Source organism: Patagioenas fasciata, chromosome 1 (assembly GCF_037038585.1).
Source record: "Patagioenas fasciata isolate bPatFas1 chromosome 1, bPatFas1.hap1, whole genome shotgun sequence".
NCBI classification, from domain to species: Eukaryota; Metazoa; Chordata; class Aves; order Columbiformes; family Columbidae; genus Patagioenas; species Patagioenas fasciata.
The window spans coordinates 133,525,429-133,597,258 of NC_092520.1; positions in this window are offsets into that span (position 1 = coordinate 133,525,429).

Here is a 71,830-nt window from a genome sequence, read left to right on the forward strand (position 1 = left end):
TCAGACGCGTGTTTCCTCAAGTTCAAGAATCAAGATCTAGGATACCTGCAGACAGGTGCCTGTTTGTGTGGAGACAGTCTGTTTGAAACTGTGTTCCTCAGCGCCCGCTCTTTCTCCCCGTCGCTCCACACGCCCGTGAGTCCCTTTCTTTCTCTCCACAAGCACGTGTGTTGACTTCGTCGCACATGTGCATCTGCACAAGCGTTGAGCTCAGCAGAGTGTGTCTCTTGACACTTGATGTGCGTTGGCTGTGTCTGCCTGCTCCAGTGAAGAGAGAAACGGGAAATCATCTTGGTAGAGGCAACAAATCAAAACCGAGGCAGGATTGACATCTGCTCAACAGAGACGGATTCCCTGCGCTGACACAGTTCACAGTTACACGAGAAGCAATCTGAGCGGTCCATCGACCGCAGACGTGTTTCCCAAGAGGTCGTTTAGCGAGTGAACAGCAGTGTGCGCGACTTTCAGGAGTGTGCCTGGAAAGTGCCAGAATCACCAGAGCATCTGTGCAAAAGCTGCTGCCTCTGTGACCGCATTGAGGCACGTTCCCGTGTCTGCGAGTATATAGACGGCTCTTTCGCGTTCACTCCGAGGGAAACGGTCCGCTATTGCTTCTGTGCGTACAGACGCGATTCCCTTGTCTCTTGCGAACACAGGGAACTCTGTGCATCCAAATCTACAGGCTAAGGACGCGTCTGCATATGTTTTGGTGAACAATCGAGTGTGCGTGTTCTGACAGCTGCCTCTATGCAGACGTCTCCACAGAGCCACTCCTGAATGCCCCGCAGCCCAGGACTGAATGGATACACTAACAAGTGCACCGGTGTGAGCAAGCACATATGCAGAAGGACGTCTTTCATCTCACAGAAGCGCGAACGTCTTGGCGTTCAAGCACATGGCAGAAACAAGGTGTGAACAGATGAGCTGCTGCTATTTTCTCCGTTCGGCATGCTTCGTTGTAGCTCTCTTGCCGGTCGCCGGCTTAGCGGCTTGCTTTGCGCGACTAGGTCTGGGGAGAGAAGGAGATAGCGCCGGAAACCTTGCCTTTTGCCTTCTTCGGCGCTGGAACCTGGTTGCTGCGCCTTCTCTTTGTCCATGTGCACACACACGATTCCTCAGCGAAAACCATGCAGAAACCTTTCCACGAGCACCCAGGGATGTGCACCCAGCACCACGTGCACGCACACGCAGCTAGAGAAAAGCACCTACCTTTTCACACACTGATGCCTAAGCAAACGCGTGGCCACACACACGCACACATCCGCAAGCGCGCCTACTCCCATCTATTGAGGGAAAGACGGACGAGCAACGTCCTGACAGGCTTGAGGGGAAAAACGTCCGTTGATGGTTGGCCTACTGCACGCCCGCCTACGGGGCTGCAGGGGAATCCACATTTGGAAGGTACCTGAAGATGTGTGCCTGTTCTTGGAGCTCCGCTAGTAGGGTAGCAAAGACACTCGTAGGCAGTACTGAATGCTGCTCCGTGCTACTTCTCCTCCGGTGGCAAATGCTTCACAGTCGCCCTAGGAAAGACTTTTAACAATCGATCTCCAAGAGGAACGAAACACATGATGCCATAAGGCGAAAGAATAGCAGGGCATCTCTTCACAAGCTTGTCCCTGATCTATAGCTGAGGGCAAACACTTGTGTGCTTGTGGGAGAGCCTGTGTCTTTCCTGGAAGCGTTTGGGAGTTTTGCTCAGACGCGTGTTTCCTCAAGTTCAAGAATCAAGATCTAGGATACCTGCAGACAGGTGCCTGTTTGTGTGGAGACAGTCTGTTTGAAACTGTGTTCCTCAGCGCCCGCTCTTTCTCCCCGTCGCTCCACACGCCCGTGAGTCCCTTTCTTTCTCTCCACAAGCACGTGTGTTGACTTCGTCGCACATGTGCATCTGCACAAGCGTTGAGCTCAGCAGAGTGTGTCTCTTGACACTTGATGTGCGTTGGCTGTGTCTGCCTGCTCCAGTGAGGAGAGGAACGGGAAATCATCTTGGTAGAGGCAACAAAGCAAAACCGAGGCAGGATTGACATCTGCTCAACAGAGACGGATTCCCTGCGCTGACACAGTTCACAGTTACACGAGAAGCAATCTGAGCGGTCCATCGACCGCAGACGTGTTTCCCAAGAGGTCGTTTAGCGAGTGAACAGCAGTGTGCGCGACTTTCAGGAGTGTGCCTGGAAAGTGCCAGAATCACCAGAGCATCTGTGCAAAAGCTGCTGCCTCTGTGACCGCATTGAGGCACGTTCCCGTGTCTGCGAGTATATAGACGGCTCTTTCGCGTTCACTCCGAGGGAAACGGTCCGCTATTGCTTCTGTGCGTACAGACGCGATTCCCTTGTCTCTTGCGAACACAGGGAACTCTGTGCATCCAAATCTACAGGCTAAGGACGCGTCTGCATATGTTTTGGTGAACAATCGAGTGTGCGTGTTCTGACAGCTGCCTCTATGCAGACGTCTCCACAGAGCCACTCCTGAATGCCCCGCAGCCCAGGACTGAATGGATACACTAACAAGTGCACCGGTGTGAGCAAGCACATATGCAGAAGGACGTCTTTCATCTCACAGAAGCGCGAACGTCTTGGCGTTCAAGCACATGGCAGAAACAAGGTGTGAACAGATGAGCTGCTGCTATTTTCTCCGTTCGGCATGCTTCGTTGTAGCTCTCTTGCCGGTCGCCGGCTTAGCGGCTTGCTTTGCGCGACTAGGTCTGCGGAGAGAAGGAGATAGCGCCGGAAACCTTGCCTTTTGCCTTCTTCGGTGCTGGAACCTGGTTGCTGCGCCTTCTCTTTGTCCATGTGCACACACACGATTCCTCAGCGAAAACCATGCAGAAACCTTTCCACGAGCACCCAGGGATGTGCACCCAGCACCACGTGCACGCACACGCAGCTAGAGAAAAGCACCTACCTTTTCACACACTGATGCCTAAGCAAACGCGTGGCCACACACACGCACACATCCGCAAGCGCGCCTACTCCCATCTATTGAGGGAAAGACGGACGAGCAACGTCCTGACAGGCTTGAGGGGAAAAACGTCCGTTGATGGTTGGCGTACTGCACGCCCGCCTACGGGGCTGCAGGGGAATCCACATTTGGAAGGTACCTGAAGATGTGTGCCTGTTCTTGGAGCTCCGCTAGTAGGGTAGCAAAGACACTCGTAGGCAGTACTGAATGCTGCTCCGTGCTACTTCTCCTCCGCTGGCAAATGCTTCACAGTCGCCCTAGGAAAGACGTTTAACAATCGATCTCCAAGAGGAACGAAACACATGATGCCATAAGGCGAAAGAATAGCAGGGCATCTCTTCACAAGCTTGTCCCTGATCTATAGCTGAGGGCAAACACTTGTGTGCTTGTGGGAGAGCCTGTGTCTTTCCTGGAAGCGTTTGGGAGTTTTGCTCAGACGCGTGTTTCCTCAAGTTCAAGAATCAAGATCTAGGATACCTGCAGACAGGTGCCTGTTTGTGTGGAGACAGTCTGTTTGAAACTGTGTTCCTCAGCGCCCGCTCTTTCTCCCCGTCGCTCCACATGCCCGTGAGTCCCTTTCTTTCTCTCCACAAGCACGTGTGTTGACTTCGTCGCACATGTGCATCTGCACAAGCGTTGAGCTCAGCAGAGTGTGTCTCTTGACACTTGATGTGCGTTGGCTGTGTCTGCCTGCTCCAGTGAAGAGAGGAACGGGAAATCATCTTGGTAGAGGCAACAAAGCAAAACCGAGGCAGGATTGACATCTGCTCAACAGAGACGGATTCCCTGCGCTGACACAGTTCACAGTTACACGAGAAGCAATCTGAGCGGTCCATCGACCGGAGACGTGTTTCCCAAGAGGTCGTTTAGCGAGTGAACAGCAGTGTGCGCGACTTTCTGGAGTGTGCCTGGAAAGTGCCAGAATCACCAGAGCACCTGTGCAAAAGCTGCTGCCTCTGTGACCGCATTGAGGCACGTTCCCGTGTCTGCGAGTATATAGACGGCTCTTTCGCGTTCACTCCGAGGGAAACGGTCCGCTATTGCTTCTGTGCGTAGAGACGCGATTCCCTTGTCTCTTGCGAACACAGGGAACTCTGTGCATCCAAATCTACAGGCTAAGGACGCGTCTGCATATGTTTTGGTGAACAATCGAGTGTGCGTGTTCTGACAGCTGCCTCTATGCAGACGTCTCCACAGAGCCACTCCTGAATGCCCCGCAGCCCAGGACTGAATGGATACACTAACAAGTGCACCGGTGTGAGCAAGCACATATGCAGAAGGACGTCTTTCATCTCACAGAAGCGCGAACGTCTTGGCGTTCAAGCACATGGCAGAAACAAGGTGTGAACAGATGAGCTGCTGCTATTTTCTCCGTTCGGCATGCTTCGTTGTAGCTCTCTTGCCGGTCGCCGGCTTAGCGGCTTGCTTTGCGCGACTAGGTCTGGGGAGAGAAGGAGATAGCGCCGGAAACCTTGCCTTTTGCCTTCTTCGGCGCTGGAACCTGGTTGCTGCGCCTTCTCTTTGTCCATGTGCACACACACGATTCCTCAGCGAAAACCATGCAGAAACCTTTCCACGAGCACCCAGGGATGTGCACCCAGCACCACGTGCACGCACACGCAGCTAGAGAAAAGCACCTACCTTTTCACACACTGATGCCTAAGCAAACGCGTGGCCACACACACGCACACATCCGCAAGCGCGCCTACTCCCATCTATTGAGGGAAAGACGGACGAGCAACGTCCTGACAGGCTTGAGGGGAAAAACGTCCGTTGATGGTTGGCGTACTGCACGCCCGCCTACGGGGCTGCAGGGGAATCCACATTTGGAAGGTACCTGAAGATGTGTGCCTGTTCTTGGAGCTCCGCTAGTAGGGTAGCAAAGACACTCGTAGGCAGTACTGAATGCTGCTCCGTGCTACTTCTCCTCCGCTGGCAAATGCTTCACAGTCGCCCTAGGAAAGACGTTTAACAATCGATCTCCAAGAGGAACGAAACACATGATGCCATAAGGCGAAAGAATAGCAGGGCATCTCTTCACAAGCTTGTCCCTGATCTATAGCTGAGGGCAAACACATGTGTGCTTGTGGGAGAGCCTGTGTCTTTCCTGGAAGCGTTTGGGAGTTTTGCTCAGACGCGTGTTTCCTCAAGTTCAACAATCAAGATCTAGGATACCTGCAGACAGGTGCCTGTTTGTGTGGAGACAGTCTGTTTGAAACTGTGTTCCTCAGAGCCCGCTCTTTCTCCCCGTCGCTCCACACGCCCGTGAGTCCCTTTCTTTCTCTCCACAAGCACGTGTGTTGACTTCGTCGCACATGTGCATCTGCACAAGCGTTGAGCTCAGCAGAGTGTGTCTCTTGACACTTGATGTGCGTTGGCTGTGTCTGCCTGCTCCAGTGAAGAGAGAAACGGGAAATCATCTTGGTAGAGGCAACAAAGCAAAACCGAGGCAGGATTGACATCTGCTCAACAGAGACGGATTCCCTGCGCTGACACAGTTCACAGTTACACGAGAAGCAATCTGAGCGGTCCATCGACCGCAGACGTGTTTCCCAAGAGGTCGTTTAGCGAGTGAACAGCAGTGTGCGCGACTTTCAGGAGTGTGCCTGGAAAGTGCCAGAATCACCAGAGCATCTGTGCAAAAGCTGCTGCCTCTGTGACCGCATTGAGGCACGTTCCCGTGTCTGCGAGTATACAGACGGCTCTTTCGCGTTCACTCCGAGGGAAACGGTCCGCTATTGCTTCTGTGCGTACAGACGCGATTCCCTTGTCTCTTGCGAACACAGGGAACTCTGTGCATCCAAATCTACAGGCTAAGGACGCGTCTGCATATGTTTTGGTGAACAATCGAGTGTGCCTGTTCTGACAGCTGCCTCTATGCAGACGTCTCCACAGAGCCACTCCTGAATGCCCCGCAGCCCAGGACTGAATGGATACACTAACAAGTGCACCGGTGTGAGCAAGCACATATGCAGAAGGACGTCTTTCATCTCACAGAAGCGCGAACGTCTTGGCGTTCAAGCACATGGCAGAAACAAGGTGTGAACAGATGAGCTGCTGCTATTTTCTCCGTTCGGCATGCTTCGTTGTAGCTCTCTTGCCGGTCGCCGGCTTAGCGGCTTGCTTTGCGCGACTAGGTCTGCGGAGAGAAGGAGATAGCGCCGGAAACCTTGCCTTTTGCCTTCTTCGGCGCTGGAACCTGGTTGCTGCGCCTTCTCTTTGTCCATGTGCACACACACGATTCCTCAGCGAAAACCATGCAGAAACCTTTCCACGAGCACCCAGGGATGTGCACCCAGCACCACGTGCACGCACACGCAGCTAGAGAAAAGCACCTACCTTTTCACACACTGATGCCTAAGCAAACGCGTGGCCACACACACGCACACATCCGCAAGCGCGCCTACTCCCATCTATTGAGGGAAAGACGGACGAGCAACGTCCTGACAGGCTTGAGGGGAAAAACGTCCGTTGATGGTTGGCGTACTGCACGCCCGCCTACGGGGCTGCAGGGGAATCCACATTTGGAAGGTACCTGAAGATGTGTGCCTGTTCTTGGAGCTCCGCTAGTAGGGTAGCAAAGACACTCGTAGGCAGTACTGAATGCTGCTCCGTGCTACTTCTCCTCCGCTGGCAAATGCTTCACAGTCGCCCTAGGAAAGACGTTTAACAATCGATCTCCAAGAGGAACGAAACACATGATGCCATAAGGCGAAAGAATAGCAGGGCATCTCTTCACAAGCTTGTCCCTGATCTATAGCTGAGGGCAAACACATGTGTGCTTGTGGGAGAGCCTGTGTCTTTCCTGGAAGCGTTTGGGAGTTTTGCTCAGACGCGTGTTTCCTCAAGTTCAACAATCAAGATCTAGGATACCTGCAGACAGGTGCCTGTTTGTGTGGAGACAGTCTGTTTGAAACTGTGTTCCTCAGAGCCCGCTCTTTCTCCCCGTCGCTCCACACGCCCGTGAGTCCCTTTCTTTCTCTCCACAAGCACGTGTGTTGACTTCGTCGCACATGTGTATCTGCACAAGCGTTGAGCTCAGCAGAGTGTGTCTCTTGACACTTGATGTGCGTTGGCTGTGTCTGCCTGCTCCAGTGAAGAGAGAAACGGGAAATCATCTTGGTAGAGGCAACAAAGCAAAACCGAGGCAGGATTGACATCTGCTCAACAGAGACGGATTCCCTGCGCTGACACAGTTCACAGTTACACGAGAAGCAATCTGAGCGGTCCATCGACCGCAGACGTGTTTCCCAAGAGGTCGTTTAGCGAGTGAACAGCAGTGTGCGCGACTTTCAGGAGTGTGCCTGGAAAGTGCCAGAATCACCAGAGCATCTGTGCAAAAGCTGCTGCCTCTGTGACCGCATTGAGGCACGTTCCCGTGTCTGCGAGTATATAGACGGCTCTTTCGCGTTCACTCCGAGGGAAACGGTCCGCTATTGCTTCTGTGCGTACAGACGCGATTCCCTTGTCTCTTGCGAACACAGGGAACTCTGTGCATCCAAATCTACAGGCTAAGGACGCGTCTGCATATGTTTTGGTGAACAATCGAGTGTGCCTGTTCTGACAGCTGCCTCTATGCAGACGTCTCCACAGAGCCACTCCTGAATGCCCCGCAGCCCAGGACTGAATGGATACACTAACAAGTGCACCGGTGTGAGCAAGCACATATGCAGAAGGACGTCTTTCATCTCACAGAAGCGCGAACGTCTTGGCGTTCAAGCACATGGCAGAAACAAGGTGTGAACAGATGAGCTGCTGCTATTTTCTCCGTTCGGCATGCTTCGTTGTAGCTCTCTTGCCGGTTGCCGGCTTAGCGGCTTGCTTTGCGCGACTAGGTCTGCGGAGAGAAGGAGATAGCGCCGGAAACCTTGCCTTTTGCCTTCTTCGGCGCTGGAACCTGGTTGCTGCGCCTTCTCTTTGTCCATGTGCACACACACGATTCCTCAGCGAAAACCATGCAGAAACCTTTCCACGAGCACCCAGGGATGTGCACCCAGCACCACGTGCACGCACACGCAGCTAGAGAAAAGCACCTACCTTTTCACACACTGATGCCTAAGCAAACGCGTGGCCACACACACGCACACATCCGCAAGCGCGCCTACTCCCATCTATTGAGGGAAAGACGGACGAGCAACGTCCTGACAGGCTTGAGGGGAAAAACGTCCGTTGATGGTTGGCGTACTGCACGCCCGCCTACGGGGCTGCAGGGGAATCCACATTTGGAAGGTACCTGAAGATGTGTGCCTGTTCTTGGAGCTCCGCTAGTAGGGTAGCAAAGACACTCGTAGGCAGTACTGAATGCTGCTCCGTGCTACTTCTCCTCCGCTGGCAAATGCTTCACAGTCGCCCTAGGAAAGACGTTTAACAATCGATCTCCAAGAGGAACGAAACACATGATGCCATAAGGCGAAAGAATAGCAGGGCATCTCTTCACAAGCTTGTCCCTGATCTATAGCTGAGGGCAAACACTTGTGTGCTTGTGGGAGAGCCTGTGTCTTTCCTGGAAGCGTTTGGGAGTTTTGCTCAGACGCGTGTTTCCTCAAGTTCAACAATCAAGATCTAGGATACCTGCAGACAGGTGCCTGTTTGTGTGGAGACAGTCTGTTTGAAACTGTGTTCCTCAGAGCCCGCTCTTTCTCCCCGTCGCTCCACACGCCCGTGAGTCCCTTTCTTTCTCTCCACAAGCACGTGTGTTGACTTCGTCGCACATGTGCATCTGCACAAGCGTTGAGCTCAGCAGAGTGTGTCTCTTGACACTTGATGTGCGTTGGCTGTGTCTGCCTGCTCCAGTGAAGAGAGAAACGGGAAATCATCTTGGTAGAGGCAACAAAGCAAAACCGAGGCAGGATTGACATCTGCTCAACAGAGACGGATTCCCTGCGCTGACACAGTTCACAGTTACACGAGAAGCAATCTGAGCGGTCCATCGACCGCAGACGTGTTTCCCAAGAGGTCGTTTAGCGAGTGAACAGCAGTGTGCGCGACTTTCAGGAGTGTGCCTGGAAAGTGCCAGAATCACCAGAGCATCTGTGCAAAAGCTGCTGCCTCTGTGACCGCATTGAGGCACGTTCCCGTGTCTGCGAGTATATAGACGGCTCTTTCGCGTTCACTCCGAGGGAAACGGTCCGCTATTGCTTCTGTGCGTACAGACGCGATTCCCTTGTCTCTTGCGAACACAGGGAACTCTGTGCATCCAAATCTACAGGCTAAGGACGCGTCTGCATATGTTTTGGTGAACAATCGAGTGTGCCTGTTCTGACAGCTGCCTCTATGCAGACGTCTCCACAGAGCCACTCCTGAATGCCCCGCAGCCCAGGACTGAATGGATACACTAACAAGTGCACCGGTGTGAGCAAGCACATATGCAGAAGGACGTCTTTCATCTCACAGAAGCGCGAACGTCTTGGCGTTCAAGCACATGGCAGAAACAAGGTGTGAACAGATGAGCTGCTGCTATTTTCTCCGTTCGGCATGCTTCGTTGTAGCTCTCTTGCCGGTTGCCGGCTTAGCGGCTTGCTTTGCGCGACTAGGTCTGCGGAGAGAAGGAGATAGCGCCGGAAACCTTGCCTTTTGCCTTCTTCGGCGCTGGAACCTGGTTGCTGCGCCTTCTCTTTGTCCATGTGCACACACACGATTCCTCAGCGAAAACCATGCAGAAACCTTTCCACGAGCACCCAGGGATGTGCACCCAGCACCACGTGCACGCACACGCAGCTAGAGAAAAGCACCTACCTTTTCACACACTGATGCCTAAGCAAACGCGTGGCCACACACACGCACACATCCGCAAGCGCGCCTACTCCCATCTATTGAGGGAAAGACGGACGAGCAACGTCCTGACAGGCTTGAGGGGAAAAACGTCCGTTGATGGTTGGCGTACTGCACGCCCGCCTACGGGGCTGCAGGGGAATCCACATTTGGAAGGTACCTGAAGATGTGTGCCTGTTCTTGGAGCTCCGCTAGTAGGGTAGCAAAGACACTCGTAGGCAGTACTGAATGCTGCTCCGTGCTACTTCTCCTCCGCTGGCAAATGCTTCACAGTCGCCCTAGGAAAGACGTTTAACAATCGATCTCCAAGAGGAACGAAACACATGATGCCATAAGGCGAAAGAATAGCAGGGCATCTCTTCACAAGCTTGTCCCTGATGTATAGCTGAGGGCAAACACTTGTGTGCTTGTGGGAGAGCCTGTGTCTTTCCTGGAAGCGTTTGGGAGTTTTGCTCAGACGCGTGTTTCCTCAAGTTCAAGAATCAAGATCTAGGATACCTGCAGACAGGTGCCTGTTTGTGTGGAGACAGTCTGTTTGAAACTGTGTTCCTCAGCGCCCGCTCTTTCTCCCCGTCGCTCCACACGCCCGTGAGTCCCTTTCTTTCTCTCCACAAGCACGTGTGTTGACTTCGTCGCACATGTGCATCTGCACAAGCGTTGAGCTCAGCAGAGTGTGTCTCTTGACACTTGATGTGCGTTGGCTGTGTCTGCCTGCTCCAGTGAAGAGAGAAACGGGAAATCATCTTGGTAGAGGCAACAAAGCAAAAGCGAGGCAGGATTGACATCTGCTCAACAGAGACGGATTCCCTGCGCTGACACAGTTCACAGTTACACGAGAAGCAATCTGAGCGGTCCATCGACCGGAGACGTGTTTCCCAAGAGGTCGTTTAGCGAGTGAACAGCAGTGTGCGCGACTTTCAGGAGTGTGCCTGGAAAGTGCCAGAATCACCAGAGCATCTGTGCAAAAGCTGCTGCCTCTGTGACCGCATTGAGGCACGTTCCCGTGTCTGCGAGTATATAGACGGCTCTTTCGCGTTCACTCCGAGGGAAACGGTCCGCTATTGCTTCTGTGCGTACAGACGCGATTCCCTTGTCTCTTGCGAACACAGGGAACTCTGTGCATCCAAATCTACAGGCTAAGGACGCGTCTGCATATGTTTTGGTGAACAATCGAGTGTGCCTGTTCTGACAGCTGCCTCTATGCAGACGTCTCCACAGAGCCACTCCTGAATGCCCCGCAGCCCAGGACTGAATGGATACACTAACAAGTGCACCGGTGTGAGCAAGCACATATGCAGAAGGACGTCTTTCATCTCACAGAAGCGCGAACGTCTTGGCGTTCAAGCACATGGCAGAAACAAGGTGTGAACAGATGAGCTGCTGCTATTTTCTCCGTTCGGCATGCTTCGTTGTAGCTCTCTTGCCGGTCGCCGGCTTAGCGGCTTGCTTTGCGCGACTAGGTCTGCGGAGAGAAGGAGATAGCGCCGGAAACCTTGCCTTTTGCCTTCTTCGGCGCTGGAACCTGGTTGCTGCGCCTTCTCTTTGTCCATGTGCACACACACGATTCCTCAGCGAAAACCATGCAGAAACCTTTCCACGAGCACCCAGGGATGTGCACCCAGCACCACGTGCACGCACACGCAGCTAGAGAAAAGCACCTACCTTTTCACACACTGATGCCTAAGCAAACGCGTGGCCACACACACGCACACATCCGCAAGCGCGCCTACTCCCATCTATTGAGGGAAAGACGGACGAGCAACGTCCTGACAGGCTTGAGGGGAAAAACGTCCGTTGATGGTTGGCGTACTGCACGCCCGCCTACGGGGCTGCAGGGGAATCCACATTTGGAAGGTACCTGAAGATGTGTGCCTGTTCTTGGAGCTCCGCTAGTAGGGTAGCAAAGACACTCGTAGGCAGTACTGAATGCTGCTCCGTGCTACTTCTCCTCCGGTGGCAAATGCTTCACAGTCGCCCTAGGAAAGACGTTTAACAATCGATCTCCAAGAGGAACGAAACACATGATGCCATAAGGCGAAAGAATAGCAGGGCATCTCTTCACAAGCTTGTCCCTGATCTATAGCTGAGGGCAAACACTTGTGTGCTTGTGGGAGAGCCTGTGTCTTTCCTGGAAGCGTTTGGGAGTTTTGCTCAGACGCGTGTTTCCTCAAGTTCAAGAATCAAGATCTAGGATACCTGCAGACAGGTGCCTGTTTGTGTGGAGACAGTCTGTTTGAAACTGTGTTCCTCAGCGCCCGCTCTTTCTCCCCGTCGCTCCACACGCCCGTGAGTCCCTTTCTTTCTCTCCACAAGCACGTGTGTTGACTTCGTCGCACATGTGCATCTGCACAAGCGTTGAGCTCAGCAGAGTGTGTCTCTTGACACTTGATGTGCGTTGGCTGTGTCTGCCTGCTCCAGTGAAGAGAGAAACGGGAAATCATCTTGGTAGAGGCAACAAAGCAAAACCGAGGCAGGATTGACATCTGCTCAACAGAGACGGATTCCCTGCGCTGACACAGTTCACAGTTACACGAGAAGCAATCTGAGCGGTCCATCGACCGGAGACGTGTTTCCCAAGAGGTCGTTTAGCGAGTGAACAGCAGTGTGCGCGACTTTCAGGAGTGTGCCTGGAAAGTGCCAGAATCACCAGAGCATCTGTGCAAAAGCTGCTGCCTCTGTGACCGCATTGAGGCACGTTCCCGTGTCTGCGAGTATATAGACGGCTCTTTCGCGTTCACTCCGAGGGAAACGGTCCGCTATTGCTTCTGTGCGTACAGACGCGATTCCCTTGTCTCTTGCGAACACAGGGAACTCTGTGCATCCAAATCTACAGGCTAAGGACGCGTCTGCATATGTTTTGGTGAACAATCGAGTGTGCGTGTTCTGACAGCTGCCTCTATGCAGACGTCTCCACAGAGCCACTCCTGAATGCCCCGCAGCCCAGGACTGAATGGATACACTAACAAGTGCACCGGTGTGAGCAAGCACATATGCAGAAGGACGTCTTTCATCTCACAGAAGCGCGAACGTCTTGGCGTTCAAGCACATGGCAGAAACAAGGTGTGAACAGATGAGCTGCTGCTATTTTCTCCGTTCGGCATGCTTCATTGTAGCTCTCTTGCCGGTCGCCGGCTTAGCGGCTTGCTTTGCGCGACTAGGTCTGCGGAGAGAAGGAGATAGCGCCGGAAACCTTGCCTTTTGCCTTCTTCGGCGCTGGAACCTGGTTGCTGCACCTTCTCTTTGTCCATGTGCACACACACGATTCCTCAGCGAAAACCATGCAGAAACCTTTCCACGAGCACCCAGGGATGTGCACCCAGCACCACGTGCACGCACACGCAGCTAGAGAAAAGCACCTACCTTTTCACACACTGATGCCTAAGCAAACGCGTGGCCACACACACGCACACATCCGCAAGCGCGCCTACTCCCATCTATTGAGGGAAAGACGGACGAGCAACGTCCTGACAGGCTTGAGGGGAAAAACGTCCGTTGATGGTTGGCGTACTGCACGCCCGCCTACGGGGCTGCAGGGGAATCCACATTTGGAAGGTACCTGAAGATGTGTGCCTGTTCTTGGAGCTCCGCTAGTAGGGTAGCAAAGACACTCGTAGGCAGTACTGAATGCTGCTCCGTGCTACTTCTCCTCCGCTGGCAAATGCTTCACAGTCGCCCTAGGAAAGACGTTTAACAATCGATCTCCAAGAGGAACGAAACACATGATGCCATAAGGCGAAAGAATAGCAGGGCATCTCTTCACAAGCTTGTCCCTGATCTATAGCTGAGGGCAAACACATGTGTGCTTGTGGGAGAGCCTGTGTCTTTCCTGGAAGCGTTTGGGAGTTTTGCTCAGACGCGTGTTTCCTCAAGTTCAAGAATCAAGATCTAGGATACCTGCAGACAGGTGCCTGTTTGTGTGGAGACAGTCTGTTTGAAACTGTGTTCCTCAGCGCCCGCTCTTTCTCCCCGTCGCTCCACACGCCCGTGAGTCCCTTTCTTTCTCTCCACAAGCACGTGTGTTGACTTCGTCGCACATGTGCATCTGCACAAGCGTTGAGCTCAGCAGAGTGTGTCTCTTGACACTTGATGTGCGTTGGCTGTGTCTGCCTGCTCCAGTGAAGAGAGAAACGGGAAATCATCTTGGTAGAGGCAACAAAGCAAAACCGAGGCAGGATTGACATCTGCTCAACAGAGACGGATTCCCTGCGCTGACACAGTTCACAGTTACACGAGAAGCAATCTGAGCGGTCCATCGACCGCAGACGTGTTTCCCAAGAGGTCGTTTAGCGAGTGAACAGCAGTGTGCGCGACTTTCAGGAGTGTGCCTGGAAAGTGCCAGAATCACCAGAGCATCTGTGCAAAAGCTGCTGCCTCTGTGACCGCATTGAGGCACGTTCCCGTGTCTGCGAGTATATAGACGGCTCTTTCGCGTTCACTCCGAGGGAAACGGTCCGCTATTGCTTCTGTGCGTACAGACGCGATTCCCTTGTCTCTTGCGAACACAGGGAACTCTGTGCATCCAAATCTACAGGCTAAGGACGCGTCTGCATATGTTTTGGTGAACAATCGAGTGTGCGTGTTCTGACAGCTGCCTCTATGCAGACGTCTCCACAGAGCCACTCCTGAATGCCCCGCAGCCCAGAACTGAATGGATACACTAACAAGTGCACCGGTGTGAGCAAGCACATATGCAGAAGGACGTCTTTCATCTCACAGAAGCGCGAACGTCTTGGCGTTCAAGCACATGGCAGAAACAAGGTGTGAACAGATGAGCTGCTGCTATTTTCTCCGTTCGGCATGCTTCGTTGTAGCTCTCTTGCCGGTCGCCGGCTTAGCGGCTTGCTTTGCGCGACTAGGTCTGCGGAGAGAAGGAGATAGCGCCGGAAACCTTGCCTTTTGCCTTCTTCGGCGCTGGAACCTGGTTGCTGCGCCTTCTCTTTGTCCATGTGCACACACACGATTCCTCAGCGAAAACCATGCAGAAACCTTTCCACGAGCACCCAGGGATGTGCACCCAGCACCACGTGCACGCACACGCAGCTAGAGAAAAGCACCTACCTTTTCACACACTGATGCCTAAGCAAACGCGTGGCCACACACACGCACACATCCGCAAGCGCGCCTACTCCCATCTATTGAGGGAAAGACGGACGAGCAACGTCCTGACAGGCTTGAGGGGAAAAACGTCCGTTGATGGTTGGCGTACTGCACGCCCGCCTACGGGGCTGCAGGGGAATCCACATTTGGAAGGTACCTGAAGATGTGTGCCTGTTCTTGGAGCTCCGCTAGTAGGGTAGCAAAGACACTCGTAGGCAGTACTGAATGCTGCTCCGTGCTACTTCTCCTCCGCTGGCAAATGCTTCACAGTCGCCCTAGGAAAGACGTTTAACAATCGATCTCCAAGAGGAACGAAACACATGATGCCATAAGGCGAAAGAATAGCAGGGCATCTCTTCACAAGCTTGTCCCTGATCTATAGCTGAGGGCAAACACATGTGTGCTTGTGGGAGAGCCTGTGTCTTTCCTGGAAGCGTTTGGGAGTTTTGCTCAGACGCGTGTTTCCTCAAGTTCAAGAATCAAGATCTAGGATACCTGCAGACAGGTGCCTGTTTGTGTGGAGACAGTCTGTTTGAAACTGTGTTCCTCAGCGCCCGCTCTTTCTCCCCGTCGCTCCACACGCCCGTGAGTCCCTTTCTTTCTCTCCACAAGCACGTGTGTTGACTTCGTCGCACATGTGCATCTGCACAAGCGTTGAGCTCAGCAGAGTGTGTCTCTTGACACTTGATGTGCGTTGGCTGTGTCTGCCTGCTCCAGTGAAGAGAGAAACGGGAAATCATCTTGGTAGAGGCAACAAATCAAAACCGAGGCAGGATTGACATCTGCTCAACAGAGACGGATTCCCTGCGCTGACACAGTTCACAGTTACACGAGAAGCAATCTGAGCGGTCCATCGACCGCAGACGTGTTTCCCAAGAGGTCGTTTAGCGAGTGAACAGCAGTGTGCGCGACTTTCAGGAGTGTGCCTGGAAAGTGCCAGAATCACCAGAGCATCTGTGCAAAAGCTGCTGCCTCTGTGACCGCATTGAGGCACGTTCCCGTGTCTGCGAGTATATAGACGGCTCTTTCGCGTTCACTCCGAGGGAAACGGTCCGCTATTGCTTCTGTGCGTACAGACGCGATTCCCTTGTCTCTTGCGAACACAGGGAACTCTGTGCATCCAAATCTACAGGCTAAGGACGCGTCTGCATATGTTTTGGTGAACAATCGAGTGTGCGTGTTCTGACAGCTGCCTCTATGCAGACGTCTCCACAGAGCCACTCCTGAATGCCCCGCAGCCCAGGACTGAATGGATACACTAACAAGTGCACCGGTGTGAGCAAGCACATATGCAGAAGGACGTCTTTCATCTCACAGAAGCGCGAACGTCTTGGCGTTCAAGCACATGGCAGAAACAAGGTGTGAACAGATGAGCTGCTGCTATTTTCTCCGTTCGGCATGCTTCGTTGTAGCTCTCTTGCCGGTCGCCGGCTTAGCGGCTTGCTTTGCGCGACTAGGTCTGGGGAGAGAAGGAGATAGCGCCGGAAACCTTGCCTTTTGCCTTCTTCGGCGCTGGAACCTGGTTGCTGCGCCTTCTCTTTGTCCATGTGCACACACACGATTCCTCAGCGAAAACCATGCAGAAACCTTTCCACGAGCACCCAGGGATGTGCACCCAGCACCACGTGCACGCACACGCAGCTAGAGAAAAGCACCTACCTTTTCACACACTGATGCCTAAGCAAACGCGTGGCCACACACACGCACACATCCGCAAGCGCGCCTACTCCCATCTATTGAGGGAAAGACGGACGAGCAACGTCCTGACAGGCTTGAGGGGAAAAACGTCCGTTGATGGTTGGCCTACTGCACGCCCGCCTACGGGGCTGCAGGGGAATCCACATTTGGAAGGTACCTGAAGATGTGTGCCTGTTCTTGGAGCTCCGCTAGTAGGGTAGCAAAGACACTCGTAGGCAGTACTGAATGCTGCTCCGTGCTACTTCTCCTCCGGTGGCAAATGCTTCACAGTCGCCCTAGGAAAGACTTTTAACAATCGATCTCCAAGAGGAACGAAACACATGATGCCATAAGGCGAAAGAATAGCAGGGCATCTCTTCACAAGCTTGTCCCTGATCTATAGCTGAGGGCAAACACTTGTGTGCTTGTGGGAGAGCCTGTGTCTTTCCTGGAAGCGTTTGGGAGTTTTGCTCAGACGCGTGTTTCCTCAAGTTCAAGAATCAAGATCTAGGATACCTGCAGACAGGTGCCTGTTTGTGTGGAGACAGTCTGTTTGAAACTGTGTTCCTCAGCGCCCGCTCTTTCTCCCCGTCGCTCCACACGCCCGTGAGTCCCTTTCTTTCTCTCCACAAGCACGTGTGTTGACTTCGTCGCACATGTGCATCTGCACAAGCGTTGAGCTCAGCAGAGTGTGTCTCTTGACACTTGATGTGCGTTGGCTGTGTCTGCCTGCTCCAGTGAAGAGAGGAACGCGAAATCATCTTGGTAGAGGCAACAAAGCAAAACCGAGGCAGGATTGACATCTGCTCAACAGAGACGGATTCCCTGCGCTGACACAGTTCACAGTTACACGAGAAGCAATCTGAGCGGTCCATCGACCGGAGACGTGTTTCCCAAGAGGTCGTTTAGCGAGTGAACAGCAGTGTGCGCGACTTTCAGGAGTGTGCCTGGAAAGTGCCAGAATCACCAGAGCACCTGTGCAAAAGCTGCTGCCTCTGTGACCGCATTGAGGCACGTTCCCGTGTCTGCGAGTATATAGACGGCTCTTTCGCGTTCACTCCGAGGGAAACGGTCCGCTATTGCTTCTGTGCGTACAGACGCGATTCCCTTGTCTCTTGCGAACACAGGGAACTCTGTGCATCCAAATCTACAGGCTAAGGACGCGTCTGCATATGTTTTGGTGAACAATCGAGTGTGCGTGTTCTGACAGCTGCCTCTATGCAGACGTCTCCACAGAGCCACTCCTGAATGCCCCGCAGCCCAGGACTGAATGGATACACTAACAAGTGCACCGGTGTGAGCAAGCACATATGCAGAAGGACGTCTTTCATCTCACAGAAGCGCGAACGTCTTGGCGTTCAAGCACATGGCAGAAACAAGGTGTGAACAGATGAGCTGCTGCTATTTTCTCCGTTCGGCATGCTTCGTTGTAGCTCTCTTGCCGGTCGCCGGCTTAGCGGCTTGCTTTGCGCGACTAGGTCTGCGGAGAGAAGGAGATAGCGCCGGAAACCTTGCCTTTTGCCTTCTTCGGCGCTGGAACCTGGTTGCTGCGCCTTCTCTTTGTCCATGTGCACACACACGATTCCTCAGCGAAAACCATGCAGAAACCTTTCCACGAGCACCCAGGGATGTGCACCCAGCACCACGTGCACGCACACGCAGCTAGAGAAAAGCACCTACCTTTTCACACACTGATGCCTAAGCAAACGCGTGGCCACACACACGCACACATCCGCAAGCGCGCCTACTCCCATCTATTGAGGGAAAGACGGACGAGCAACGTCCTGACAGGCTTGAGGGGAAAAACGTCCGTTGATGGTTGGCCTACTGCACGCCCGCCTACGGGGCTGCAGGGGAACCCACATTTGGAAGGTACCTGAAGATGTGTGCCTGTTCTTGGAGCTCCGCTAGTAGGGTAGCAAAGACACTCGTAGGCAGTACTGAATGCTGCTCCGTGCTACTTCTCCTCCGGTGGCAAATGCTTCACAGTCGCCCTAGGAAAGACGTTTAACAATCGATCTCCAAGAGGAACGAAACACATGATGCCATAAGGCGAAAGAATAGCAGGGCATCTCTTCACAAGCTTGTCCCTGATCTATAGCTGAGGGCAAACACTTGTGTGCTTGTGGGAGAGCCTGTGTCTTTCCTGGAAGCGTTTGGGAGTTTTGCTCAGACGCGTGTTTCCTCAAGTTCAAGAATCAAGATCTAGGATACCTGCAGACAGGTGCCTGTTTGTGTGGAGACAGTCTGTTTGAAACTGTGTTCCTCAGCGCCCGCTCTTTCTCCCCGTCGCTCCACACGCCCGTGAGTCCCTTTCTTTCTCTCCACAAGCACGTGTGTTGACTTCGTCGCACATGTGCATCTGCACAAGCGTTGAGCTCAGCAGAGTGTGTCTCTTGACACTTGATGTGCGTTGGCTGTGTCTGCCTGCTCCAGTGAAGAGAGAAACGGGAAATCATCTTGGTAGAGGCAACAAAGTAAAACCGAGGCAGGATTGACATCTGCTCAACAGAGACGGATTCCCTGCGCTGACACAGTTCACAGTTACACGAGAAGCAATCTGAGCGGTCCATCGACCGCAGACGTGTTTCCCAAGAGGTCGTTTAGCGAGTGAACAGCAGTGTGCGCGACTTTCAGGAGTGTGCCTGGAAAGTGCCAGAATCACCAGAGCATCTGTGCAAAAGCTGCTGCCTCTGTGACCGCATTGAGGCACGTTCCCGTGTCTGCGAGTATATAGACGGCTCTTTCGCGTTCACTCCGAGGGAAACGGTCCGCTATTGCTTCTGTGCGTACAGACGCGATTCCCTTGTCTCTTGCGAACACAGGGAACTCTGTGCATCCAAATCTACAGGCTAAGGACGCGTCTGCATATGTTTTGGTGAACAATCGAGTGTGCCTGTTCTGACAGCTGCCTCTATGCAGACGTCTCCACAGAGCCACTCCTGAATGCCCCGCAGCCCAGGACTGAATGGATACACTAACAAGTGCACCGGTGTGAGCAAGCACATATGCAGAAGGACGTCTTTCATCTCACAGAAGCGCGAACGTCTTGGCGTTCAAGCACATGGCAGAAACAAGGTGTGAACAGATGAGCTGCTGCTATTTTCTCCGTTCGGCATGCTTCGTTGTAGCTCTCTTGCCGGTCGCCGGCTTAGCGGCTTGCTTTGCGCGACTAGGTCTGGGGAGAGAAGGAGATAGCGCCGGAAACCTTGCCTTTTGCCTTCTTCGGCGCTGGAACCTGGTTGCTGCGCCTTCTCTTTGTCCATGTGCACACACACGATTCCTCAGCGAAAACCATGCAGAAACCTTTCCACGAGCACCCAGGGATGTGCACCCAGCACCACGTGCACGCACACGCAGCTAGAGAAAAGCACCTACCTTTTCACACACTGATGCCTAAGCAAACGCGTGGCCACACACACGCACACATCCGCAAGCGCGCCTACTCCCATCTATTGAGGGAAAGACGGACGAGCAACGTCCTGACAGGCTTGAGGGGAAAAACGTCCGTTGATGGTTGGCGTACTGCACGCCCGCCTACGGGGCTGCAGGGGAATCCACATTTGGAAGGTACCTGAAGATGTGTGCCTGTTCTTGGAGCTCCGCTAGTAGGGTAGCAAAGACACTCGTAGGCAGTACTGAATGCTGCTCCGTGCTACTTCTCCTCCGCTGGCAAATGCTTCACAGTCGCCCTAGGAAAGACGTTTAACAATCGATCTCCAAGAGGAACGAAACACGATGCCATAAGGCGAAAGAATAGCAGGGCATCTCTTCACAAGCTTGTCCCTGATCTATAGCTGAGGGCAAACACATGTGTGCTTGTGGGAGAGCCTGTGTCTTTCCTGGAAGCGTTTGGGAGTTTTGCTCAGACGCGTGTTTCCTCAAGTTCAACAATCAAGATCTAGGATACCTGCAGACAGGTGCCTGTTTGTGTGGAGACAGTCTGTTTGAAACTGTGTTCCTCAGAGCCCGCTCTTTCTCCCCGTCGCTCCACACGCCCGTGAGTCCCTTTCTTTCTCTCCACAAGCACGTGTGTTGACTTCGTCGCACATGTGCATCTGCACAAGCGTTGAGCTCAGCAGAGTGTGTCTCTTGACACTTGATGTGCGTTGGCTGTGTCTGCCTGCTCCAGTGAAGAGAGAAACGGGAAATCATCTTGGTAGAGGCAACAAAGCAAAACCGAGGCAGGATTGACATCTGCTCAACAGAGACGGATTCCCTGCGCTGACACAGTTCACAGTTACACGAGAAGCAATCTGAGCGGTCCATCGACCGCAGACGTGTTTCCCAAGAGGTCGTTTAGCGAGTGAACAGCAGTGTGCGCGACTTTCAGGAGTGTGCCTGGAAAGTGCCAGAATCACCAGAGCATCTGTGCAAAAGCTGCTGCCTCTGTGACCGCATTGAGGCACGTTCCCGTGTCTGCGAGTATATAGACGGCTCTTTCGCGTTCACTCCGAGGGAAACGGTCCGCTATTGCTTCTGTGCGTACAGACGCGATTCCCTTGTCTCTTGCGAACACAGGGAACTCTGTGCATCCAAATCTACAGGCTAAGGACGCGTCTGCATATGTTTTGGTGAACAATCGAGTGTGCCTGTTCTGACAGCTGCCTCTATGCAGACGTCTCCACAGAGCCACTCCTGAATGCCCCGCAGCCCAGGACTGAATGGATACACTAACAAGTGCACCGGTGTGAGCAAGCACATATGCAGAAGGACGTCTTTCATCTCACAGAAGCGCGAACGTCTTGGCGTTCAAGCACATGGCAGAAACAAGGTGTGAACAGATGAGCTGCTGCTATTTTCTCCGTTCGGCATGCTTCGTTGTAGCTCTCTTGCCGGTCGCCGGCTTAGCGGCTTGCTTTGCGCGACTAGGTCTGCGGAGAGAAGGAGATAGCGCCGGAAACCTTGCCTTTTGCCTTCTTCGGCGCTGGAACCTGGTTGCTGCGCCTTCTCTTTGTCCATGTGCACACACACGATTCCTCAGCGAAAACCATGCAGAAACCTTTCCACGAGCACCCAGGGATGTGCACCCAGCACCACGTGCACGCACACGCAGCTAGAGAAAAGCACCTACCTTTTCACACACTGATGCCTAAGCAAACGCGTGGCCACACACACGCACACATCCGCAAGCGCGCCTACTCCCATCTATTGAGGGAAAGACGGACGAGCAACGTCCTGACAGGCTTGAGGGGAAAAACGTCCGTTGATGGTTGGCGTACTGCACGCCCGCCTACGGGGCTGCAGGGGAATCCACATTTGGAAGGTACCTGAAGATGTGTGCCTGTTCTTGGAGCTCCGCTAGTAGGGTAGCAAAGACACTCGTAGGCAGTACTGAATGCTGCTCCGTGCTACTTCTCCTCCGCTGGCAAATGCTTCACAGTCGCCCTAGGAAAGACGTTTAACAATCGATCTCCAAGAGGAACGAAACACATGATGCCATAAGGCGAAAGAATAGCAGGGCATCTCTTCACAAGCTTGTCCCTGATCTATAGCTGAGGGCAAACACATGTGTGCTTGTGGGAGAGCCTGTGTCTTTCCTGGAAGCGTTTGGGAGTTTTGCTCAGACGCGTGTTTCCTCAAGTTCAACAATCAAGATCTAGGATACCTGCAGACAGGTGCCTGTTTGTGTGGAGACAGTCTGTTTGAAACTGTGTTCCTCAGAGCCCGCTCTTTCTCCCCGTCGCTCCACACGCCCGTGAGTCCCTTTCTTTCTCTCCACAAGCACGTGTGTTGACTTCGTCGCACATGTGCATCTGCACAAGCGTTGAGCTCAGCAGAGTGTGTCTCTTGACACTTGATGTGCGTTGGCTGTGTCTGCCTGCTCCAGTGAAGAGAGAAACGGGAAATCATCTTGGTAGAGGCAACAAAGCAAAACCGAGGCAGGATTGACATCTGCTCAACAGAGACGGATTCCCTGCGCTGACACAGTTCACAGTTACACGAGAAGCAATCTGAGCGGTCCATCGACCGCAGACGTGTTTCCCAAGAGGTCGTTTAGCGAGTGAACAGCAGTGTGCGCGACTTTCAGGAGTGTGCCTGGAAAGTGCCAGAATCACCAGAGCATCTGTGCAAAAGCTGCTGCCTCTGTGACCGCATTGAGGCACGTTCCCGTGTCTGCGAGTATACAGACGGCTCTTTCGCGTTCACTCCGAGGGAAACGGTCCGCTATTGCTTCTGTGCGTACAGACGCGATTCCCTTGTCTCTTGCGAACACAGGGAACTCTGTGCATCCAAATCTACAGGCTAAGGACGCGTCTGCATATGTTTTGGTGAACAATCGAGTGTGCCTGTTCTGACAGCTGCCTCTATGCAGACGTCTCCACAGAGCCACTCCTGAATGCCCCGCAGCCCAGGACTGAATGGATACACTAACAAGTGCACCGGTGTGAGCAAGCACATATGCAGAAGGACGTCTTTCATCTCACAGAAGCGCGAACGTCTTGGCGTTCAAGCACATGGCAGAAACAAGGTGTGAACAGATGAGCTGCTGCTATTTTCTCCGTTCGGCATGCTTCGTTGTAGCTCTCTTGCCGGTCGCCGGCTTAGCGGCTTGCTTTGCGCGACTAGGTCTGCGGAGAGAAGGAGATAGCGCCGGAAACCTTGCCTTTTGCCTTCTTCGGCGCTGGAACCTGGTTGCTGCGCCTTCTCTTTGTCCATGTGCACACACACGATTCCTCAGCGAAAACCATGCAGAAACCTTTCCACGAGCACCCAGGGATGTGCACCCAGCACCACGTGCACGCACACGCAGCTAGAGAAAAGCACCTACCTTTTCACACACTGATGCCTAAGCAAACGCGTGGCCACACACACGCACACATCCGCAAGCGCGCCTACTCCCATCTATTGAGGGAAAGACGGACGAGCAACGTCCTGACAGGCTTGAGGGGAAAAACGTCCGTTGATGGTTGGCGTACTGCACGCCCGCCTACGGGGCTGCAGGGGAATCCACATTTGGAAGGTACCTGAAGATGTGTGCCTGTTCTTGGAGCTCCGCTAGTAGGGTAGCAAAGACACTCGTAGGCAGTACTGAATGCTGCTCCGTGCTACTTCTCCTCCGCTGGCAAATGCTTCACAGTCGCCCTAGGAAAGACGTTTAACAATCGATCTCCAAGAGGAACGAAACACATGATGCCATAAGGCGAAAGAATAGCAGGGCATCTCTTCACAAGCTTGTCCCTGATCTATAGCTGAGGGCAAACACATGTGTGCTTGTGGGAGAGCCTGTGTCTTTCCTGGAAGCGTTTGGGAGTTTTGCTCAGACGCGTGTTTCCTCAAGTTCAACAATCAAGATCTAGGATACCTGCAGACAGGTGCCTGTTTGTGTGGAGACAGTCTGTTTGAAACTGTGTTCCTCAGAGCCCGCTCTTTCTCCCCGTCGCTCCACACGCCCGTGAGTCCCTTTCTTTCTCTCCACAAGCACGTGTGTTGACTTCGTCGCACATGTGCATCTGCACAAGCGTTGAGCTCAGCAGAGTGTGTCTCTTGACACTTGATGTGCGTTGGCTGTGTCTGCCTGCTCCAGTGAAGAGAGAAACGGGAAATCATCTTGGTAGAGGCAACAAAGCAAAACCGAGGCAGGATTGACATCTGCTCAACAGAGACGGATTCCCTGCGCTGACACAGTTCACAGTTACACGAGAAGCAATCTGAGCGGTCCATCGACCGCAGACGTGTTTCCCAAGAGGTCGTTTAGCGAGTGAACAGCAGTGTGCGCGACTTTCAGGAGTGTGCCTGGAAAGTGCCAGAATCACCAGAGCATCTGTGCAAAAGCTGCTGCCTCTGTGACCGCATTGAGGCACGTTCCCGTGTCTGCGAGTATATAGACGGCTCTTTCGCGTTCACTCCGAGGGAAACGGTCCGCTATTGCTTCTGTGCGTACAGACGCGATTCCCTTGTCTCTTGCGAACACAGGGAACTCTGTGCATCCAAATCTACAGGCTAAGGACGCGTCTGCATATGTTTTGGTGAACAATCGAGTGTGCCTGTTCTGACAGCTGCCTCTATGCAGACGTCTCCACAGAGCCACTCCTGAATGCCCCGCAGCCCAGGACTGAATGGATACACTAACAAGTGCACCGGTGTGAGCAAGCACATATGCAGAAGGACGTCTTTCATCTCACAGAAGCGCGAACGTCTTGGCGTTCAAGCACATGGCAGAAACAAGGTGTGAACAGATGAGCTGCTGCTATTTTCTCCGTTCGGCATGCTTCGTTGTAGCTCTCTTGCCGGTTGCCGGCTTAGCGGCTTGCTTTGCGCGACTAGGTCTGCGGAGAGAAGGAGATAGCGCCGGAAACCTTGCCTTTTGCCTTCTTCGGCGCTGGAACCTGGTTGCTGCGCCTTCTCTTTGTCCATGTGCACACACACGATTCCTCAGCGAAAACCATGCAGAAACCTTTCCACGAGCACCCAGGGATGTGCACCCAGCACCACGTGCACGCACACGCAGCTAGAGAAAAGCACCTACCTTTTCACACACTGATGCCTAAGCAAACGCGTGGCCACACACACGCACACATCCGCAAGCGCGCCTACTCCCATCTATTGAGGGAAAGACGGACGAGCAACGTCCTGACAGGCTTGAGGGGAAAAACGTCCGTTGATGGTTGGCGTACTGCACGCCCGCCTACGGGGCTGCAGGGGAATCCACATTTGGAAGGTACCTGAAGATGTGTGCCTGTTCTTGGAGCTCCGCTAGTAGGGTAGCAAAGACACTCGTAGGCAGTACTGAATGCTGCTCCGTGCTACTTCTCCTCCGCTGGCAAATGCTTCACAGTCGCCCTAGGAAAGACGTTTAACAATCGATCTCCAAGAGGAACGAAACACATGATGCCATAAGGCGAAAGAATAGCAGGGCATCTCTTCACAAGCTTGTCCCTGATCTATAGCTGAGGGCAAACACTTGTGTGCTTGTGGGAGAGCCTGTGTCTTTCCTGGAAGCGTTTGGGAGTTTTGCTCAGACGCGTGTTTCCTCAAGTTCAACAATCAAGATCTAGGATACCTGCAGACAGGTGCCTGTTTGTGTGGAGACAGTCTGTTTGAAACTGTGTTCCTCAGCGCCCGCTCTTTCTCCCCGTCGCTCCACACGCCCGTGAGTCCCTTTCTTTCTCTCCACAAGCACGTGTGTTGACTTCGTCGCACATGTGCATCTGCACAAGCGTTGAGCTCAGCAGAGTGTGTCTCTTGACACTTGATGTGCGTTGGCTGTGTCTGCCTGCTCCAGTGAAGAGAGAAACGGGAAATCATCTTGGTAGAGGCAACAAAGCAAAAGCGAGGCAGGATTGACATCTGCTCAACAGAGACGGATTCCCTGCGCTGACACAGTTCACAGTTACACGAGAAGCAATCTGAGCGGTCCATCGACCGGAGACGTGTTTCCCAAGAGGTCGTTTAGCGAGTGAACAGCAGTGTGCGCGACTTTCAGGAGTGTGCCTGGAAAGTGCCAGAATCACCAGAGCATCTGTGCAAAAGCTGCTGCCTCTGTGACCGCATTGAGGCACGTTCCCGTGTCTGCGAGTATATAGACGGCTCTTTCGCGTTCACTCCGAGGGAAACGGTCCGCTATTGCTTCTGTGCGTACAGACGCGATTCCCTTGTCTCTTGCGAACACAGGGAACTCTGTGCATCCAAATCTACAGGCTAAGGACGCGTCTGCATATGTTTTGGTGAACAATCGAGTGTGCCTGTTCTGACAGCTGCCTCTATGCAGACGTCTCCACAGAGCCACTCCTGAATGCCCCGCAGCCCAGGACTGAATGGATACACTAACAAGTGCACCGGTGTGAGCAAGCACATATGCAGAAGGACGTCTTTCATCTCACAGAAGCGCGAACGTCTTGGCGTTCAAGCACATGGCAGAAACAAGGTGTGAACAGATGAGCTGCTGCTATTTTCTCCGTTCGGCATGCTTCGTTGTAGCTCTCTTGCCGGTCGCCGGCTTAGCGGCTTGCTTTGCGCGACTAGGTCTGCGGAGAGAAGGAGATAGCGCCGGAAACCTTGCCTTTTGCCTTCTTCGGCGCTGGAACCTGGTTGCTGCGCCTTCTCTTTGTCCATGTGCACACACACGATTCCTCAGCGAAAACCATGCAGAAACCTTTCCACGAGCACCCAGGGATGTGCACCCAGCACCACGTGCACGCACACGCAGCTAGAGAAAAGCACCTACCTTTTCACACACTGATGCCTAAGCAAACGCGTGGCCACACACACGCACACATCCGCAAGCGCGCCTACTCCCATCTATTGAGGGAAAGACGGACGAGCAACGTCCTGACAGGCTTGAGGGGAAAAACGTCCGTTGATGGTTGGCGTACTGCACGCCCGCCTACGGGGCTGCAGGGGAATCCACATTTGGAAGGTACCTGAAGATGTGTGCCTGTTCTTGGAGCTCCGCTAGTAGGGTAGCAAAGACACTCGTAGGCAGTACTGAATGCTGCTCCGTGCTACTTCTCCTCCGCTGGCAAATGCTTCACAGTCGCCCTAGGAAAGACGTTTAACAATCGATCTCCAAGAGGAACGAAACACATGATGCCATAAGGCGAAAGAATAGCAGGGCATCTCTTCACAAGCTTGTCCCTGATCTATAGCTGAGGGCAAACACATGTGTGCTTGTGGGAGAGCCTGTGTCTTTCCTGGAAGCGTTTGGGAGTTTTGCTCAGACGCGTGTTTCCTCAAGTTCAACAATCAAGATCTAGGATACCTGCAGACAGGTGCCTGTTTGTGTGGAGACAGTCTGTTTGAAACTGTGTTCCTCAGAGCCCGCTCTTTCTCCCCGTCGCTCCACACGCCCGTGAGTCCCTTTCTTTCTCTCCACAAGCACGTGTGTTGACTTCGTCGCACATGTGCATCTGCACAAGCGTTGAGCTCAGCAGAGTGTGTCTCTTGACACTTGATGTGCGTTGGCTGTGTCTGCCTGCTCCAGTGAAGAGAGAAACGGGAAATCATCTTGGTAGAGGCAACAAAGCAAAACCGAGGCAGGATTGACATCTGCTCAACAGAGACGGATTCCCTGCGCTGACACAGTTCACAGTTACACGAGAAGCAATCTGAGCGGTCCATCGACCGCAGACGTGTTTCCCAAGAGGTCGTTTAGCGAGTGAACAGCAGTGTGCGCGACTTTCAGGAGTGTGCCTGGAAAGTGCCAGAATCACCAGAGCATCTGTGCAAAAGCTGCTGCCTCTGTGACCGCATTGAGGCACGTTCCCGTGTCTGCGAGTATATAGACGGCTCTTTCGCGTTCACTCCGAGGGAAACGGTCCGCTATTGCTTCTGTGCGTACAGACGCGATTCCCTTGTCTCTTGCGAACACAGGGAACTCTGTGCATCCAAATCTACAGGCTAAGGACGCGTCTGCATATGTTTTGGTGAACAATCGAGTGTGCCTGTTCTGACAGCTGCCTCTATGCAGACGTCTCCACAGAGCCACTCCTGAATGCCCCGCAGCCCAGGACTGAATGGATACACTAACAAGTGCACCGGTGTGAGCAAGCACATATGCAGAAGGACGTCTTTCATCTCACAGAAGCGCGAACGTCTTGGCGTTCAAGCACATGGCAGAAACAAGGTGTGAACAGATGAGCTGCTGCTATTTTCTCCGTTCGGCATGCTTCGTTGTAGCTCTCTTGCCGGTTGCCGGCTTAGCGGCTTGCTTTGCGCGACTAGGTCTGCGGAGAGAAGGAGATAGCGCCGGAAACCTTGCCTTTTGCCTTCTTCGGCGCTGGAACCTGGTTGCTGCGCCTTCTCTTTGTCCATGTGCACACACACGATTCCTCAGCGAAAACCATGCAGAAACCTTTCCACGAGCACCCAGGGATGTGCACCCAGCACCACGTGCACGCACACGCAGCTAGAGAAAAGCACCTACCTTTTCACACACTGATGCCTAAGCAAACGCGTGGCCACACACACGCACACATCCGCAAGCGCGCCTACTCCCATCTATTGAGGGAAAGACGGACGAGCAACGTCCTGACAGGCTTGAGGGGAAAAACGTCCGTTGATGGTTGGCGTACTGCACGCCCGCCTACGGGGCTGCAGGGGAATCCACATTTGGAAGGTACCTGAAGATGTGTGCCTGTTCTTGGAGCTCCGCTAGTAGGGTAGCAAAGACACTCGTAGGCAGTACTGAATGCTGCTCCGTGCTACTTCTCCTCCGGTGGCAAATGCTTCACAGTCGCCCTAGGAAAGACGTTTAACAATCGATCTCCAAGAGGAACGAAACACATGATGCCATAAGGCGAAAGAATAGCAGGGCATCTCTTCACAAGCTTGTCCCTGATCTATAGCTGAGGGCAAACACTTGTGTGCTTGTGGGAGAGCCTGTGTCTTTCCTGGAAGCGTTTGGGAGTTTTGCTCAGACGCGTGTTTCCTCAAGTTCAAGAATCAAGATCTAGGATACCTGCAGACAGGTGCCTGTTTGTGTGGAGACAGTCTGTTTGAAACTGTGTTCCTCAGCGCCCGCTCTTTCTCCCCGTCGCTCCACACGCCCGTGAGTCCCTTTCTTTCTCTCCACAAGCACGTGTGTTGACTTCGTCGCACATGTGCATCTGCACAAGCGTTGAGCTCAGCAGAGTGTGTCTCTTGACACTTGATGTGCGTTGGCTGTGTCTGCCTGCTCCAGTGAAGAGAGAAACGGGAAATCATCTTGGTAGAGGCAACAAAGCAAAACCGAGGCAGGATTGACATCTGCTCAACAGAGACGGATTCCCTGCGCTGACACAGTTCACAGTTACACGAGAAGCAATCTGAGCGGTCCATCGACCGGAGACGTGTTTCCCAAGAGGTCGTTTAGCGAGTGAACAGCAGTGTGCGCGACTTTCAGGAGTGTGCCTGGAAAGTGCCAGAATCACCAGAGCATCTGTGCAAAAGCTGCTGCCTCTGTGACCGCATTGAGGCACGTTCCCGTGTCTGCGAGTATATAGACGGCTCTTTCGCGTTCACTCCGAGGGAAACGGTCCGCTATTGCTTCTGTGCGTACAGACGCGATTCCCTTGTCTCTTGCGAACACAGGGAACTCTGTGCATCCAAATCTACAGGCTAAGGACGCGTCTGCATATGTTTTGGTGAACAATCGAGTGTGCGTGTTCTGACAGCTGCCTCTATGCAGACGTCTCCACAGAGCCACTCCTGAATGCCCCGCAGCCCAGGACTGAATGGATACACTAACAAGTGCACCGGTGTGAGCAAGCACATATGCAGAAGGACGTCTTTCATCTCACAGAAGCGCGAACGTCTTGGCGTTCAAGCACATGGCAGAAACAAGGTGTGAACAGATGAGCTGCTGCTATTTTCTCCGTTCGGCATGCTTCGTTGTAGCTCTCTTGCCGGTCGCCGGCTTAGCGGCTTGCTTTGCGCGACTAGGTCTGCGGAGAGAAGGAGATAGCGCCGGAAACCTTGCCTTTTGCCTTCTTCGGCGCTGGAACCTGGTTGCTGCGCCTTCTCTTTGTCCATGTGCACACACACGATTCCTCAGCGAAAACCATGCAGAAACCTTTCCACGAGCACCCAGGGATGTGCACCCAGCACCACGTGCACGCACACGCAGCTAGAGAAAAGCACCTACCTTTTCACACACTGATGCCTAAGCAAACGCGTGGCCACACACACGCACACATCCGCAAGCGCGCCTACTCCCATCTATTGAGGGAAAGACGGACGAGCAACGTCCTGACAGGCTTGAGGGGAAAAACGTCCGTTGATGGTTGGCGTACTGCACGCCCGCCTACGGGGCTGCAGGGGAATCCACATTTGGAAGGTACCTGAAGATGTGTGCCTGTTCTTGGAGCTCCGCTAGTAGGGTAGCAAAGACACTCGTAGGCAGTACTGAATGCTGCTCCGTGCTACTTCTCCTCCGCTGGCAAATGCTTCACAGTCGCCCTAGGAAAGACGTTTAACAATCGATCTCCAAGAGGAACGAAACACATGATGCCATAAGGCGAAAGAATAGCAGGGCATCTCTTCACAAGCTTGTCCCTGATCTATAGCTGAGGGCAAACACTTGTGTGCTTGTGGGAGAGCCTGTGTCTTTCCTGGAAGCGTTTGGGAGTTTTGCTCAGACGCGTGTTTCCTCAAGTTCAAGAATCAAGATCTAGGATACCTGCAGACAGGTGCCTGTTTGTGTGGAGACAGTCTGTTTGAAACTGTGTTCCTCAGCGCCCGCTCTTTCTCCCCGTCGCTCCACACGCCCGTGAGTCCCTTTCTTTCTCTCCACAAGCACGTGTGTTGACTTCGTCGCACATGTGCATCTGCACAAGCGTTGAGCTCAGCAGAGTGTGTCTCTTGACACTTGATGTGCGTTGGCTGTGTCTGCCTGCTCCAGTGAAGAGAGAAACGGGAAATCATCTTGGTAGAGGCAACAAAGCAAAACCGAGGCAGGATTGACATCTGCTCAACAGAGACGGATTCCCTGCGCTGACACAGTTCACAGTTACACGAGAAGCAATCTGAGCGGTCCATCGACCGGAGACGTGTTTCCCAAGAGGTCGTTTAGCGAGTGAACAGCAGTGTGCGCGACTTTCAGGAGTGTGCCTGGAAAGTGCCAGAATCACCAGAGCATCTGTGCAAAAGCTGCTGCCTCTGTGACCGCATTGAGGCACGTTCCCGTGTCTGCGAGTATATAGACGGCTCTTTCGCGTTCACTCCGAGGGAAACGGTCCGCTATTGCTTCTGTGCGTACAGACGCGATTCCCTTGTCTCTTGCGAACACAGGGAACTCTGTGCATCCAAATCTACAGGCTAAGGACGCGTCTGCATATGTTTTGGTGAACAATCGAGTGTGCGTGTTCTGACAGCTGCCTCTATGCAGACGTCTCCACAGAGCCACTCCTGAATGCCCCGCAGCCCAGGACTGAATGGATACACTAACAAATGCACCGGTGTGAGCAAGCACATATGCAGAAGGACGTCTTTCATCTCACAGAAGCGCGAACGTCTTGGCGTTCAAGCACATGGCAGAAACAAGGTGTGAACAGATGAGCTGCTGCTATTTTCTCCGTTCGGCATGCTTCGTTGTAGCTCTCTTGCCGGTCGCCGGCTTAGCGGCTTGCTTTGCGCGACTAGGTCTGCGGAGAGAAGGAGATAGCGCCGGAAACCTTGCCTTTTGCCTTCTTCGGCGCTGGAACCTGGTTGCTGCGCCTTCTCTTTGTCCATGTGCACACACACGATTCCTCAGCGAAAACCATGCAGAAACCTTTCCACGAGCACCCAGGGATGTGCACCCAGCACCACGTGCACGCACACGCAGCTAGAGAAAAGCACCTACCTTTTCACACACTGATGCCTAAGCAAACGCGTGGCCACACACACGCACACATCCGCAAGCGCGCCTACTCCCATCTATTGAGGGAAAGACGGACGAGCAACGTCCTGACAGGCTTGAGGGGAAAAACGTCCGTTGATGGTTGGCGTACTGCACGCCCGCCTACGGGGCTGCAGGGGAATCCACATTTGGAAGGTACCTGAAGATGTGTGCCTGTTCTTGGAGCTCCGCTAGTAGGGTAGCAAAGACACTCGTAGGCAGTACTGAATGCTGCTCCGTGCTACTTCTCCTCCGCTGGCAAATGCTTCACAGTCGCCCTAGGAAAGACGTTTAACAATCGATCTCCAAGAGGAACGAAACACATGATGCCATAAGGCGAAAGAATAGCAGGGCATCTCTTCACAAGCTTGTCCCTGATCTATAGCTGAGGGCAAACACTTGTGTGCTTGTGGGAGAGCCTGTGTCTTTCCTGGAAGCGTTTGGGAGTTTTGCTCAGACGCGTGTTTCCTCAAGTTCAAGAATCAAGATCTAGGATACCTGCAGACAGGTGCCTGTTTGTGTGGAGACAGTCTGTTTGAAACTGTGTTCCTCAGCGCCCGCTCTTTCTCCCCGTCGCTCCACACGCCCGTGAGTCCCTTTCTTTCTCTCCACAAGCACGTGTGTTGACTTCGTCGCACATGTGCATCTGCACAAGCGTTGAGCTCAGCAGAGTGTGTCTCTTGACACTTGATGTGCGTTGGCTGTGTCTGCCTGCTCCAGTGAAGAGAGAAACGGGAAATCATCTTGGTAGAGGCAACAAAGCAAAACCGAGGCAGGATTGACATCTGCTCAACAGAGACGGATTCCCTGCGCTGACACAGTTCACAGTTACACGAGAAGCAATCTGAGCGGTCCATCGACCGGAGACGTGTTTCCCAAGAGGTCGTTTAGCGAGTGAACAGCAGTGTGCGCGACTTTCAGGAGTGTGCCTGGAAAGTGCCAGAATCACCAGAGCATCTGTGCAAAAGCTGCTGCCTCTGTGACCGCATTGAGGCACGTTCCCGTGTCTGCGAGTATATAGACGGCTCTTTCGCGTTCACTCCGAGGGAAACGGTCCGCTATTGCTTCTGTGCGTACAGACGCGATTCCCTTGTCTCTTGCGAACACAGGGAACTCTGTGCATCCAAATCTACAGGCTAAGGACGCGTCTGCATATGTTTTGGTGAACAATCGAGTGTGCGTGTTCTGACAGCTGCCTCTATGCAGACGTCTCCACAGAGCCACTCCTGAATGCCCCGCAGCCCAGGACTGAATGGATACACTAACAAGTGCACCGGTGTGAGCAAGCACATATGCAGAAGGACGTCTTTCATCTCACAGAAGCGCGAACGTCTTGGCGTTCAAGCACATGGCAGAAACAAGGTGTGAACAGATGAGCTGCTGCTATTTTCTCCGTTCGGCATGCTTCGTTGTAGCTCTCTTGCCGGTCGCCGGCTTAGCGGCTTGCTTTGCGCGACTAGGTCTGCGGAGAGAAGGAGATAGCGCCGGAAACCTTGCCTTTTGCCTTCTTCGGCGCTGGAACCTGGTTGCTGCGCCTTCTCTTTGTCCATGTGCACACACACGATTCCTCAGCGAAAACCATGCAGAAACCTTTCCACGAGCACCCAGGGATGTGCACCCAGCACCACGTGCACGCACACGCAGCTAGAGAAAAGCACCTACCTTTTCACACACTGATGCCTAAGCAAACGCGTGGCCACACACACGCACACATCCGCAAGCGCGCCTACTCCCATCTATTGAGGGAAAGACGGACGAGCAACGTCCTGACAGGCTTGAGGGGAAAAACGTCCGTTGACGGTTGGCGTACTGCACGCCCGCCTACGGGGCTGCAGGGGAATCCACATTTGGAAGGTACCTGAAGATGTGTGCCTGTTCTTGGAGCTCCGCTAGTAGGGTAGCAAAGACACTCGTAGGCAGTACTGAATGCTGCTCCGTGCTACTTCTCCTCCGCTGGCAAATGCTTCACAGTCGTCCTAGGAAAGACGTTTAACAATCGATCTCCAAGAGGAACGAAACACATGATGCCATAAGGCGAAAGAATAGCAGGGCATCTCTTCACAAGCTTGTCCCTGATCTATAGCTGAGGGCAAACACATGTGTGCTTGTGGGAGAGCCTGTGTCTTTCCTGGAAGCGTTTGGGAGTTTTGCTCAGACGCGTGTTTCCTCAAGTTCAAGAATCAAGATCTAGGATACCTGCAGACAGGTGCCTGTTTGTGTGGAGACAGTCTGTTTGAAACTGTGTTCCTCAGCGCCCGCTCTTTCTCCCCGTCGCTCCACACGCCTGGGAGTCCCTTTCTTTCTCTCCACAAGCACGTGTGTTGACTTCGTCGCACATGTGCATCTGCACAAGCGTTGAGCTCAGCAGAGTGTGTCTCTTGACACTTGATGTGCGTTGGCTGTGTCTGCCTGCTCCAGTGAAGAGAGAAACGGGAAATCATCTTGGTAGAGGCAACAAAGCAAAAGCGAGGCAGGATTGACATCTGCTCAACAGAGACGGATTCCCTGCGCTGACACAGTTCACAGTTACACGAGAAGCAATCTGAGCGGTCCATCGACCGGAGACGTGTTTCCCAAGAGGTCGTTTAGCGAGTGAACAGCAGTGTGCGCGACTTTCAGGAGTGTGCCTGGAAAGTGCCAGAATCACCAGAGCATCTGTGCAAAAGCTGCTGCCTCTGTGACCGCATTGAGGCACGTTCCCGTGTCTGCGAGTATATAGACGGCTCTTTCGCGTTCACTCCGAGGGAAACGGTCCGCTATTGCTTCTGTGCGTACAGACGCGATTCCCTTGTCTCTTGCGAACACAGGGAACTCTGTGCATCCAAATCTACAGGCTAAGGACGCGTCTGCATATGTTTTGGTGAACAATCGAGTGTGCGTGTTCTGACAGCTGCCTCTATGCAGACGTCTCCACAGAGCCACTCCTGAATGCCCCGCAGCCCAGGACTGAATGGATACACTAACAAGTGCACCGGTGTGAGCAAGCACATATGCAGAAGGACGTCTTTCATCTCACAGAAGCGCGAACGTCTTGGCGTTCAAGCACATGGCAGAAACAAGGTGTGAACAGATGAGCTGCTGCTATTTTCTCCGTTCGGCATGCTTCGTTGTAGCTCTCTTGCCGGTCGCCGGCTTAGCGGCTTGCTTTGCGCGACTAGGTCTGCGGAGAGAAGGAGATAGCGCCGGAAACCTTGCCTTTTGCCTTCTTCGGCGCTGGAACCTGGTTGCTGCGCCTTCTCTTTGTCCATGTGCACACACACGATTCCTCAGCGAAAACCATGCAGAAACCTTTCCACGAGCACCCAGGGATGTGCACCCAGCACCACGTGCACCCAGCACACGCAGCTAGAGAAAAGCACCTACCTTTTCACACACTGATGCCTAAGCAAACGCGTGGCCACACACACGCACACATCCGCAAGCGCGCCTACTCCCATCTATTGAGGGAAAGACGGACGAGCAACGTCCTGACAGGCTTGAGGGGAAAAACGTCCGTTGATGGTTGGCGTACTGCACGCCCGCCTACGGGGCTGCAGGGGAATCCACATTTGGAAGGTACCTGAAGATGTGTGCCTGTTCTTGGAGCTCCGCTAGTAGGGTAGCAAAGACACTCGTAGGCAGTACTGAATGCTGCTCCGTGCTACTTCTCCTCCGCTGGCAAATGCTTCACAGTCGCCCTAGGAAAGACGTTTAACAATCGATCTCCAAGAGGAACGAAACACATGATGCCATAAGGCGAAAGAATAGCAGGGCATCTCTTCACAAGCTTGTCCCTGATCTATAGCTGAGGGCAAACACTTGTGTGCTTGTGGGAGAGCCTGTGTCTCTCCTGGAAGCGTTTGGGAGTTTTGCTCAGACGCGTGTTTCCTCAAGTTCAAGAATCAAGATCTAGGATACCTGCAGACAGGTGCCTGTTTGTGTGGAGACAGTCTGTTTGAAACTGTGTTCCTCAGCGCCCGCTCTTTCTCCCCGTCGCTCCACACGCCCGTGAGTCCCTTTCTTTCTCTCCACAAGCACGTGTGTTGACTTCGTCGCACATGTGCATCTGCACAAGCGTTGAGCTCAGCAGAGTGTGTCTCTTGACACTTGATGTGCGTTGGCTGTGTCTGCCTGCTCCAGTGAAGAGAGAAACGGGAAATCATCTTGGTAGAGGCAACAAAGCAAAACCGAGGCAGGATTGACATCTGCTCAACAGAGACGGATTCCCTGCGCTGACACAGTTCACAGTTACACGAGAAGCAATCTGAGCGGTCCATCGACCGCAGACGTGTTTCCCAAGAGGTCGTTTAGCGAGTGAACAGCAGTGTGCGCGACTTTCAGGAGTGTGCCTGGAAAGTGCCAGAATCACCAGAGCATCTGTGCAAAAGCTGCTGCCTCTGTGACCGCATTGAGGCACGTTCCCGTGTCTGCGAGTATATAGACGGCTCTTTCGCGTTCACTCCGAGGGAAACGGTCCGCTATTGCTTCTGTGCGTACAGGCGCGATTCCCTTGTCTCTTGCGAACACAGGGAACTCTGTGCATCCAAATCTACAGGCTAAGGACGCGTCTGCATATGTTTTGGTGAACAATCGAGTGTGCGTGTTCTGACAGCTGCCTCTATGCAGACGTCTCCACAGAGCCACTCCTGAATGCCCCGCAGCCCAGGACTGAATGGATACACTAACAAGTGCACCGGTGTGAGCAAGCACATATGCAGAAGGACGTCTTTCATCTCACAGAAGCGCGAACGTCTTGGCGTTCAAGCACATGGCAGAAACAAGGTGTGAACAGATGAGCTGCTGCTATTTTCTCCGTTCGGCATGCTTCGTTGTAGCTCTCTTGCCGGTCGCCGGCTTAGCGGCTTGCTTTGCGCGACTAGGTCTGCGGAGAGAAGGAGATAGCGCCGGAAACCTTGCCTTTTGCCTTCTTCGGCGCTGGAACCTGGTTGCTGCGCCTTCTCTTTGTCCATGTGCACACACACGATTCCTCAGCGAAAACCATGCAGAAACCTTTCCACGAGCACCCAGGGATGTGCACCCAGCACCACGTGCACCCAGCACACGCAGCTAGAGAAAAGCACCTACCTTTTCACACACTGATGCCTAAGCAAACGCGTGGCCACACACACGCACACATCCGCAAGCGCGCCTACTCCCATCTATTGAGGGAAAGACGGACGAGCAACGTCCTGACAGGCTTGAGGGGAAAAACGTCCGTTGATGGTTGGCGTACTGCACGCCCGCCTACGGGGCTGCAGGGGAATCCACATTTGGAAGGTACCTGAAGATGTGTGCCTGTTCTTGGAGCTCCGCTAGTAGGGTAGCAAAGACACTCGTAGGCAGTACTGAATGCTGCTCCGTGCTACTTCTCCTCCGCTGGCAAATGCTTCACAGTCGCCCTAGGAAAGACGTTTAACAATCGATCTCCAAGAGGAACGAAACACATGATGCCATAAGGCGAAAGAATAGCAGGGCATCTCTTCACAAGCTTGTCCCTGATCTATAGCTGAGGGCAAACACTTGTGTGCTTGTGGGAGAGCCTGTGTCTCTCCTGGAAGCGTTTGGGAGTTTTGCTCAGACGCGTGTTTCCTCAAGTTCAAGAATCAAGATCTAGGATACCTGCAGACAGGTGCCTGTTTGTGTGGAGACAGTCTGTTTGAAACTGTGTTCCTCAGCGCCCGCTCTTTCTCCCCGTCGCTCCACACGCCCGTGAGTCCCTTTCTTTCTCTCCACAAGCACGTGTGTTGACTTCGTCGCACATGTGCATCTGCACAAGCGTTGAGCTCAGCAGAGTGTGTCTCTTGACACTTGATGTGCGTTGGCTGTGTCTGCCTGCTCCAGTGAAGAGAGAAACGGGAAATCATCTTGGTAGAGGCAACAAAGCAAAACCGAGGCAGGATTGACATCTGCTCAACAGAGACGGATTCCCTGCGCTGACACAGTTCACAGTTACACGAGAAGCAATCTGAGCGGTCCATCGACCGCAGACGTGTTTCCCAAGAGGTCGTTTAGCGAGTGAACAGCAGTGTGCGCGACTTTCAGGAGTGTGCCTGGAAAGTGCCAGAATCACCAGAGCATCTGTGCAAAAGCTGCTGCCTCTGTGACCGCATTGAGGCACGTTCCCGTGTCTGCGAGTATATAGACGGCTCTTTCGCGTTCACTCCGAGGGAAACGGTCCGCTATTGCTTCTGTGCGTACAGGCGCGATTCCCTTGTCTCTTGCGAACACAGGGAACTCTGTGCATCCAAATCTACAGGCTAAGGACGCGTCTGCATATGTTTTGGTGAACAATCGAGTGTGCGTGTTCTGACAGCTGCCTCTATGCAGACGTCTCCACAGAGCCACTCCTGAATGCCCCGCAGCCCAGGACTGAATGGATACACTAACAAGTGCACCGGTGTGAGCAAGCACATATGCAGAAGGACGTCTTTCATCTCACAGAAGCGCGAACGTCTTGGCGTTCAAGCACATGGCAGAAACAAGGTGTGAACAGATGAGCTGCTGCTATTTTCTCCGTTCGGCATGCTTCGTTGTAGCTCTCTTGCCGGTCGCCGGCTTAGCGGCTTGCTTTGCGCGACTAGGTCTGCGGAGAGAAGGAGATAGCGCCGGAAACCTTGCCTTTTGCCTTCTTCGGCGCTGGAACCTGGTTGCTGCGCCTTCTCTTTGTCCATGTGCACACACACGATTCCTCAGCGAAAACCATGCAGAAACCTTTCCACGAGCACCCAGGGATGTGCACCCAGCACCACGTGCACCCAGCACACGCAGCTAGAGAAAAGCACCTACCTTTTCACACACTGATGCCTAAGCAAACGCGTGGCCACACACACGCACACATCCGCAAGCGCGCCTACTCCCATCTATTGAGGGAAAGACGGACGAGCAACGTCCTGACAGGCTTGAGGGGAAAAACGTCCGTTGATGGTTGGCGTACTGCACGCCCGCCTACGGGGCTGCAGGGGAATCCACATTTGGAAGGTACCTGAAGATGTGTGCCTGTTCTTGGAGCTCCGCTAGTAGGGTAGCAAAGACACTCGTAGGCAGTACTGAATGCTGCTCCGTGCTACTTCTCCTCCGCTGGCAAATGCTTCACAGTCGCCCTAGGAAAGACGTTTAACAATCGATCTCCAAGAGGAACGAAACACATGATGCCATAAGGCGAAAGAATAGCAGGGCATCTCTTCACAAGCTTGTCCCTGATCTATAGCTGAGGGCAAACACTTGTGTGCTTGTGGGAGAGCCTGTGTCTCTCCTGGAAGCGTTTGGGAGTTTTGCTCAGACGCGTGTTTCCTCAAGTTCAAGAATCAAGATCTAGGATACCTGCAGACAGGTGCCTGTTTGTGTGGAGACAGTCTGTTTGAAACTGTGTTCCTCAGCGCCCGCTCTTTCTCCCCGTCGCTCCACACGCCCGTGAGTCCCTTTCTTTCTCTCCACAAGCACGTGTGTTGACTTCGTCGCACATGTGCATCTGCACAAGCGTTGAGCTCAGCAGAGTGTGTCTCTTGACACTTGATGTGCGTTGGCTGTGTCTGCCTGCTCCAGTGAAGAGAGAAACGGGAAATCATCTTGGTAGAGGCAACAAAGCAAAACCGAGGCAGGATTGACATCTGCTCAACAGAGACGGATTCCCTGCGCTGACACAGTTCACAGTTACACGAGAAGCAATCTGAGCGGTCCATCGACCGGAGACGTGTTTCCCAAGAGGTCGTTTAGCGAGTGAACAGCAGTGTGCGCGACTTTCAGGAGTGTGCCTGGAAAGTGCCAGAATCACCAGAGCATCTGTGCAAAAGCTGCTGCCTCTGTGACCGCATTGAGGCACGTTCCCGTGTCTGCGAGTATATAGACGGCTCTTTCGCGTTCACTCCGAGGGAAACGGTCCGCTATTGCTTCTGTGCGTACAGACGCGATTCCCTTGTCTCTTGCGAACACAGGGAACTCTGTGCATCCAAATCTACAGGCTAAGGACGCGTCTGCATATGTTTTGGTGAACAATCGAGTGTGCGTGTTCTGACAGCTGCCTCTATGCAGACGTCTCCACAGAGCCACTCCTGAATGCCCCGCAGCCCAGGACTGAATGGATACACTAACAAGTGCACCGGTGTGAGCAAGCACATATGCAGAAGGACGTCTTTCATCTCACAGAAGCGCGAACGTCTTGGCGTTCAAGCACATGGCAGAAACAAGGTGTGAACAGATGAGCTGCTGCTATTTTCTCCGTTCGGCATGCTTCGTTGTAGCTCTCTTGCCGGTCGCCGGCTTAGCGGCTTGCTTTGCGCGACTAGGTCTGCGGAGAGAAGGAGATAGCGCCGGAAACCTTGCCTTTTGCCTTCTTCGGCGCTGGAACCTGGTTGCTGCGCCTTCTCTTTGTCCATGTGCACACACACGATTCCTCAGCGAAAACCATGCAGAAACCTTTCCACGAGCACCCAGGGATGTGCACCCAGCACCACGTGCACGCACACGCAGCTAGAGAAAAGCACCTACCTTTTCACACACTGATGCCTAAGCAAACGCGTGGCCACACACACGCACACATCCGCAAGCGCGCCTACTCCCATCTATTGAGGGAAAGACGGACGAGCAACGTCCTGACAGGCTTGAGGGGAAAAACGTCCGTTGATGGTTGGCGTACTGCACGCCCGCCTACGGGGCTGCAGGGGAATCCACATTTGGAAGGTACCTGAAGATGTGTGCCTGTTCTTGGAGCTCCGCTAGTAGGGTAGCAAAGACACTCGTGGGCAGTACTGAATGCTGCTCCGTGCTACTTCTCCTCCGCTGGCAAATGCTTCACAGTCGCCCTAGGAAAGACGTTTAACAATCGATCTCCAAGAGGAACGAAACACATGATGCCATAAGGCGAAAGAATAGCAGGGCATCTCTTCACAAGCTTGTCCCTGATCTATAGCTGAGGGCAAACACATGTGTGCTTGTGGGAGAGCCTGTGTCTTTCCTGGAAGCGTTTGGGAGTTTTGCTCAGACGCGTGTTTCCTCAAGTTCAAGAATCAAGATCTAGGATACCTGCAGACAGGTGCCTGTTTGTGTGGAGACAGTCTGTTTGAAACTGTGTTCCTCAGCGCCCGCTCTTTCTCCCCGTCGCTCCACACGCCTGGGAGTCCCTTTCTTTCTCTCCACAAGCACGTGTGTTGACTTCGTCGCACATGTGCATCTGCACAAGCGTTGAGCTCAGCAGAGTGTGTCTCTTGACACTTGATGTGCGTTGGCTGTGTCTGCCTGCTCCAGTGAAGAGAGAAACGGGAAATCATCTTGGTAGAGGCAACAAAGCAAAACCAAGGCAGGATTGACATCTGCTCAACAGAGACGGATTCCCTGCGCTGACACAGTTCACAGTTACACGAGAAGCAATCTGAGCGGTCCATCGACCGCAGACGTGTTTCCCAAGAGGTCGTTTAGCGAGTGAACAGCAGTGTGCGCGACTTTCAGGAGTGTGCCTGGAAAGTGCCAGAATCACCAGAGCATCTGTGCAAAAGCTGCTGCCTCTGTGACCGCATTGAGGCACCTTCCCGTGTCTGCGAGTATATAGACGGCTCTTTCGCGTTCACTCCGAGGGAAACGGTCCGCTATTGCTTCTGTGCGTACAGGCGCGATTCCCTTGTCTCTTGCGAACACAGGGAACTCTGTGCATCCAAATCTACAGGCTAAGGACGCGTCTGCATATGTTTTGGTGAACAATCGAGTGTGCGTGTTCTGACAGCTGCCTCTATGCAGACGTCTCCACAGAGCCACTCCTGAATGCCCCGCAGCCCAGGACTGAATGGATACACTAACAAGTGCACCGGTGTGAGCAAGCACATATGCAGAAGGACGTCTTTCATCTCACAGAAGCGCGAACGTCTTGGCGTTCAAGCACATGGCAGAAACAAGGTGTGAACAGATGAGCTGCTGCTATTTTCTCCGTTCGGCATGCTTCGTTGTAGCTCTCTTGCCGGTCGCCGGCTTAGCGGCTTGCTTTGCGCGACTAGGTCTGCGGAGAGAAGGAGATAGCGCCGGAAACCTTGCCTTTTGCCTTCTTCGGAGCTGGAACCTGGTTGCTGCGCCTTCTCTTTGTCCATGTGCACACACACGATTCCTCAGCGAAAACCATGCAGAAACCTTTCCACGAGCACCCAGGGATGTGCACCCAGCACCACGTGCACCCAGCACACGCAGCTAGAGAAAAGCACCTACCTTTTCACACACTGATGCCTAAGCAAACGCGTGGCCACACACACGCACACATCCGCAAGCGCGCCTACTCCCATCTATTGAGGGAAAGACGGACGAGCAACGTCCTGACAGGCTTGAGGGGAAAAACGTCCGTTGATGGTTGGCGTACTGCACGCCCGCCTACGGGGCTGCAGGGGAATCCACATTTGGAAGGTACCTGAAGATGTGTGCCTGTTCTTGGAGCTCCGCTAGTAGGGTAGCAAAGACACTCGTAGGCAGTACTGAATGCTGCTCCGTGCTACTTCTCCTCCGCTGGCAAATGCTTCACAGTCGCCCTAGGAAAGACGTTTAACAATCGATCTCCAAGAGGAACGAAACACATGATGCCATAAGGCGAAAGAATAGCAGGGCATCTCTTCACAAGCTTGTCCCTGATCTATAGCTGAGGGCAAACACTTGTGTGCTTGTGGGAGAGCCTGTGTCTTTCCTCGAAGCGTTTGGGAGTTTTGCTCAGACGCGTGTTTCCTCAAGTTCAAGAATCAAGATCTAGGATACCTGCAGACAGGTGCCTGTTTGTGTGGAGACAGTCTGTTTGAAACTGTGTTCCTCAGCGCCCGCTCTTTCTCCCCGTCGCTCCACACGCCTGGGAGTCCCTTTCTTTCTCTCCACAAGCACGTGTGTTGACTTCGTCGCACATGTGCATCTGCACAGGCGTTGAGCTCAGCAGAGTGTGTCTCTTGACACTTGATGTGCGTTGGCTGTGTCTGCCTGCTCCAGTGAAGAGAGAAACGGGAAATCATCTTGGTAGAGGCAACAAAGCAAAACCGAGGCAGGACTGACATCTGCTCAACAGAGACGGATTCCCTGCGCTGACACAGTTCACAGTTACACGAGAAGCAATCTGAGCGGTCCATCGACCGGAGACGTGTTTCCTAAGAGGTCGTTTAGCGAGTGAACAGCAGTGTGCGCGACTTTCAGGAGTGTGCCTGGAAAGTGCCAGAATCACCAGAGCATCTGTGCAAAAGCTGCTGCCTCTGTGACCGCATTGAGGCACGTTCCCGTGTCTGCGAGTATATAGACGGCTCTTTCGCGTTCACTCCGAGGGAAACGGTCCGCTATTGCTTCTGTGCGTACAGACGCGATTCCCTTGTCTCTTGCGAACACAGGGAACTCTGTGCATCCAAATCTACAGGCTAAGGACGCGTCTGCATATGTTTTGGTGAACAATCGAGTGTGCGTGTTCTGACAGCTGCCTCTATGCAGACGTCTCCACAGAGCCACTCCTGAATGCCCCGCAGCCCAGGACTGAATGGATACACTAACAAGTGCACCGGTGTGAGCAAGCACATATGCAGAAGGACGTCTTTCATCTCACAGAAGCGCGAACGTCTTGGCGTTCAAGCACATGGCAGAAACAAGGTGTGAACAGATGAGCTGCTGCTATTTTCTCCGTTCGGCATGCTTCGTTGTAGCTCTCTTGCCGGTCGCCGGCTTAGCGGCTTGCTTTGCGCGACTAGGTCTGCGGAGAGAAGGAGATAGCGCCGGAAACCTTGCCTTTTGCCTTCTTCGGCGCTGGAACCTGGTTGCTGCGCCTTCTCTTTGTCCATGTGCACACACACGATTCCTCAGCGAAAACCATGCAGAAACCTTTCCACGAGCACCCAGGGATGTGCACCCAGCACCACGTGCACCCAGCACACGCAGCTAGAGAAAAGCACCTACCTTTTCACACACTGATGCCTAAGCAAACGCGTGGCCACACACACGCACACATCCGCAAGCGCGCCTACTCCCATCTATTGAGGGAAAGACGGACGAGCAACGTCCTGACAGGCTTGAGGGGAAAAACGTCCGTTGATGGTTGGCGTACTGCACGCCCGCCTACGGGGCTGCAGGGGAATCCACATTTGGAAGGTACCTGAAGATGTGTGCCTGTTCTTGGAGCTCCGCTAGTAGGGTAGCAAAGACACTCGTAGGCAGTACTGAATGCTGCTCCGTGCTACTTCTCCTCCGCTGGCAAATGCTTCACAGTCGCCCTAGGAAAGACGTTTAACAATCGATCTCCAAGAGGAACGAAACACATGATGCCATAAGGCGAAAGAATAGCAGGGCATCTCTTCACAAGCTTGTCCCTGATCTATAGCTGAGGGCAAACACTTGTGTGCTTGTGGGAGAGCCTGTGTCTTTCCTCGAAGCGTTTGGGAGTTTTGCTCAGACGCGTGTTTCCTCAAGTTCAAGAATCAAGATCTAGGATACCTGCAGACAGGTGCCTGTTTGTGTGGAGACAGTCTGTTTGAAACTGTGTTCCTCAGCGCCCGCTCTTTCTCCCCGTCGCTCCACACGCCTGGGAGTCCCTTTCTTTCTCTCCACAAGCACGTGTGTTGACTTCGTCGCACATGTGCATCTGCACAAGCGTTGAGCTCAGCAGAGTGTGTCTCTTGACACTTGATGTGCGTTGGCTGTGTCTGCCTGCTCCAGTGAAGAGAGAAACGGGAAATCATCTTGGTAGAGGCAACAAAGCAAAACCGAGGCAGGATTGACATCTGCTCAACAGAGAGGGATTCCCTGCGCTGACACAGTTCACAGTTACACGAGAAGCAATCTGAGCGGTCCATCGACCGCAGACGTGTTTCCCAAGAGGTCGTTTAGCGAGTGAACAGCAGTGTGTGCGACTTTCAGGAGTGTGCCTGGAAAGTGCCAGAATCACCAGAGCATCTGTGCAAAAGCTGCTGCCTCTGTGACCGCATTGAGGCACGTTCCCGTGTCTGCGAGTATATAGACGGCTCTTTCGCGTTCACTCCGAGGGAAACGGTCCGCTATTGCTTCTGTGCGTACAGACGCGATTCCCTTGTCTCTTGCGAACACAGGGAACTCTGTGCATCCAAATCTACAGGCTAAGGACGCGTCTGCATATGTTTTGGTGAACAATCGAGTGTGCGTGTTCTGACAGCTGCCTCTATGCAGACGTCTCCACAGAGCCACTCCTGAATGCCCCGCAGCCCAGGACTGAATGGATACACTAACAAGTGCACCGGTGTGAGCAAGCACATATGCAGAAGGACGTCTTTCATCTCACAGAAGCGCGAACGTCTTGGCGTTCAAGCACATGGCAGAAACAAGGTGTGAACAGATGAGCTGCTGCTATTTTCTCCGTTCGGCATGCTTCGTTGTAGCTCTCTTGCCGGTCGCCGGCTTAGCGGCTTGCTTTGCGTGACTAGGTCTGCGGAGAGAAGGAGATAGCGCCGGAAACCTTGCCTTTTGCCTTCTTCGGCGCTGGAACCTGGTTGCTGCGCCTTCTCTTTGTCCATGTGCACACACACGATTCCTCAGCGAAAACCATGCAGAAACCTTTCCACGAGCACCCAGGGATGTGCACCCAGCACCACGTGCACCCAGCACACGCAGCTAGAGAAAAGCACCTACCTTTTCACACACTGATGCCTAAGCAAACGCGTGGCCACACACACGCACACATCCGCAAGCGCGCCTACTCCCATCTATTGAGGGAAAGACGGACGAGCAACGTCCTGACAGGCTTGAGGGGAAAAACGTCCGTTGATGGTTGGCGTACTGCACGCCCGCCTACGGGGCTGCAGGGGAATCCACATTTGGAAGGTACCTGAAGATGTGTGCCTGTTCTTGGAGCTCCGCTAGTAGGGTAGCAAAGACACTCGTAGGCAGTACTGAATGCTGCTCCGTGCTACTTCTCCTCCGCTGGCAAATGCTTCACAGTCGCCCTAGGAAAGACGTTTAACAATCGATCTCCAAGAGGAACGAAACACATGATGCCATAAGGCGAAAGAATAGCAGGGCATCTCTTCACAAGCTTGTCCCTGATCTATAGCTGAGGGCAAACACTTGTGTGCTTGTGGGAGAGCCTGTGTCTTTCCTGGAAGCGTTTGGGAGTTTTGCTCAGACGCGTGTTTCCTCAAGTTCAAGAATCAAGATCTAGGATACCTGCAGACAGGTGCCTGTTTGTGTGGAGACAGTCTGTTTGAAACTGTGTTCCTCAGCGCCCGCTCTTTCTCCCCGTCGCTCCACACGCCTGGGAGTCCCTTTCTTTCTCTCCACAAGCACGTGTGTTGACTTCGTCGCACATGTGCATCTGCACAAGCGTTGAGCTCAGCAGAGTGTGTCTCTTGACACTTGATGTGCGTTGGCTGTGTCTGCCTGCTCCAGTGAAGAGAGAAACGGGAAATCATCTTGGTAGAGGCAACAAAGCAAAACCGAGGCAGGACTGACATCTGCTCAACAGAGACGGATTCCCTGCGCTGACACAGTTCACAGTTACACGAGAAGCAATCTGAGCAGTCCATCGACCGCAGACGTGTTTCCCAAGAGGTCGTTTAGCGAGTGAACAGCAGTGTGCGCGACTTTCAGGAGTGTGCCTGGAAAGTGCCAGAATCACCAGAGCATCTGTGCAAAAGCTGCTGCCTCTGTGACCGCATTGAGGCACCTTCCCGTGTCTGCGAGTATATAGACGGCTCTTTCGCGTTCACTCCGAGGGAAACGGTCCGCTATTGCTTCTGTGCGTACAGACGCGATTCCCTTGTCTCTTGCGAACACAGGGAACTCTGTGCATCCAAATCTACAGGCTAAGGACGCGTCTGCATATGTTTTGGTGAACAATCGAGTGTGCGTGTTCTGACAGCTGCCTCTATGCAGACGTCTCCACAGAGCCACTCCTGAATGCCCCGCAGCCCAGGACTGAATGGATACACTAACAAGTGCACCGGTGTGAGCAAGCACATATGCAGAAGGACGTCTTTCATCTCACAGAAGCGCGAACGTCTTGGCGTTCAAGCACATGGCAGAAACAAGGTGTGAACAGATGAGCTGCTGCTATTTTCTCCGTTCGGCATGCTTCGTTGTAGCTCTCTTGCCGGTCGCCGGCTTAGCGGCTTGCTTTGCGCGACTAGGTCTGCGGAGAGAAGGAGATAGCGCCGGAAACCTTGCCTTTTGCCTTCTTCGGCGCTGGAACCTGGTTGCTGCGCCTTCTCTTTGTCCATGTGCACACACACGATTCCTCAGCGAAAACCATGCAGAAACCTTTCCACGAGCACCCAGGGATGTGCACCCAGCACCACGTGCACCCAGCACACGCAGCTAGAGAAAAGCACCTACCTTTTCACACACTGATGCCTAAGCAAACGCGTGGCCACACACACGCACACATCCGCAAGCGCGCCTACTCCCATCTATTGAGGGAAAGACGGACGAGCAACGTCCTGACAGGCTTGAGGGGAAAAACGTCTGTTGATGGTTGGCGTACTGCACGCCCGCCTACGGGGCTGCAGGGGAATCCACATTTGGAAGGTACCTGAAGATGTGTGCCTGTTCTTGGAGCTCCGCTAGTAGGGTAGCAAAGACACTCGTAGGCAGTACTGAATGCTGCTCCGTGCTACTTCTCCTCCGCTGGCAAATGCTTCACAGTCGCCCTAGGAAAGACGTTTAACAATCGATCTCCAAGAGGAACGAAACACATGATGCCATAAGGCGAAAGAATAGCAGGGCATCTCTTCACAAGCTTGTCCCTGATCTATAGCTGAGGGCAAACACATGTGTGCTTGTGGGAGAGCCTGTGTCTTTCCTGGAAGCGTTTGGGAGTTTTGCTCAGACGCGTGTTTCCTCAAGTTCAAGAATCAAGATCTAGGATACCTGCAGACAGGTGCCTGTTTGTGTGGAGACAGTCTGTTTGAAACTGTGTTCCTCAGCGCCCGCTCTTTCTCCCCGTCGCTCCACACGCCTGGGAGTCCCTTTCTTTCTCTCCACAAGCACGTGTGTTGACTTCGTCGCACATGTGCATCTGCACAAGCGTTGAGCTCAGCAGAGTGTGTCTCTTGACACTTGATGTGCGTTGGCTGTGTCTGCCTGCTCCAGTGAAGAGAGAAACGGGAAATCATCTTGGAAGAGGCAACAAAGCAAAACCGAGGCAGGATTGACATCTGCTCAACAGAGACGGATTCCCTGCGCTGACACAGTTCACAGTTACACGAGAAGCAATCTGAGCGGTCCATCGACCGCAGACGTGTTTCCCAAGAGGTCGTTTAGCGAGTGAACAGCAGTGTGCGCGACTTTCAGGAGTGTGCCTGGAAAGTGCCAGAATCACCAGAGCATCTGTGCAAAAGCTGCTGCCTCTGTGACCGCATTGAGGCACGTTCCCGTGTCTGCGAGTATATAGACGGCTCTTTCGCGTTCACTCCGAGGGAAACGGTCCGCTATTGCTTCTGTGCGTACAGACGCGATTCCCTTGTCTCTTGCGAACACAGGGAACTCTGTGCATCCAAATCTACAGGCTAAGGACGCGTCTGCATATGTTTTGGTGAACAATCGAGTGTACGTGTTCTGACAGCTGCCTCTATGCAGACGTCTCCACAGACCCACTCCTGAATGCCCCGCAGCCCAGGACTGAATGGATACACTAACAAGTGCACCGGTGTGAGCAAGCACATATGCAGAAGGACGTCTTTCATCTCACAGAAGCGCGAACGTCTTGGCGTTCAAGCACATGGCAGAAACAAGGTGTGAACAGATGAGCTGCTGCTATTTTCTCCGTTCGGCATGCTTCGTTGTAGCTCTCTTGCCGGTCGCCGGCTTAGCGGCTTGCTTTGCGCGACTAGGTCTGCGGAGAGAAGGAGATAGCGCCGGAAACCTTGCCTTTTGCCTTCTTCGGCGCTGGAACCTGGTTGCTGCGCCTTCTCTTTGTCCATGTGCACACACACGATTCCTCAGCGAAAACCATGCAGAAACCTTTCCACGAGCACCCAGGGATGTGCACCCAGCACCACGTGCACCCAGCACACGCAGCTAGAGAAAAGCACCTACCTTTTCACACACTGATGCCTAAGCAAACGCGTGGCCACACACACGCACACATCCGCAAGCGCGCCTACTCCCATCTATTGAGGGAAAGACGGACGAGCAACGTCCTGACAGGCTTGAGGGGAAAAACGTCCGTTGATGGTTGGCGTACTGCACGCCCGCCTACGGGGCTGCAGGGGAATCCACATTTGGAAGGTACCTGAAGATGTGTGCCTGTTCTTGGAGCTCCGCTAGTAGGGTAGCAAAGACACTCGTAGGCAGTACTGAATGCTGCTCCGTGTTACTTCTCCTCCGCTGGCAAATGCTTCACAGTCGCCCTAGGAAAGACGTTTAACAATCGATCTCCAAGAGGAACGAAACACATGATGCCATAAGGCGAAAGAATAGCAGGGCATCTCTTCACAAGCTTGTCCCTGATCTATAGCTGAGGGCAAACACATGTGTGCTTGTGGGAGAGCCTGTGTCTTTCCTGGAAGCGTTTGGGAGTTTTGCTCAGACGCGTGTTTCCTCAAGTTCAAGAATCAAGATCTAGGATACCTGCAGACAGGTGCCTGTTTGTGTGGAGACAGTCTGTTTGAAACTGTGTTCCTCAGCGCCCGCTCTTTCTCCCCGTCGCTCCACACGCCTGGGAGTCCCTTTCTTTCTCTCCACAAGCACGTGTGTTGACTTCGTCGCACATGTGCATCTGCACAAGCGTTGAGCTCAGCAGAGTGTGTCTCTTGACACTTGATGTGCGTTGGCTGTGTCTGCCTGCTCCAGTGAAGAGAGAAACGGGAAATCATCTTGGTAGAGGCAACAAAGCAAAACCGAGGCAGGACTGACATCTGCTCAACAGAGACGGATTCCCTGCGCTGACACAGTTCACAGTTACACGAGAAGCAATCTGAGCGGTCCATCGACCGCAGACGTGTTTCCCAAGAGGTCGTTTAGCGAGTGAACAGCAGTGTGCGCGACTTTCAGGAGTGTGCCTGGAAAGTGCCAGAATCACCAGAGCATCTGTGCAAAAGCTGCTGCCTCTGTGACCGCATTGAGGCACGTTCCCGTGTCTGCGAGTATATAGACGGCTCTTTCGCGTTCACTCCGAGGGAAACGGTCCGCTATTGCTTCTGTGCGTACAGACGCGATTCCCTTGTCTCTTGCGAACACAGGGAACTCTGTGCATCCAAATCTACAGGCTAAGGACGCGTCTGCATATGTTTTGGTGAACAATCGAGTGTACGTGTTCTGACAGCTGCCTCTATGCAGACGTCTCCACAGACCCACTCCTGAATGCCCCGCAGCCCAGGACTGAATGGATACACTAACAAGTGCACCGGTGTGAGCAAGCACATATGCAGAAGGACGTCTTTCATCTCACAGAAGCGCGAACGTCTTGGCGTTCAAGCACATGGCAGAAACAAGGTGTGAACAGATGAGCTGCTGCTATTTTCTCCGTTCGGCATGCTTCGTTGTAGCTCTCTTGCCGGTCGCCGGCTTAGCGGCTTGCTTTGCGCGACTAGGTCTGCGGAGAGAAGGAGATAGCGCCGGAAACCTTGCCTTTTGCCTTCTTCGGCGCTGGAACCTGGTTGCTGCGCCTTCTCTTTGTCCATGTGCACACACACGATTCCTCAGCGAAAACCATGCAGAAACCTTTCCACGAGCACCCAGGGATGTGCACCCAGCACCACGTGCACCCAGCACACGCAGCTAGAGAAAAGCACCTACCTTTTCACACACTGATGCCTAAGCAAACGCGTGGCCACACACACGCACACATCCGCAAGCGCGCCTACTCCCATCTATTGAGGGAAAGACGGACGAGCAACGTCCTGACAGGCTTGAGGGGAAAAACGTCCGTTGATGGTTGGCGTACTGCACGCCCGCCTACGGGGCTGCAGGGGAATCCACATTTGGAAGGTACCTGAAGATGTGTGCCTGTTCTTGGAGCTCCGCTAGTAGGGTAGCAAAGACACTCGTAGGCAGTACTGAATGCTGCTCCGTGTTACTTCTCCTCCGCTGGCAAATGCTTCACAGTCGCCCTAGGAAAGACGTTTAACAATCGATCTCCAAGAGGAACGAAACACATGATGCCATAAGGCGAAAGAATAGCAGGGCATCTCTTCACAAGCTTGTCCCTGATCTATAGCTGAGGGCAAACACATGTGTGCTTGTGGGAGAGCCTGTGTCTTTCCTGGAAGCGTTTGGGAGTTTTGCTCAGACGCGTGTTTCCTCAAGTTCAAGAATCAAGATCTAGGATACCTGCAGACAGGTGCCTGTTTGTGTGGAGACAGTCTGTTTGAAACTGTGTTCCTCAGCGCCCGCTCTTTCTCCCCGTCGCTCCACACGCCTGGGAGTCCCTTTCTTTCTCTCCACAAGCACGTGTGTTGACTTCGTCGCACATGTGCATCTGCACAAGCGTTGAGCTCAGCAGAGTGTGTCTCTTGACACTTGATGTGCGTTGGCTGTGTCTGCCTGCTCCAGTGAAGAGAGAAACGGGAAATCATCTTGGTAGAGGCAACAAAGCAAAACCGAGGCAGGACTGACATCTGCTCAACAGAGACGGATTCCCTGCGCTGACACAGTTCACAGTTACACGAGAAGCAATCTGAGCGGTCCATCGACCGCAGACGTGTTTCCCAAGAGGTCGTTTAGCGAGTGAACAGCAGTGTGCGCGACTTTCAGGAGTGTGCCTGGAAAGTGCCAGAATCACCAGAGCATCTGTGCAAAAGCTGCTGCCTCTGTGACCGCATTGAGGCACGTTCCCGTGTCTGCGAGTATATAGACGGCTCTTTCGCGTTCACTCCGAGGGAAACGGTCCGCTATTGCTTCTGTGCGTACAGACGCGATTCCCTTGTCTCTTGCGAACACAGGGAACTCTGTGCATCCAAATCTACAGGCTAAGGACGCGTCTGCATATGTTTTGGTGAACAATCGAGTGTGCGTGTTCTGACAGCTGCCTCTATGCAGACGTCTCCACAGAGCCACTCCTGAATGCCCCGCAGCCCAGGACTGAATGGATACACTAACAAGTGCACCGGTGTGAGCAAGCACATATGCAGAAGGACGTCTTTCATCTCACAGAAGCGCGAACGTCTTGGCGTTCAAGCACATGGCAGAAACAAGGTGTGAACAGATGAGCTGCTGCTATTTTCTCCGTTCGGCATGCTTCGTTGTAGCTCTCTTGCCGGTCGCCGGCTTAGCGGCTTGCTTTGCGCGACTAGGTCTGCGGAGAGAAGGAGATAGCGCCGGAAACCTTGCCTTTTGCCTTCTTCGGCGCTGGAACCTGGTTGCTGCGCCTTCTCTTTGTCCATGTGCACACACACGATTCCTCAGCGAAAACCATGCAGAAACCTTTCCACGAGCACCCAGGGATGTGCACCCAGCACCACGTGCACGCACACGCAGCTAGAGAAAAGCACCTACCTTTTCACACACTGATGCCTAAGCAAACGCGTGGCCACACACACGCACACATCCGCAAGCGCGCCTACTCCCATCTATTGAGGGAAAGACGGACGAGCAACGTCCTGACAGGCTTGAGGGGAAAAACGTCCGTTGATGGTTGGCGTACTGCACGCCCGCCTACGGGGCTGCAGGGGAATCCACATTTGGAAGGTACCTGAAGATGTGTGCCTGTTCTTGGAGCTCCGCTAGTAGGGTAGCAAAGACACTCGTAGGCAGTACTGAATGCTGCTCCGTGTTACTTCTCCTCCGCTGGCAAATGCTTCACAGTCGCCCTAGGAAAGACGTTTAACAATCGATCTCCAAGAGGAACGAAACACATGATGCCATAAGGCGAAAGAATAGCAGGGCATCTCTTCACAAGCTTGTCCCTGATCTATAGCTGAGGGCAAACACATGTGTGCTTGTGGGAGAGCCTGTGTCTTTCCTGGAAGCGTTTGGGAGTTTTGCTCAGACGCGTGTTTCCTCAAGTTCAAGAATCAAGATCTAGGATACCTGCAGACAGGTGCCTGTTTGTGTGGAGACAGTCTGTTTGAAACTGTGTTCCTCAGCGCCCGCTCTTTCTCCCCGTCGCTCCACACGCCTGGGAGTCCCTTTCTTTCTCTCCACAAGCACGTGTGTTGACTTCGTCGCACATGTGCATCTGCACAAGCGTTGAGCTCAGCAGAGTGTGTCTCTTGACACTTGATGTGCGTTGGCTGTGTCTGCCTGCTCCAGTGAAGAGAGAAACGGGAAATCATCTTGGTAGAGGCAACAAAGCAAAACCGAGGCAGGACTGACATCTGCTCAACAGAGACGGATTCCCTGCGCTGACACAGTTCACAGTTACACGAGAAGCAATCTGAGCGGTCCATCGACCGCAGACGTGTTTCCCAAGAGGTCGTTTAGCGAGTGAACAGCAGTGTGCGCGACTTTCAGGAGTGTGCCTGGAAAGTGCCAGAATCACCAGAGCATCTGTGCAAAAGCTGCTGCCTCTGTGACCGCATTGAGGCACGTTCCCGTGTCTGCGAGTATATAGACGGCTCTTTCGCGTTCACTCCGAGGGAAACGGTCCGCTATTGCTTCTGTGCGTACAGACGCGATTCCCTTGTCTCTTGCGAACACAGGGAACTCTGTGCATCCAAATCTACAGGCTAAGGACGCGTCTGCATATGTTTTGGTGAACAATCGAGTGTGCGTGTTCTGACAGCTGCCTCTATGCAGACGTCTCCACAGAGCCACTCCTGAATGCCCCGCAGCCCAGGACTGAATGGATACACTAACAAGTGCACCGGTGTGAGCAAGCACATATGCAGAAGGACGTCTTTCATCTCACAGAAGCGCGAACGTCTTGGCGTTCAAGCACATGGCAGAAACAAGGTGTGAACAGATGAGCTGCTGCTATTTTCTCCGTTCGGCATGCTTCGTTGTAGCTCTCTTGCCGGTCGCCGGCTTAGCGGCTTGCTTTGCGCGACTAGGTCTGCGGAGAGAAGGAGATAGCGCCGGAAACCTTGCCTTTTGCCTTCTTCGGCGCTGGAACCTGGTTGCTGCGCCTTCTCTTTGTCCATGTGCACACACACGATTCCTCAGCGAAAACCATGCAGAAACCTTTCCACGAGCACCCAGGGATGTGCACCCAGCACCACGTGCACGCACACGCAGCTAGAGAAAAGCACCTACCTTTTCACACACTGATGCCTAAGCAAACGCGTGGCCACACACACGCACACATCCGCAAGCGCGCCTACTCCCATCTATTGAGGGAAAGACGGACGAGCAACGTCCTGACAGGCTTGAGGGGAAAAACGTCCGTTGATGGTTGGCGTACTGCACGCCCGCCTACGGGGCTGCAGGGGAATCCACATTTGGAAGGTACCTGAAGATGTGTGCCTGTTCTTGGAGCTCCGCTAGTAGGGTAGCAAAGACACTCGTAGGCAGTACTGAATGCTGCTCCGTGTTACTTCTCCTCCGCTGGCAAATGCTTCACAGTCGCCCTAGGAAAGACGTTTAACAATCGATCTCCAAGAGGAACGAAACACATGATGCCATAAGGCGAAAGAATAGCAGGGCATCTCTTCACAAGCTTGTCCCTGATCTATAGCTGAGGGCAAACACATGTGTGCTTGTGGGAGAGCCTGTGTCTTTCCTGGAAGCGTTTGGGAGTTTTGCTCAGACGCGTGTTTCCTCAAGTTCAAGAATCAAGATCTAGGATACCTGCAGACAGGTGCCTGTTTGTGTGGAGACAGTCTGTTTGAAACTGTGTTCCTCAGCGCCCGCTCTTTCTCCCCGTCGCTCCACACGCCTGGGAGTCCCTTTCTTTCTCTCCACAAGCACGTGTGTTGACTTCGTCGCACATGTGCATCTGCACAAGCGTTGAGCTCAGCAGAGTGTGTCTCTTGACACTTGATGTGCGTTGGCTGTGTCTGCCTGCTCCAGTGAAGAGAGAAACGGGAAATCATCTTGGTAGAGGCAACAAAGCAAAACCGAGGCAGGACTGACATCTGCTCAACAGAGACGGATTCCCTGCGCTGACACAGTTCACAGTTACACGAGAAGCAATCTGAGCGGTCCATCGACCGCAGACGTGTTTCCCAAGAGGTCGTTTAGCGAGTGAACAGCAGTGTGCGCGACTTTCAGGAGTGTGCCTGGAAAGTGCCAGAATCACCAGAGCATCTGTGCAAAAGCTGCTGCCTCTGTGACCGCATTGAGGCACGTTCCCGTGTCTGCGAGTATATAGACGGCTCTTTCGCGTTCACTCCGAGGGAAACGGTCCGCTATTGCTTCTGTGCGTACAGACGCGATTCCCTTGTCTCTTGCGAACACAGGGAACTCTGTGCATCCAAATCTACAGGCTAAGGACGCGTCTGCATATGTTTTGGTGAACAATCGAGTGTGCGTGTTCTGACAGCTGCCTCTATGCAGACGTCTCCACAGAGCCACTCCTGAATGCCCCGCAGCCCAGGACTGAATGGATACACTAACAAGTGCACCGGTGTGAGCAAGCACATATGCAGAAGGACGTCTTTCATCTCACAGAAGCGCGAACGTCTTGGCGTTCAAGCACATGGCAGAAACAAGGTGTGAACAGATGAGCTGCTGCTATTTTCTCCGTTCGGCATGCTTCGTTGTAGCTCTCTTGCCGGTCGCCGGCTTAGCGGCTTGCTTTGCGCGACTAGGTCTGCGGAGAGAAGGAGATAGCGCCGGAAACCTTGCCTTTTGCCTTCTTCGGCGCTGGAACCTGGTTGCTGCGCCTTCTCTTTGTCCATGTGCACACACACGATTCCTCAGCGAAAACCATGCAGAAACCTTTCCACGAGCACCCAGGGATGTGCACCCAGCACCACGTGCACCCAGCACACGCAGCTAGAGAAAAGCACCTACCTTTTCACACACTGATGCCTAAGCAAACGCGTGGCCACACACACGCACACATCCGCAAGCGCGCCTACTCCCATCTATTGAGGGAAAGACGGACGAGCAACGTCCTGACAGGCTTGAGGGGAAAAACGTCCGTTGATGGTTGGCGTACTGCACGCCCGCCTACGGGGCTGCAGGGGAATCCACATTTGGAAGGTACCTGAAGATGTGTGCCTGTTCTTGGAGCTCCGCTAGTAGGGTAGCAAAGACACTCGTAGGCAGTACTGAATGCTGCTCCGTGTTACTTCTCCTCCGCTGGCAAATGCTTCACAGTCGCCCTAGGAAAGACGTTTAACAATCGATCTCCAAGAGGAACGAAACACATGATGCCATAAGGCGAAAGAATAGCAGGGCATCTCTTCACAAGCTTGTCCCTGATCTATAGCTGAGGGCAAACACATGTGTGCTTGTGGGAGAGCCTGTGTCTTTCCTGGAAGCGTTTGGGAGTTTTGCTCAGACGCGTGTTTCCTCAAGTTCAAGAATCAAGATCTAGGATACCTGCAGACAGGTGCCTGTTTGTGTGGAGACAGTCTGTTTGAAACTGTGTTCCTCAGCGCCCGCTCTTTCTCCCCGTCGCTCCACACGCCTGGGAGTCCCTTTCTTTCTCTCCACAAGCACGTGTGTTGACTTCGTCGCACATGTGCATCTGCACAAGCGTTGAGCTCAGCAGAGTGTGTCTCTTGACACTTGATGTGCGTTGGCTGTGTCTGCCTGCTCCAGTGAAGAGAGAAACGGGAAATCATCTTGGTAGAGGCAACAAAGCAAAACCGAGGCAGGACTGACATCTGCTCAACAGAGACGGATTCCCTGCGCTGACACAGTTCACAGTTACACGAGAAGCAATCTGAGCGGTCCATCGACCGCAGACGTGTTTCCCAAGAGGTCGTTTAGCGAGTGAACAGCAGTGTGCGCGACTTTCAGGAGTGTGCCTGGAAAGTGCCAGAATCACCAGAGCATCTGTGCAAAAGCTGCTGCCTCTGTGACCGCATTGAGGCACGTTCCCGTGTCTGCGAGTATATAGACGGCTCTTTCGCGTTCACTCCGAGGGAAACGGTCCGCTATTGCTTCTGTGCGTACAGACGCGATTCCCTTGTCTCTTGCGAACACAGGGAACTCTGTGCATCCAAATCTACAGGCTAAGGACGCGTCTGCATATGTTTTGGTGAACAATCGAGTGTGCGTGTTCTGACAGCTGCCTCTATGCAGACGTCTCCACAGAGCCACTCCTGAATGCCCCGCAGCCCAGGACTGAATGGATACACTAACAAGTGCACCGGTGTGAGCAAGCACATATGCAGAAGGACGTCTTTCATCTCACAGAAGCGCGAACGTCTTGGCGTTCAAGCACATGGCAGAAACAAGGTGTGAACAGATGAGCTGCTGCTATTTTCTCCGTTCGGCATGCTTCGTTGTAGCTCTCTTGCCGGTCGCCGGCTTAGCGGCTTGCTTTGCGCGACTAGGTCTGCGGAGAGAAGGAGATAGCGCCGGAAACCTTGCCTTTTGCCTTCTTCGGCGCTGGAACCTGGTTGCTGCGCCTTCTCTTTGTCCATGTGCACACACACGATTCCTCAGCGAAAACCATGCAGAAACCTTTCCACGAGCACCCAGGGATGTGCACCCAGCACCACGTGCACGCACACGCAGCTAGAGAAAAGCACCTACCTTTTCACACACTGATGCCTAAGCAAACGCGTGGCCACACACACGCACACATCCGCAAGCGCGCCTACTCCCATCTATTGAGGGAAAGACGGACGAGCAACGTCCTGACAGGCTTGAGGGGAAAAACGTCCGTTGATGGTTGGCGTACTGCACGCCCGCCTACGGGGCTGCAGGGGAATCCACATTTGGAAGGTACCTGAAGATGTGTGCCTGTTCTTGGAGCTCCGCTAGTAGGGTAGCAAAGACACTCGTAGGCAGTACTGAATGCTGCTCCGTGTTACTTCTCCTCCGCTGGCAAATGCTTCACAGTCGCCCTAGGAAAGACGTTTAACAATCGATCTCCAAGAGGAACGAAACACATGATGCCATAAGGCGAAAGAATAGCAGGGCATCTCTTCACAAGCTTGTCCCTGATCTATAGCTGAGGGCAAACACATGTGTGCTTGTGGGAGAGCCTGTGTCTTTCCTGGAAGCGTTTGGGAGTTTTGCTCAGACGCGTGTTTCCTCAAGTTCAAGAATCAAGATCTAGGATACCTGCAGACAGGTGCCTGTTTGTGTGGAGACAGTCTGTTTGAAACTGTGTTCCTCAGCGCCCGCTCTTTCTCCCCGTCGCTCCACACGCCTGGGAGTCCCTTTCTTTCTCTCCACAAGCACGTGTGTTGACTTCGTCGCACATGTGCATCTGCACAAGCGTTGAGCTCAGCAGAGTGTGTCTCTTGACACTTGATGTGCGTTGGCTGTGTCTGCCTGCTCCAGTGAAGAGAGAAACGGGAAATCATCTTGGTAGAGGCAACAAAGCAAAACCGAGGCAGGACTGACATCTGCTCAACAGAGACGGATTCCCTGCGCTGACACAGTTCACAGTTACACGAGAAGCAATCTGAGCGGTCCATCGACCGCAGACGTGTTTCCCAAGAGGTCGTTTAGCGAGTGAACAGCAGTGTGCGCGACTTTCAGGAGTGTGCCTGGAAAGTGCCAGAATCACCAGAGCATCTGTGCAAAAGCTGCTGCCTCTGTGACCGCATTGAGGCACGTTCCCGTGTCTGCGAGTATATAGACGGCTCTTTCGCGTTCACTCCGAGGGAAACGGTCCGCTATTGCTTCTGTGCGTACAGACGCGATTCCCTTGTCTCTTGCGAACACAGGGAACTCTGTGCATCCAAATCTACAGGCTAAGGACGCGTCTGCATATGTTTTGGTGAACAATCGAGTGTGCGTGTTCTGACAGCTGCCTCTATGCAGACGTCTCCACAGAGCCACTCCTGAATGCCCCGCAGCCCAGGACTGAATGGATACACTAACAAGTGCACCGGTGTGAGCAAGCACATATGCAGAAGGACGTCTTTCATCTCACAGAAGCGCGAACGTCTTGGCGTTCAAGCACATGGCAGAAACAAGGTGTGAACAGATGAGCTGCTGCTATTTTCTCCGTTCGGCATGCTTCGTTGTAGCTCTCTTGCCGGTCGCCGGCTTAGCGGCTTGCTTTGCGCGACTAGGTCTGCGGAGAGAAGGAGATAGCGCCGGAAACCTTGCCTTTTGCCTTCTTCGGCGCTGGAACCTGGTTGCTGCGCCTTCTCTTTGTCCATGTGCACACACACGATTCCTCAGCGAAAACCATGCAGAAACCTTTCCACGAGCACCCAGGGATGTGCACCCAGCACCACGTGCACCCAGCACACGCAGCTAGAGAAAAGCACCTACCTTTTCACACACTGATGCCTAAGCAAACGCGTGGCCACACACACGCACACATCCGCAAGCGCGCCTACTCCCATCTATTGAGGGAAAGACGGACGAGCAACGTCCTGACAGGCTTGAGGGGAAAAACGTCCGTTGATGGTTGGCGTACTGCACGCCCGCCTACGGGGCTGCAGGGGAATCCACATTTGGAAGGTACCTGAAGATGTGTGCCTGTTCTTGGAGCTCCGCTAGTAGGGTAGCAAAGACACTCGTAGGCAGTACTGAATGCTGCTCCGTGTTACTTCTCCTCCGCTGGCAAATGCTTCACAGTCGCCCTAGGAAAGACGTTTAACAATCGATCTCCAAGAGGAACGAAACACATGATGCCATAAGGCGAAAGAATAGCAGGGCATCTCTTCACAAGCTTGTCCCTGATCTATAGCTGAGGGCAAACACATGTGTGCTTGTGGGAGAGCCTGTGTCTTTCCTGGAAGCGTTTGGGAGTTTTGCTCAGACGCGTGTTTCCTCAAGTTCAAGAATCAAGATCTAGGATACCTGCAGACAGGTGCCTGTTTGTGTGGAGACAGTCTGTTTGAAACTGTGTTCCTCAGCGCCCGCTCTTTCTCCCCGTCGCTCCACACGCCTGGGAGTCCCTTTCTTTCTCTCCACAAGCACGTGTGTTGACTTCGTCGCACATGTGCATCTGCACAAGCGTTGAGCTCAGCAGAGTGTGTCTCTTGACACTTGATGTGCGTTGGCTGTGTCTGCCTGCTCCAGTGAAGAGAGAAACGGGAAATCATCTTGGTAGAGGCAACAAAGCAAAACCGAGGCAGGACTGACATCTGCTCAACAGAGACGGATTCCCTGCGCTGACACAGTTCACAGTTACACGAGAAGCAATCTGAGCGGTCCATCGACCGCAGACGTGTTTCCCAAGAGGTCGTTTAGCGAGTGAACAGCAGTGTGCGCGACTTTCAGGAGTGTGCCTGGAATGTGCCAGAATCACCAGAGCATCTGTGCAAAAGCTGCTGCCTCTGTGACCGCATTGAGGCACGTTCCCGTGTCTGCGAGTATATAGACGGCTCTTTCGCGTTCACTCCGAGGGAAACGGTCCGCTATTGCTTCTGTGCGTACAGACGCTATTCCCTTGTCTCTTGCGAACACAGGGAACTCTGTGCATCCAAATCTACAGGCTAAGGACGCGTCTGCATATGTTTTGGTGAACAATCGAGTGTGCGTGTTCTGACAGCTGCCTCTATGCAGACGTCTCCACAGAGCCACTCCTGAATGCCCCGCAGCCCAGGACTGAATGGATACACTAACAAGTGCACCGGTGTGAGCAAGCACATATGCAGAAGGACGTCTTTCATCTCACAGAAGCGCGAACGTCTTGGCGTTCAAGCACATGGCAGAAACAAGGTGTGAACAGATGAGCTGCTGCTATTTTCTCCGTTCGGCATGCTTCGTTGTAGCTCTCTTGCCGGTCGCCGGCTTAGCGGCTTGCTTTGCGCGACTAGGTCTGCGGAGAGAAGGAGATAGCGCCGGAAACCTTGCCTTTTGCCTTCTTCGGCGCTGGAACCTGGTTGCTGCGCCTTCTCTTTGTCCATGTGCACACACACGATTCCTCAGCGAAAACCATGCAGAAACCTTTCCACGAGCACCCAGGGATGTGCACCCAGCACCATGTGCACCCAGCACACGCAGCTAGAGAAAAGCACCTACCTTTTCACACACTGATGCCTAAGCAAACGCGTGGCCACACACACGCACACATCCGCAAGCGCGCCTACTCCCATCTATTGAGGGAAAGACGGACGAGCAACGTCCTGACAGGCTTGAGGGGAAAAACGTCCATTGATGGTTGGCGTACTGCACGCCCGCCTACGGGGCTGCAGGGGAATCCACATTTGGAAGGTACCTGAAGATGTGTGCCTGTTCTTGGAGCTCCGCTAGTAGGGTAGCAAAGACACTCGTAGGCAGTACTGAATGCTGCTCCGTGTTACTTCTCCTCCGCTGGCAAATGCTTCACAGTCGCCCTAGGAAAGACGTTTAACAATCGATCTCCAAGAGGAACGAAACACATGATGCCATAAGGCGAAAGAATAGCAGGGCATCTCTTCACAAGCTTGTCCCTGATCTATAGCTGAGGGCAAACACATGTGTGCTTGTGGGAGAGCCTGTGTCTTTCCTGGAAGCGTTTGGGAGTTTTGCTCAGACGCGTGTTTCCTCAAGTTCAAGAATCAAGATCTAGGATACCTGCAGACAGGTGCCTGTTTGTGTGGAGACAGTCTGTTTGAAACTGTGTTCCTCAGCGCCCGCTCTTTCTCCCCGTCGCTCCACACGCCTGGGAGTCCCTTTCTTTCTCTCCACAAGCACGTGTGTTGACTTCGTCGCACATGTGCATCTGCACAAGCGTTGAGCTCAGCAGAGTGTGTCTCTTGACACTTGATGTGCGTTGGCTGTGTCTGCCTGCTCCAGTGAAGAGAGAAACGGGAAATCATCTTGGTAGAGGCAACAAAGCAAAACCGAGGCAGGACTGACATCTGCTCAACAGAGACGGATTCCCTGCGCTGACACAGTTCACAGTTACACGAGAAGCAATCTGAGCGGTCCATCGACCGCAGACGTGTTTCCCAAGAGGTCGTTTAGCGAGTGAACAGCAGTGTGCGCGACTTTCAGGAGTGTGCCTGGAAAGTGCCAGAATCACCAGAGCATCTGTGCAAAAGCTGCTGCCTCTGTGACCGCATTGAGGCACGTTCCCGTGTCTGCGAGTATATAGACGGCTCTTTCGCGTTCACTCCGAGGGAAACGGTCCGCTATTGCTTCTGTGCGTACAGACGCGATTCCCTTGTCTCTTGCGAACACAGGGAACTCTGTGCATCCAAATCTACAGGCTAAGGACGCGTCTGCATATGTTTTGGTGAACAATCGAGTGTGCGTGTTCTGACAGCTGCCTCAATGCAGACGTCTCCACAGAGCCACTCCTGAATGCCCCGCAGCCCAGGACTGAATGGATACACTAACAAGTGCACCGGTGTGAGCAAGCACATATGCAGAAGGACGTCTTTCATCTCACAGAAGCGCGAACGTCTTGGCGTTCAAGCACATGGCAGAAACAAGGTGTGAACAGATGAGCTGCTGCTATTTTCTCCGTTCGGCATGCTTCGTTGTAGCTCTCTTGCCGGTCGCCGGCTTAGCGGCTTGCTTTGCGCGACTAGGTCTGCGGAGAGAAGGAGATAGCGCCGGAAACCTTGCCTTTTGCCTTCTTCGGCGCTGGAACCTGGTTGCTGCGCCTTCTCTTTGTCCATGTGCACACACACGATTCCTCAGCGAAAACCATGCAGAAACCTTTCCACGAGCACCCAGGGATGTGCACCCAGCACCACGTGCACCCAGCACACGCAGCTAGAGAAAAGCACCTACCTTTTCACACACTGATGCCTAAGCAAACGCGTGGCCACACACACGCACACATCCGCAAGCGCGCCTACTCCCATCTATTGAGGGAAAGACGGACGAGCAACGTCCTGACAGGCTTGAGGGGAAAAACGTCCGTTGATGGTTGGCGTACTGCACGCCCGCCTACGGGGCTGCAGGGGAATCCACATTTGGAAGGTACCTGAAGATGTGTGCCTGTTCTTGGAGCTCCGCTAGTAGGGTAGCAAAGACACTCGTAGGCAGTACTGAATGCTGCTCCGTGCTACTTCTCCTCCGCTGGCAAATGCTTCACAGTCGCCCTAGGAAAGACGTTTAACAATCGATCTCCAAGAGGAACGAAACACATGATGCCATAAGGCGAAAGAATAGCAGGGCATCTCTTCACAAGCTTGTCCCTGATCTATAGCTGAGGGCAAACACTTGTGTGCTTGTGGGAGAGCCTGTGTCTTTCCTGGAAGCGTTTGGGAGTTTTGCTCAGACGCGTGTTTCCTCAAGTTCAAGAATCAAGATCTAGGATACCTGCAGACAGGTGCCTGTTTGTGTGGAGACAGTCTGTTTGAAACTGTGTTCCTCAGCGCCCGCTCTTTCTCCCCGTCGCTCCACACGCCTGGGAGTCCCTTTCTTTCTCTCCACAAGCACGTGTGTTGACTTCGTCGCACATGTGCATCTGCACAAGCGTTGAGCTCAGCAGAGTGTGTCTCTTGACACTTGATGTGCGTTGGCTGTGTCTGCCTGCTCCAGTGAAGAGAGAAACGGGAAATCATCTTGGTAGAGGCAACAAAGCAAAACCGAGGCAGGATTGACATCTGCTCAACAGAGACGGATTCCCTGCGCTGACACAGTTCACAGTTACACGAGAAGCAATCTGAGCGGTCCATCGACCGCAGACGTGTTTCCCAAGAGGTCGTTTAGCGAGTGAACAGCAGTGTGCGCGACTTTCAGGAGTGTGCCTGGAAAGTGCCAGAATCACCAGAGCATCTGTGCAAAAGCTGCTGCCTCTGTGACCGCATTGAGGCACGTTCCCGTGTCTGCGAGTATATAGACGGCTCTTTCGCGTTCACTCCGAGGGAAACGGTCCGCTATTGCTTCTGTGCGTACAGACGCGATTCCCTTGTCTCTTGCGAACACAGGGAACTCTGTGCATCCAAATCTACAGGCTAAGGACGCGTCTGCATATGTTTTGGTGAACAATCGAGTGTGCGTGTTCTGACAGCTGCCTCTATGCAGACGTCTCCACAGAGCCACTCCTGAATGCCCCGCAGCCCAGGACTGAATGGATACACTAACAAGTGCACCGGTGTGAGCAAGCACATATGCAGAAGGACGTCTTTCATCTCACAGAAGCGCGAACGTCTTGGCGTTCAAGCACATGGCAGAAACAAGGTGTGAACAGATGAGCTGCTGCTATTTTCTCCGTTCGGCATGCTTCGTTGTAGCTCTCTTGCCGGTCGCCGGCTTAGCGGCTTGCTTTGCGCGACTAGGTCTGCGGAGAGAAGGAGATAGCGCCGGAAACCTTGCCTTTTGCCTTCTTCGGCGCTGGAACCTGGTTGCTGCGCCTTCTCTTTGTCCATGTGCACACACACGATTCCTCAGCGAAAACCATGCAGAAACCTTTCCACGAGCACCCAGGGATGTGCACCCAGCACCACGTGCACCCAGCACACGCAGCTAGAGAAAAGCACCTACCTTTTCACACACTGATGCCTAAGCAAACGCGTGGCCACACACACGCACACATCCGCAAGCGCGCCTACTCCCATCTATTGAGGGAAAGACGGACGAGCAACGTCCTGACAGGCTTGAGGGGAAAAACGTCCGTTGATGGTTGGCGTACTGCACGCCCGCCTACGGGGCTGCAGGGGAATCCACATTTGGAAGGTACCTGAAGATGTGTGCCTGTTCTTGGAGCTCCGCTAGTAGGGTAGCAAAGACACTCGTAGGCAGTACTGAATGCTGCTCCGTGTTACTTCTCCTCCGCTGGCAAATGCTTCACAGTCGCCCTAGGAAAGACGTTTAACAATCGATCTCCAAGAGGAACGAAACACATGATGCCATAAGGCGAAAGAATAGCAGGGCATCTCTTCACAAGCTTGTCCCTGATCTATAGCTGAGGGCAAACACTTGTGTGCTTGTGGGAGAGCCTGTGTCTTTCCTGGAAGCGTTTGGGAGTTTTGCTCAGACGCGTGTTTCCTCAAGTTCAAGAATCAAGATCTAGGATACCTGCAGACAGGTGCCTGTTTGTGTGGAGACAGTCTGTTTGAAACTGTGTTCCTCAGCGCCCGCTCTTTCTCCCCGTCGCTCCACACGCCTGGGAGTCCCTTTCTTTCTCTCCACAAGCACGTGTGTTGACTTCGTCGCACATGTGCATCTGCACAAGCGTTGAGCTCAGCAGAGTGTGTCTCTTGACACTTGATGTGCGTTGGCTGTGTCTGCCTGCTCCAGTGAAGAGAGAAACGGGAAATCATCTTGGTAGAGGCAACAAAGCAAAACCGAGGCAGGATTGACATCTGCTCAACAGAGACGGATTCCCTGCGCTGACACAGTTCACAGTTACACGAGAAGCAATCTGAGCGGTCCATCGACCGGAGACGTGTTTCCCAAGAGGTCGTTTAGCGAGTGAACAGCAGTGTGCGCGACTTTCAGGAGTGTGCCTGGAAAGTGCCAGAATCACCAGAGCATCTGTGCAAAAGCTGCTGCCTCTGTGACCGCATTGAGGCACGTTCCCGTGTCTGCAAGTATATAGACGGTTCTTTCGCGTTCACTCCGAGGGAAACGGTCCGCTATTGCTTCTGTGCGTACAGACGCGATTCCCTTGTCTCTTGCGAACACAGGGAACTCTGTGCATCCAAATCTACAGGCTAAGGACGCGTCTGCATATGTTTTGGTGAACAATCGAGTGTGCGTGTTCTGACAGCTGCCTCTATGCAGAAGTCTCCACAGAGCCACTCCTGAATGCCCCGCAGCCCAGGACTGAATGGATACACTAACAAGTGCACCGGTGTGAGCAAGCACATATGCAGAAGGACGTCTTTCATCTCACAGAAGCGCGAACGTCTTGGCGTTCAAGCACATGGCAGAAACAAGGTGTGAACAGATGAGCTGCTGCTATTTTCTCCGTTCGGCATGCTTCGTTGTAGCTCTCTTGCCGGTCGCCGGCTTAGCGGCTTGCTTTGCGCGACTAGGTCTGCGGAGAGAAGGAGATAGCGCCGGAAACCTTGCCTTTTGCCTTCTTCGGCGCTGGAACCTGGTTGCTGCGCCTTCTCTTTGTCCATGTGCACACACACGATTCCTCAGCGAAAACCATGCAGAAACCTTTCCACGAGCACCCAGGGATGTGCACCCAGCACCACGTGCACGCACACGCAGCTAGAGAAAAGCACCTACCTTTTCACACACTGATGCCTAAGCAAACGCGTGGCCACACACACGCACACATCCGCAAGCGCGCCTACTCCCATCTATTGAGGGAAAGACGGACGAGCAACGTCCTGATAGGCTTGAGGGGAAAAACGTCCGTTGATGGTTGGCGTACTGCACGCCCGCCTACGGGGCTGCAGGGGAATCCACATTTGGAAGGTACCTGAAGATGTGTGCCTGTTCTTGGAGCTCCGCTAGTAGGGTAGCAAAGACACTCGTAGGCAGTACTGAATGCTGCTCCGTGCTACTTCTCCTCCGCTGGCAAATGCTTCACAGTCGCCCTAGGAAAGACGTTTAACAATCGATCTCCAAGAGGAACGAAACACATGATGCCATAAGGCGAAAGAATAGCAGGGCATCTCTTCACAAGCTTGTCCCTGATCTATAGCTGAGGGCAAACACTTGTGTGCTTGTGGGAGAGCCTGTGTCTTTCCGGGAAGCGTTTGGGAGTTTTGCTCAGACGCGTGTTTCCTCAAGTTCAAGAATCAAGATCTAGGATACCTGCAGACAGGTGCCTGTTTGTGTGGAGACAGTCTGTTTGAAACTGTGTTCCTCAGCGCCCGCTCTTTCTCCCCGTCGCTCCACACGCCCGTGAGTCCCTTTCTTTCTCTCCACAAGCACGTGTGTTGACTTCGTCGCACATGTGCATCTGCACAAGCGTTGAGCTCGCAGAGTGTGTCTCTTGACACTTGATGTGCGTTGGCTGTGTCTGCCTGCTCCAGTGAAGAGAGAAACGGGAAATCATCTTGGTAGAGGCAACAAAGCAAAACCGAGGCAGGATTGACATCTGCTCAACAGAGACGGATTCCCTGCGCTGACACAGTTCACAGTTACACGAGAAGCAATCTGAGCGGTCCATCGACCGCAGACGTGTTTCCCAAGAGGTCGTTTAGCGAGTGAACAGCAGTGTGCGCGACTTTCAGGAGTGTGCCTGGAAAGTGCCAGAATCACCAGAGCATCTGTGCAAAAGCTGCTGCCTCTGTGACCGCATTGAGGCACGTTCCCGTGTCTGCGAGTATATAGACGGCTCTTTCGCGTTCACTCCGAGGGAAACGGTCCGCTATTGCTTCTGTGCGTACAGACGCGATTCCCTTGTCTCTTGCGAACACAGGGAACTCTGTGCATCCAAATCTACAGGCTAAGGACGCGTCTGCATATGTTTTGGTGAACAATCGAGTGTGCGTGTTCTGACAGCTGCCTCTATGCAGACGTCTCCACAGAGCCACTCCTGAATGCCCCGCAGCCCAGGACTGAATGGATACACTAACAAGTGCACCGGTGTGAGCAAGCACATATGCAGAAGGACGTCTTTCATCTCACAGAAGCGCGAACGTCTTGGCGTTCAAGCACATGGCAGAAACAAGGTGTGAACAGATGAGCTGCTGCTATTTTCTCCGTTCGGCATGCTTCGTTGTAGCTCTCTTGCCGGTCGCCGGCTTAGCGGCTTGCTTTGCGCGACTAGGTCTGCGGAGAGAAGGAGATAGCGCCGGAAACCTTGCCTTTTGCCTTCTTCGGCGCTGGAACCTGGTTGCTGCGCCTTCTCTTTGTCCATGTGCACACACACGATTCCTCAGCGAAAACCATGCAGAAACCTTTCCACGAGCACCCAGGGATGTGCACCCAGCACCACGTGCACGCACACGCAGCTAGAGAAAAGCACCTACCTTTTCACACACTGATGCCTAAGCAAACGCGTGGCCACACACACGCACACATCCGCAAGCGCGCCTACTCCCATCTATTGAGGGAAAGACGGACGAGCAACGTCCTGACAGGCTTGAGGGGAAAAACGTCCGTTGATGGTTGGCGTACTGCACGCCCGCCTACGGGGCTGCAGGGGAATCCACATTTGGAAGGTACCTGAAGATGTGTGCCTGTTCTTGGAGCTCCGCTAGTAGGGTAGCAAAGACACTCGTAGGCAGTACTGAATGCTGCTCCGTGTTACTTCTCCTCCGCTGGCAAATGCTTCACAGTCGCCCTAGGAAAGACGTTTAACAATCGATCTCCAAGAGGAACGAAACACATGATGCCATAAGGCGAAAGAATAGCAGGGCATCTCTTCACAAGCTTGTCCCTGATCTATAGCTGAGGGCAAACACATGTGTGCTTGTGGGAGAGCCTGTGTCTTTCCTGGAAGCGTTTGGGAGTTTTGCTCAGACGCGTGTTTCCTCAAGTTCAAGAATCAAGATCTAGGATACCTGCAGACAGGTGCCTGTTTGTGTGGAGACAGTCTGTTTGAAACTGTGTTCCTCAGCGCCCGCTCTTTCTCCCCGTCGCTCCACACGCCTGGGAGTCCCTTTCTTTCTCTCCACAAGCACGTGTGTTGACTTCGTCGCACATGTGCATCTGCACAAGCGTTGAGCTCAGCAGAGTGTGTCTCTTGACACTTGATGTGCGTTGGCTGTGTCTGCCTGCTCCAGTGAAGAGAGAAACGGGAAATCATCTTGGTAGAGGCAACAAAGCAAAACCGAGGCAGGACTGACATCTGCTCAACAGAGACGGATTCCCTGCGCTGACACAGTTCACAGTTACACGAGAAGCAATCTGAGCGGTCCATCGACCGCAGACGTGTTTCCCAAGAGGTCGTTTAGCGAGTGAACAGCAGTGTGCGCGACTTTCAGGAGTGTGCCTGGAAAGTGCCAGAATCACCAGAGCATCTGTGCAAAAGCTGCTGCCTCTGTGACCGCATTGAGGCACGTTCCCGTGTCTGCGAGTATATAGACGGCTCTTTCGCGTTCACTCCGAGGGAAACGGTCCGCTATTGCTTCTGTGCGTACAGACGCGATTCCCTTGTCTCTTGCGAACACAGGGAACTCTGTGCATCCAAATCTACAGGCTAAGGACGCGTCTGCATATGTTTTGGTGAACAATCGAGTGTGCGTGTTCTGACAGCTGCCTCTATGCAGACGTCTCCACAGAGCCACTCCTGAATGCCCCGCAGCCCAGGACTGAATGGATACACTAACAAGTGCACCGGTGTGAGCAAGCACATATGCAGAAGGACGTCTTTCATCTCACAGAAGCGCGAACGTCTTGGCGTTCAAGCACATGGCAGAAACAAGGTGTGAACAGATGAGCTGCTGCTATTTTCTCCGTTCGGCATGCTTCGTTGTAGCTCTCTTGCCGGTCGCCGGCTTAGCGGCTTGCTTTGCGCGACTAGGTCTGCGGAGAGAAGGAGATAGCGCCGGAAACCTTTCCTTTTGCCTTCTTCGGCGCTGGAACCTGGTTGCTGCGCCTTCTCTTTGTCCATGTGCACACACACGATTCCTCAGCGAAAACCATGCAGAAACCTTTCCACGAGCACCCAGGGATGTGCACCCAGCACCACGTGCACCCAGCACACGCAGCTAGAGAAAAGCACCTACCTTTTCACACACTGATGCCTAAGCAAACGCGTGGCCACACACACGCACACATCCGCAAGCGCGCCTACTCCCATCTATTGAGGGAAAGACGGACGAGCAACGTCCTGACAGGCTTGAGGGGAAAAACGTCTGTTGATGGTTGGCGTACTGCACGCCCGCCTACGGGGCTGCAGGGGAATCCACATTTGGAAGGTACCTGAAGATGTGTGCCTGTTCTTGGAGCTCCGCTAGTAGGGTAGCAAAGACACGCGTAGGCAGTACTGAATGCTGCTCCGTGCTACTTCTCCTCCGCTGGCAAATGCTTCACAGTCGCCCTAGGAAAGACGTTTAACAATCGATCTCCAAGAGGAACGAAACACATGATGCCATAAGGCGAAAGAATAGCAGGGCATCTCTTCACAAGCTTGTCCCTGATCTATAGCTGAGGGCAAACACTTGTGTGCTTGTGGGAGAGCCTGTGTCTTTCCTGGAAGCGTTTGGGAGTTTTGCTCAGACGCGTGTTTCCTCAAGTTCAAGAATCAAGATCTAGGATACCTGCAGACAGGTGCCTGTTTGTGTGGAGACAGTCTGTTTGAAACTGTGTTCCTCAGCGCCCGCTCTTTCTCCCCGTCGCTCCACACGCCTGGGAGTCCCTTTCTTTCTCTCCACAAGCACGTGTGTTGACTTCGTCGCACATGTGCATCTGCACAAGCGTTGAGCTCAGCAGAGTGTGTCTCTTGACACTTGATGTGCGTTGGCTGTGTCTGCCTGCTCCAGTGAAGAGAGAAACGGGAAATCATCTTGGTAGAGGCAACAAAGCAAAACCGAGGCAGGATTGACATCTGCTCAACAGAGACGGATTCCCTGCGCTGACACAGTTCACAGTTACACGAGAAGCAATCTGAGCGGTCCATCGACCGCAGACGTGTTTCCCAAGAGGTCGTTTAGCGAGTGAACAGCAGTGTGCGCAACTTTCAGGAGTGTGCCTGGAAAGTGCCAGAATCACCAGAGCATCTGTGCAAAAGCTGCTGCCTCTGTGACCGCATTGAGGCACGTTCCCGTGTCTGCGAGTATATAGACGGCTCTTTCGCGTTCACTCCGAGGGAAACGGTCCGCTATTGCTTCTGTGCGTACAGACGCGATTCCCTTGTCTCTTGCGAACACAGGGAACTCTGTGCATCCAAATCTACAGGCTAAGGACGCGTCTGCATATGTTTTGGTGAACAATCGAGTGTGCGTGTTCTGACAGCTGCCTCTATGCAGACGTCTCCACAGAGCCACTCCTGAATGCCCCGCAGCCCAGGACTGAATGGATACACTAACAAGTGCACCGGTGTGAGCAAGCACATATGCAGAAGGACGTCTTTCATCTCACAGAAGCGCGAACGTCTTGGCGTTCAAGCACATGGCAGAAACAAGGTGTGAACAGATGAGCTGCTGCTATTTTCTCCGTTCGGCATGCTTCGTTGTAGCTCTCTTGCCGGTCGCCGGCTTAGCGGCTTGCTTTGCGCGACTAGGTCTGCGGAGAGAAGGAGATAGCGCCGGAAACCTTGCCTTTTGCCTTCTTCGGCGCTGGAACCTGGTTGCTGCGCCTTCTCTTTGTCCATGTGCACACACACGATTCCTCAGCGAAAACCATGCAGAAACCTTTCCACGAGCACCCAGGGATGTGCACCCAGCACCACGTGCACCCAGCACACGCAGCTAGAGAAAAGCACCTACCTTTTCACACACTGATGCCTAAGCAAACGCGTGGCCACACACACGCACACATCCGCAAGCGCGCCTACTCCCATCTATTGAGGGAAAGACGGACGAGCAACGTCCTGACAGGCTTGAGGGGAAAAACGTCTGTTGATGGTTGGCGTACTGCACGCCCGCCTACGGGGCTGCAGGGGAATCCACATTTGGAAGGTACCTGAAGATGTGTGCCTGTTCTTGGAGCTCCGCTAGTAGGGTAGCAAAGACACTCGTAGGCAGTACTGAATGCTGCTCCGTGCTACTTCTCCTCCGCTGGCAAATGCTTCACAGTCGCCCTAGGAAAGACGTTTAACAATCGATCTCCAAGAGGAACGAAACACATGATGCCATAAGGCGAAAGAATAGCAGGGCATCTCTTCACAAGCTTGTCCCTGATCTATAGCTGAGGGCAAACACATGTGTGCTTGTGGGAGAGCCTGTGTCTTTCCTGGAAGCGTTTGGGAGTTTTGCTCAGACGCGTGTTTCCTCAAGTTCAAGAATCAAGATCTAGGATACCTGCAGACAGGTGCCTGTTTGTGTGGAGACAGTCTGTTTGAAACTGTGTTCCTCAGCGCCCGCCCTTTCTCCCCGTCGCTCCACACGCCTGGGAGTCCCTTTCTTTCTCTCCACAAGCACGTGTGTTGACTTCGTCGCACATGTGCATCTGCACAAGCGTTGAGCTCAGCAGAGTGTGTCTCTTGACACTTGATGTGCGTTGGCTGTGTCTGCCTGCTCCAGTGAAGAGAGAAACGGGAAATCATCTTGGTAGAGGCAACAAAGCAAAACCGAGGCAGGATTGACATCTGCTCAACAGAGACGGATTCCCTGCGCTGACACAGTTCACAGTTACACGAGAAGCAATCTGAGCGGTCCATCGACCGCAGACGTGTTTCCCAAGAGGTCGTTTAGCGAGTGAACAGCAGTGTGCGCGACTTTCAGG